Source organism: Tinamus guttatus, unplaced genomic scaffold, assembly GCF_059628265.1.
Source record: "Tinamus guttatus ecotype Peru unplaced genomic scaffold, ASM5962826v1 Tinamus_guttatus_pri_ptg000062l, whole genome shotgun sequence".
NCBI classification, from domain to species: domain Eukaryota; kingdom Metazoa; phylum Chordata; class Aves; order Tinamiformes; family Tinamidae; genus Tinamus; species Tinamus guttatus.
The window spans coordinates 46,762-118,284 of NW_028288596.1; the positions used below are offsets into that span (position 1 = coordinate 46,762).

Genomic DNA, 71,523 nt, shown 5'->3' on the forward strand with positions numbered 1-71,523 from the left:
CACTTCTACAATTTTACAAAAAATAAAGAACACAAGAGAGGAAAAAAAAAAAAGGTGACACCTCAATAACTTGATCAAACAGAGTTGTGTATTTTAAGTCTTGCTAACATTATTTGAAAACATATAGAATGAAAATGCACAGATGTCTCAAGACAAGTTGGTGTAAAAAATATTAGATAAATGCACAGACATACTGTGTCTGTCTAGAAAAGTTCTGGCACTTCCTTTTTTTTTTTTTTTTTTTTTGTAGAAGCCTATTTCACAGGCCAATTTCAAGCGATGTGCATTTTGTTTAGAAGAGCAAGGCTACAAAAAAGTTATTATAATGGAATCTGTCTCGATGAGCTCTCCTGGGTATATTCTAAGCCTATGGAAGCCAATTTAGGTAGCATCCTTGTTTGGGGTTCCTAGTCTCATTTATATAGTAGTTACCCCAGAAAGGGGCTGAAACCCTCTTAGTGCTCATGGATGAGTTCTAACTCCTCTGACTTTTAATATGTAAGTTAAACTCTATACTTGGCCTGCCGAGATACAGATAAGCTTTACTTAGGAGTTACTTAATTGCCACTTAAAAAATAATGAATATAAAACTACAGAAAAATTGAGAAAGGGAAAAAAGCAAACCCAATAGATTTTCTAAACACAATCCCTTTTATCTGCTTACCACTTCCCATGGAAGCTTCAGTCAAGATTCTGGAAAATAGAGTTTCCTCTTAAATCCCTACATTTCTGGAAAAGAGAGCTCTTTACTACCCAGAGCCCAAAACCAACAGCACTTCCTGCCTTTTCTTTTATAACCTTCCAACCCCTTGGTCTAATGGCTGTCTGCTTGGTCTCATCATTGCTAAAACATCATTTGCTGCTTTTCCTCCAGGTAAGCCAGATTTTCTACAAGGCAATTTGCTTTTTTTCTGTGGCAAATTCAGTTTAGTGACATGGTACATAAGATATTAATCTTATATATATATATAATTCCATATCATTCCCTTTTCTTAACTTCAATTAAAAACAATGGTGGCAGGTACTAGAAAGACAAATGGCTGGATTTAAAAACAAAATGTACTGTGCAAGCTGACTTAGATATTCCAAGTCTGTAATCTCAGACAGAATCTATGGAGTCTACATGGACAGATTTCTCAGATTTTCATAGCAGTACATTTATTAAAATATTGTCTGAAGTCTTAGCAGTTGCCATTACCCAATGGTTCAGCCAGAAGCTGCACTTTTTTCTTCATCACAACTAGCCGCTCAATCTGATCCTGGTGAAATTATATTCTGGAATCTAATTCTTTTGTGAGAACAGTCCAGAACAGCATATCAGAACTATGTGAAATATAAACAATATGCCTGTAGCATCTATTAGGGGTCCAGCATCTCTGTTTTGACATGTCCATTTAACCTTGGTATTGTCGCTGCCATCTCAGAGAGAGATATTATCAGGCATAGTTACTCGATACAAGGTATCCCTAATGATCTGGCAACCACAACCATCAAATCCCAGTGGAAATCCCCGAAGACAAGAACAAAGCCACAAAATAAACAAACTAAAAATCAGAATCTCAGAAATTTTCCCAACACTCCTCACTTTAAAAAAAAATCTAAAATATCCACCTTAATATTAGCTTCCTTTAAGCTGTTACCATTTGGAAACCATCAGGTCAACGTAGATTTCAGATAGATCAATACATTAATTCCATGGTTTGAAGAGTTTATAACATCTGTACTTAAAAGAGATTTGAGTGACTGCTTTCCAGACACCAACGAGGGAGAACAGAGGTTTCATAAAATGTGAATATACTCACAATATATTAAAATAGGATCTTTTGAATAAATGTTTTAAAATATTTTAGAAAAGCCTGAACACCTTACAGTGACTCCCTTCTTTCCCTCTACATTTCCCTGAAGGCACAAAGAGATTCAGCCATAGCTTCTGTTCCAAACATTCTGGAATAAAATATGAGTAAAATATTTGTGAGATGTTTCACACAACATTTGGCTAAAACTGGGAACTTCATATTGCCAATCAACTTCACATTTATTGTCGTTTAAAATGTTTAGCTTTATGCAACTCTTTCTTTCATGACACTGTTTTTCCTCTTCCTGCCATCACTTAACTTTTTCTCTGTCTCTGTAATACCACACATCAGTGCACATCTTTGTCTTCAGCATCTGTTTCCTATTAGCCCCCTCTCTTCCTTCTTGACTTGTTCCAGATTATCAGATCCAGACAGAGGCTTGAGTAATCCTAGTGGGTTTTTTAACGTGTATATATATGTATTTAGGTACATACCTATGTTATATACCTATGTTATAATGTTCTTATTTATATGTATCTGTATATTAATGCATATTATATAATTATATGTTTTATATAGTATATGTAAATGGAAAACAGTATAGATATAGATATATGGATATAGCAATAGATAGATACAGACTATTCATAGTATATGTACATGTATGTATTGTAAACATAAAATATATACATATGTGCAGTCCAAAAGATGAAATGAATTATATACAGATAAATGAAAGCTTAGGCCTTGCTCCAGGAAGATGGGGAGACATCGTGTGTGAGATGCCAATGCACATGGTCTCAGAAGAGCACTTAGAGTGAAATTAAAACTGAAAATGCTGTGGGCAGATCCAGACAAACTTTCTTTCACCAGCGTTAGGTTCTTGCTAACTTTGCAGTGGACCTTAAAGCAAGGTGCTCTAAGAGTAACATTTAAAGCTTTGAGGAGCAGTTAGCTTCTCAGCATGAGACGCTCGCTATGCAAAATTACAGAGTTTATAATATGCTGCTAGTCTGCACATCTGATTGGCTCAGTAGATCTAAGTGCTTTATAATAAGAGTGCCTCTAAGTGCACATATAAATACATAGACTAAAAATGTTCCAAGCAGACCATGATGCAATAAACCTAACTGCTCAGTTATGGGCTAATGTGTCAAGAATTCCTCTTTTAATACCTACTTGATTACCTACTTACCAATTCTGTGAATATTCTGTTAAGGACCATCGAATAAATACATAATTAAATAATCTCTGAAATATTCATTCTAGGGAAATTTTTCAGCAAATAGAACAACAGAACATAAACTTAAGAGCCAGAGGCAAGTACAAAATGCCACACTCAAATAGTGGTCCGAGCATGTCTTAAACAGACAAAGGCCAAAAGAGTTAAACTAAGACTGAAAATTCTGTCTTTAAGCCTGGCATATAAATTGTGGTCCTTGAGAAATAAATAAATAAATGAGGAGAGTAAAAGAAAAAGAGAATGAGCTATTAGTGAATTAATGCTAGAAGATCAGCCCATATTTTGAAACCTACCTGATTTGTGTCTATTTAATTATAAGACCCTCAACATTTATCAAAATGGAATTTTATCCTCCCTGCAGCAGTAGTAAGGTGATTCTCTTAGTCCCCCATGAAGCAATAGGCTAGGCATTTCAATTATACCACTCTTAAAAGATGAACATGGAACAACGCACCATAATCTGCCTTCACACACTCTCTTCAGCAACTCCACAGTGGGACAAATACAGTCACTTTGCTTCAGCTTCACACGCTGATTCCGTGATAGAATAAAGTACTTCACAGATTAGCTTAGTCTGCAGCACTTAAAGGTCAGGATTTATTGTAATGTAAATCACAAAGCAATTTTATCTTGACAGAGATTACATACTGTTACAATATTTCTCGCTGAATCTAGTGATGCGTTTGCTTTTTCTTTGCAACTGCTGTGCAAAATTGGACTTTAGCCCAGAAAAGAAAGAGAGATGGCAGCCTGTTTGGTTTTTCAGCAACAACTTAATTTCTCTTCAGATTTTTCAGCACTGTGAAAGAAAGGTGTCTAAAAAAAAACCTACCAGAAATACAAGCAAACCTTGCAGGACAGCAAAGTAGTTTGTGCAGGCAATACAGAGGACACCATGTCTAATCCACATTAGGCACAAAATCCACAAAGTTATTTTGCAGTCTAAGTGATACTTGACTCCTATTAGCCCAAACTACTAGCTCATTACACAAAGCTCAAGCAGCATCCTGTTATCTCATTCAAAATGGATTTATTTAAAAAAAAAATTACAACATTTATGTCCTGACTAAAAGCGTAACAGTAGAGAGCCAGCGCTCAAGCATCTGCTCCACTCCCATAGGACCCACCTGGGCTTACACATTGCCAGGACCATTCCCTTTATGAGTGGTCAGCTAAATTCTTTTTGATCATGTTTATGGACAAGAAGAGTTCTGGGTATTAACCCGCAAGGTAGACACAGCATTAATGAACATAATAACAAGCGCTCGAGCTCGGACTGGCATCAGCTATAAAAGTGAATTACAGATTAACCTCCATGCCTAGTTTAGGTACCTTCCAGCAAAGACTTAGCCTTTTGGGAGATGTCAAGCACACGCATATCTCCAGCTAATGTAAACCTCTGTTTTTGCAGAGACTAGACTGTGATGGTTCAAATCTGACTGAAAAGCACCTTATACAGTGAACAAAATAGAATGGGTGAATAGAATGACATTAGAAGGTCTTGGAGCAAGATACTCCTCATATTGAAAAGATGTAACACAAGACTAGCCTTAGGTTTGAAGGACAAACAAGCACTTCCTCCTATTGAAAGTTGCTGCTTTCCCAGTCTTTCTTTCAAAGGTTAGTAGTTTGGGGGCAAACAAGGCATTTCAGTGAACTCCCTGTTGTGCGGAAAGCCAAACAGAAGGGAGGAGGACAGGAAAACACAATACTGGGTGGAGACCCTTGGAGAAAGACAGCAGCATTTTTATAGGCCTGTGTACCGCAAGCCTGGATTGATGTGGCAACTTGATAAGATGTTAAATTACGCAACCATTCCCACAGATGTACTATCATTTTATGTACTATTAATTTGGGGCCCTTGAACACAGCGAGTTTGTTGACCTCAAAGTGAGCTTGCAGTTAGGATAAACAAGTTGCTGTGCCAGTGTACAAATCAAGTCTGGAATTTGAAAAGTCATTAAGGCAATAAACATGATGCTAAGTTTACAGATTCACTTTTCCAAGCAAAATCACACTTTAAACAATTTTTAAAAAGCTCTCTCCTTCAGATAAAAATGCAGAGTCACATATAAACATACAGTTGTACAACTGCTGTGCATATTTTAGGTTTAGATGAAATGGCAAGTTAGTAGATCCTGCTGTATTTTCTGGATTCCTTTCACTGAATTTCTGCTTTTTTAAATTTGTTATTCTTTCATAAGGAAGGATTTTAAGATGCAAACAGAGCAGAGAAGCAAAACCCTTCATACACCCCTGGACTGAGCTCTGGGATTGAGTAGGGATGCCAATTAGTATTCCAAATACTTGCTGCTAATGAGCAGGAAAAGCAGGTGCTACAGAAAAAAAAAAAAAAAAGTTTAAGTAATCCTATAGTTTATGAAACTTCATATTTATTTCAAAATGCAGGTAAAATTATGGTAATTTTGACACAGGATTCTTGAGCCATATTAATACACTTCTCATTGCAGGAAACTGTCAGATGCCAGGAATTCTATAAAAAAGTAAGAGCTCAGAATAATTATATTCTTGTACATATTAGTTCTTTTAATTGTATGCATTGGCCTGAGTAAACAGGGCAGCTGACCTGGCTAGTTTGGATTTAGGGTATATTGTTTATTTACACAGAGATTGGGTAGGTTATGAAAACAGTAAATAAAGAAAGAATAAAATAAAACTTCCTCATGAGTCTGAGACCACTCTTTTGGCATCATCTCAATTCTAGCCAAGGAGAGTGCATTTTAATCAATTTCTGAACACACGAGTTTCTTTTGGTCTCTCCTGAGCAAAGATTCCTTAGTTTATTAATTTTAGCATCATTACCCTAACATGTAAATACAGCTTTCCAAGGCTGAAAAGAAAAACAGTCTCAGAAACAACCACCAGGTCCCTGAATTTTTTAAAGCATGCGTTTTACAGACTGCAATCAAAGTAAGTTAACAGTACATTTGGGTAATTTTGATTTCTGGATGTGGCAATGTAAGTAAATAATAACCTTTCAGTGATCGCAAATGAAAACTGATATAAATACCTACCTCCTGCACATATTTAGATGGTCATTTAGCAATCAGATGCAATAAGAAATAAAATGCTACCAACTTGTGCTGAAATAAAAGAAGGCCTAGGATATTACTGCAGTATTATAGCTAATTTATTCTTTTATTTCTCACATCCTTATTGACTATAGATCTTTACAGCAGCTTAAACATTTTCTGTAGTTCCTACTAGATTGCAGAGCTTATTTTTTTTTCTGGAACAAAATCTGAATTAACATATTTCTTTGCATTTTAACACATATTCTAACATAAACTGTCTGATTATCTCAGGCCAGTCCCATGAATTGGCTGCCTTATGACTTCTGCAAGAGGATCCCATGAAGGGTCCCTAAAACCAGATCCAGAAGGAGGACTGAGAGCCTCAAGACCCGCCCCACGTTTGGTGGCTGGATCAATTCCCTCCCTGGCAGCACAACAAGAGGTGCAGTAACACCACCACCATCTGTGAATCTTCAGAAGAAACTAGGCTACTGGTGCAGGCTCAACCAATATAGCCCAAACTTAGATTAGCATAAAATCATAGAATCACAGAATGCTTAGGGTTGGAAGGGACCTCTAGAGATCATCTAGTCCAACCCCCTGCACACACAGGGTCACCTAGAGCACGTGGCACAGGACTTCGTCCAAGCGGGTTTTGAAGATCTCCAGAGAAGGAGACTCCACAACCTCTCTGGGCAGCCTGTTCCAGGGCTGTGTCACCCTCACTGTTAAGAAATTTTTTCCTTAAGTTCCTATGGAATTTTTGGTGTTTCAGTTTCCGGGCATTTCCTCTAGTCCTATCAGTGGCCACCACTGAAAAGAGGCCAGCACCATCCTCTGCACTCCCTCCCTTGAGGTACTTATAGACACTGATTAGATCCCCTCTCAGCCTTCTCTTCTCCAGGCTGATGCAGGATTGCAAAGGAAAAGTTCAGGTAGATGTAAAGATGCAGTAGTTTAAGATGCCAACATCCCTTCTGTCTCTTAAGCCCCGGTGACAGAAAACAAGTGTTTCTGTAACACAAGATGCAGAAGGAAAGTATGTCTGAGTTTTATCCAGCATGGACCACAGCATGAAGGTGGGACGGTGCTGAGATGCTGAGGGCATCAGTGAGGACAGGAGGGACTGCAGCAAGGACATGACGTCCCTTGTGCTGGTGTGTGCTCTAGAAGTCATGAAGCCGAGGCATATGGGCAGGTGAGGGCAATAGTGTCTTAAAGCAGTAAAATCCACTAAAGCTTCTTTGTACAGAGCTAGAACAGTTGGAATGTGTCACATTTGTGCTCCTTTAATTGCTTCAGTGCAACTTTGAGTGCAGAGAGGGCTCTGGACAGACCCTGGAGTATGACATTAGAGAAATATATGCTACCTATGCTGCTGACTTATTTTAGAACAGATTTTTCAACACTAAATACTTGAAACTGAACATTTAATTGAATTTAGTAATTGCAAAAAAAAAGTCTGTTCATTTCAGTGGCATGACTAAGTCATGAAAAGTCAGGAAATGCCACAGTGAAGGTTGCAGATGCCTCATCACATGGAGACTGCGGCAGCGCAGACACTCCTCGCGGCGGCTTTGGGGATGGGGCTGCGCTCCCCACGCGGGCGGCTGCAGCGAGGCCTGGCTGAGCCGCACGCTCGGAGCTCAGCTCGGAGGCCAAGGACACCAGGAAAACCTGCCTGCAGCAGAGGGGAGGCCAAAGCCTAGGGGAGTTTCCAAGGGACAGCCGGGCCAAGCAGCCCAGGGGAAGAGGCCCGGCCTGCCCCTGCTCGGAGCCTGCGGCCCAGGAGCGCGTGCGGGGCCGCAGGGCCAGGCAGCAGCAGCAGCCCCGGCGGCCTGGGCCTGGGGTTTGGTTCAACTCTGGCCAGCTACCATGGGTAGACATCACAGTATTGCGCTAACTACAAGCAACCACTACAAGCTTTTATCCTGTATCTTCACTAGTTTTTATAATTTTATAATTTTAACAACAGTGCTTCTAGCAGTATCTGACCTAGATAAAGATATCTTTGGTGCATCCACACTTCAATACCAGGTAGATATATTACGTGAAGGATGGTTGTCCCTTCCCAAGTAGGCCAGTAAAAAAAATTTGTTTCTTTGAACATGCTTACAACAAGCCATCCTTGCAGCCACAAGTGGGAATTATGTTCCCCGAAATCTGCTGGACTGTATCAGTGTTCACAACTTGTTTCTGTCAAATTGGACCTGATTAACAAACACTCAAGGCTGTCACATGTTTTGTCCCGGGAAGTGTTTCCTGACTAGAGTTCGACTTCTGGCTCTCAAGAACAGACCTAAACATCTCCTACTCATGGCTGCATCTGCAAAGGTCTGTTTTGGCCAAGGGTAGAAATAACTCCTGTCACTGCACAAGAAATGGAAGCATTCTAGCATTGCTTTCGTGACCTGATCCTCATCATCCTGTCAGCAATACCTTCAGTCCGGGACTCAGCCTACTGACTGGACTTTTCTAAACTGCAGACATTTAGATCTGTGCTTATTCTCTTGGCTTTCCGACAGATAACAAGGATTTACCTGAGTGATCAACACAGTTTACCGTATCATTCATCAGGGAAAAAATAGGTGTCTGACAAGACAAAAGACACCTTAAATTCCACTGACTATAAAGGCGAGCTCTCCACTGACTGTGAAGGGAACCTACTTGTGCACATGTAGGAATTCAGAGGATGCCCACATTTCCTCAGCTGTATCCTGTGGCTCATATGGCACCTTTGCCGGTGCTACAGCAGTCAGGGCCATTTCTCTCCGTAAGGGAGTTTTGATTATCCCTCGTCCAAGTAATTCAGTCTCCACTTTCAACTGCTTTGGTTTGTTCAGGGATGAGCTGCCAAAAGAAACCGAACCAGTTCCCTAGGAAGCCGGGCAAACTGGTGGCATGAGCAGTAACCAAGCCCCTAAGCAAGGGCTGGGGAGAAGGAGCAGTTGACCTTGGCTGAACATCGAGAGGGAAATGGATGTTTCTGAAGACGCTCTCTAAAAAACAGTTAAGGAATCAAGTGTGATTTTAATAACCAGTTCTTCCAAACCTAAGTTGCCTCCCACATAGCCTGGAGTGTTTGAACGTGATGGTCAAAGGCCCGAGCTACATGGCTGGTTTCTTCTGCAGAGGAGGCATTTTTCCCACTGACAATCTGTTGGGGGTGCTACGTTCTTGACATTTTGGACTGACTCCCTGAGCTCCATCTGGAACTTATTGGAGACCTGCTGTGCCTCTGAGCCTGCTGCACTCAAGCTACACTCGAGTACGCAATTTCACCCTCTCACATTTCTATGCATTGTCACTCTTTCCCCAAAAAACACGAAGTGCTGACATCACCTTTTCCATGTTTCTGCCCTGCAGTTATTTCAGCGTATTTCATTTCACCAAACAATAACAGCAAACACATGTCCTTCCATACCTGTATTTAACATTACAGTGTTGGACGCCTAAAGACAAGCACAGAACACTCAACCTCAGGTTCATTCCTGTGTAGTACTTTCGTATTAATACAGTAGAAATGGATGCAGATTAGTATTTTAGACGCATCACAGCCTCATAAAAATAACTGCAATTCAATTGTTTTTATCCTCTGTTTAAATCCACATGAATAATAAATACATAGTAAAATAAAAGTACTTGGAAGCCTGCCACATGTAGAATATCAAAATTCCTGTACAAGCTCAAGGTAATGCTTTCAAAAGCACCTAGGTGATTTCGGAATTCAGAGACACTCCTCAGGGGTACGTAGGTGCTTATTTTTCGCTGAGGACAGAAGGATTTGAGAGTCTATGATTACCTTTAAGGACCTAGACCCTGGTTACTCAGATGCCTAACTCCTCTAGTTCACTGTGGAAAGTGAAATGCAGATCCGTTAGTTAGGTGGAGATGCACTGAGCGTTTCATCCCAAACCTCTACACACCACAGACCATTGAAAGGGTTCAAATACGTGGTTTACTGAAATATTTTCCAAAGTGATCACATAATGCAATAGATCATCAGCCTCTTAAGCTGGGTGTGAAAATTATACTTAAGTAAACACTATTTCAAACCAAATTTTCATTCACTTGAGCGTATTAAAATAACAATGCTATTTGTTTAAGAAAATGCAAAGCTATTGAGGGTTACCTACATCACATCCAAGGTGAGTATAAAAACTACCAAAAGTGTGAAATAAAAAGAACTAATACCACTTTATATCCTTTCTGAGAAAAAAAAAAAAGGTTATTACTAGCACTAGGAACAGTATCAAAATGACTTTACTGCTTTACTGTAGGGAATAAACAATTTTTTTTTATTTTTTTAATTTTGGCACACTTGAGAAGCATGCTGTCCTCAGCTCTGTAACGTGCTCATGCCAAATACACTGTGACACAAGAAACTAGAACAACAAAGAGAATAAAAGGATCCGGAAAGGAGGTGAAATATAACACCACCAGGATGTGGTGGATCAGGACTACTGATCAAAAAAGGTTGCATGCCAAAATTTTCGTGGATTGTTCAATGCCTGTTTCTTGAGGGTTTTTTGATCCACTGTCACCTAATTTTCCTGACTGTGTTTGGGAATGTGACTTTTGGGGGACTGATTTGAACAAAATCATGGTTGGGATATGGCAAGTCAAACAGGGGGCAAACATTACACACCAGACAAGCCCAGAGACAATTGTGGGAGTGAAAATATATAAGGGATACTGCCAGTGACACAGCGTGGGGAACAGATCATGAGGTAAGTGATAGGGCCAAGGCCAGGAGCGGGACTTTGATGTGCTAAAGAGCCGAGCAGGCAAGAGGAGGGCATTTCAACTTGACGGGCAGCACGACTGAGATAAAGTGGAGTGAGTCAGATGTGGCAGGGACACAGGCACAAGCGCTGGCTTTACTACCGGGCCTTAGAATAGCAGGACATGGAGTTACAGAGCCCAGTGAAGAGCAGTTTACATGGTAGGGGCAGGAAACAAGTAGGACATAGGTGAATTATTTCATCGTCAGGACAGAAGAATGGCTTCTGTCCTGAAGAAAAAAAAAAAGAATAGCTTCAGTCCTGAAGAAAAAGAGAGGGGAAAGATTAGCACAGCTATGAATTAGTATAAATCTTCTAGGAAATCTTGTAAATTGCAAACAATGTCTCTATTTTTATTTCATAGTAAAGCTGCAAGATGACCCAATGTGGAAATGGGATTTTTCTTTTGCACGCTTACAAGGTTTACTTTAAATTTGTGCTGTGCAGAAGTGGCATCCGAGTTGGCGAATCCCTCTTACATGGGTGGAAGAGGAGCACAGGTTTCCAAGATGTGTGTACACACTGCGAGAGGGAAAAGATTCCGCTAGGAAAATTCAACCTGACATTGGTTATGTTGTTGTTTTTAGAAGTTCAGATTCTTCTTAGTCACTTCTTAGTCATAACAATAGGTCCCCCTAGCGGATAAAAATGTAATGGATACCTTTTTTCCTGCAAATCTCATCGTGCCAAGGCAATGTATTGGGCTTGATTACCAAGTGGATGCCTGCCCATTTGTATAAACGCGGGCATGAAGAGCTGTGATTAACTTTTGTGCAACTCTTCCAAAACGTAAAGCACATTTGAAGTGATATGTGCTTTAATTGGGCTGCTTCATTAAGAAATCAAGCCACAATTCTTCCTGATGCAGTATTTAATGTGGCCTTGAAACAGCACCTCATAAGCCCGTGTTTTATGTGTGATTTTTTAAAAATACATATAAGTCAAACAACTTTACTGCTAAGATTGCCCTGTCTGAGGTGTAATAAGGAAGACCACACTCCTTAACTTTTTTTTTTTTTTTAAGAAAAATGAGTCACAACAACACTTTCCCGAGTCATGATATTCAGTGTTTCACAAAGTAATGAATTAGATGCTGTTAGTGCTGCAACTGTTTTTATAAACGCGGCAGCCATCATAAACAGATATAATTAGTTCACTCGCATACCTCCAGACATCAGTAGCTATTTTCTAGGTGAAGCAATCTCAGTTAGCAGAGTGGGAGGTATGTTTAGCGTTTTTTTCAAAGTACCAGGGAATTATCTGACTTCCAGTGGAGACTAAAGAACTGATTTGTTTAATACATTGTTCAAACAGCAAAATTTGGAACAACGATGTTCCTCAGCACTGAGTAAGAGTTTAAACATGGTACAGGGCCACTAACCATATTCTGTTAGCCTGCAGGGAATTATTCCTTCATTTGGGATTTTTTTAAATGCCCTTTTAAGGAGATCTATAGTATCAGCTACATTAATTGGTGATTTTAACTAATTTCACTTTTACATATTTGCTTGTTTGCCCACAATTATTTTTTCCACACAGCAACTACAAATATGATACATATATTTTACTGGTTTCCCTTTTTTCTTTCTAAGGACAGCACATTGCTTCAATTTGTATTATTTTATAGAGATAAAATAATACCTTTCACTATACAACAGAAGACAACAGGTATTTTTTTCATCATGAAACAAAGAAAATTGACTCCATTCAGTAGCAGCTTGCACAGCTCCTATTTCAATGGGTAGCTGTTTTCTTATACTTAGACATTTCTTATTCTAGTCTTTCCTGCACAACTGCATTATTGTGTTGTAACTTCCCTACCTCCAGCAGGGGCCTTGAAATGACTTCTTCCAAAACTCGAGAAATTTAGTGAAGACCAAAAAGGGGCATGTGCAACCTCCACTGGCCAAGCAATTACATGCTATTTCAAAATGATTTATATAGAAAATCCCCACTTATTCTATATTCTGAGCTATCACTCCTTACAGCTGGTACTTGCCAACATGCTCAGTTTGCTTAGCAACAGCTTTACCACTTGTCCTATCAGCATAAAAGATACTTGCAGATTCTCCGAGTGCTTGTGAGGTGTCTATACTGCCTTTCTATTCATTTGTGATATTTTATTTGCATTTTCCAATCGGATTTGTACAGATTTTTCTCTGGCATAGCTTAGGGATACCAGAAGGGCTCAAGGCACCGACCTCCCTGCAGAATCATTTTTCCTTTGTAACTCAATGGTGAAAACGGTCTTAGCATCCCTACAAACGTACTTCAGTGCCAATTCTCTCTCTGTGAGGCTGCAAATGACCTCTGGAAGTTTTGCTGGTGACAGCCACTAGCTTGTAAAAATCTTGACCGAATGAAAACATCCAAGGAAAATGCAGCTCTGCCTTCAGCTATGGCTGTGTGGGCAGCAAGACAAGCTACATTCACAACTTTACCAGCTCTCTAATAACAGCTAATTTGGTAAAAATAAGGTAAGGGCTGTTTATGTGAGTAGCACATCCAACAGACTGGAGTAGAGGAAAAAAATTCTCCAGCCATGTGAGTGGTAGAGAGCAACTACAAGCTACCTAGGCAGGTCTAAGCTCTTCCACAGGAGCTTCTGGATTTATGGTAACTGTCCTCAGCATCTGTTCGTGGGTAATGTGTTCTGTAATTTTAATAAAGCTTTTAATAAAGATCATTAAGCCTTGGTATCACAGAACTCCACAAAGAGCAAAACTTGTTTAAAAAAATCTCAAAAAAATTGTCCACACTCAGCTTCATAGCACGGTCACAACATAAAACCTCATGAAAATGCCCGGCTTCCCGGGCTGTAGCCGCTGCAGGAAGTGAGGACGTACTCTGAGCTAAGGCACGAGCTCCAGCGGCGCTCAGGGCTGCACAACAGGGGCAGCCTAAAACCAACCCCATGCCCAGGCCGCCGGGGCTGCTGCTGCTGCCTGGCCCTGTGGCCCCGCACGCGCTCCTGGGCCGCAGGCTCCAAGCAGGGGCAGGCCGGGCCTCTTCCCCTGGGCTGCTTGGCCTGGCCGTCCCTTGGAAATTCCCCTGGGCTTTGGCCTCCCCTCTGCTGCAGGCAGGTTTTCCTGGTGTCCTTGGCCTCCGAGCTGAGCTCCGAGCGTGCGGCTCAGCCAGGCCTCGCTGCAGCCGCCCGCGTGGGGAGCGCAGCCCCATCCCCAAAGCCACCGCAAGGAGTGTCTGCGCTGCTGCAGTCTCCATGTGATGAGGCATCTGCAACCTTCACTGTGGCATTTTCTAACTTCTCATGACTTAGTCGTGCCACTGAAATGAGCTGATGTTTCTACACAAATAAGAACACGAAAGTGTTTGACATGGCATATTTAGCACTGAAAAGATCGAAGTCAGCAGAGTAACAGTGAAATACAGAGTAATCTGAGGTGAGATTTTTACTCATTCAGAGATTCAAAACTCTCCAAATTTATATTGGATTTATTAGACAAGTGATGCCAGAAGTAACTGGCACAGTTAAAGTAACACAACTGCAGGCTCTGAGAGCACAGCTCTGGCAGATTTTACTGCAGTGGATTAAGACATTGACTGAGTTGTCATTTCTGCATTTGCACTAGACATTACTACCTTCATAGCAGCAATAAAAGAAAGCGATTCATCCCAGTTACTCCAGTTAAAATCTTTGACATTTTAACACTAACCCACCTATCCATTACGAAGTAAGATGCACACATTACCAGGGTAGTTCTGGAAGATGCGCTAACGACTACCGAACAACCTAAACATGCCAATTCACTCACTTTCTACTCTGAAAAGAGAATTAAGCATATGTTAATGCTAAGGCTAGGCACACAGTTGCAAGCTGAGGTCTTATATCTTAAAGCTGTGAATGCTAATGTAGCACAGTTTAATGCTGCTGTGTGAGCAGCAAGAAAAGCCAACAGAAACAGCAGTACATGCCATACACAAACCTGCAAGAAGTGCTAGTTCAACATTTCGCAGCACAAAACAAGCACGGTTCTTGAACACAAATCTCCCAAATACAAAGAAAAAAAAAAACAAACCCTGAGACAATATCAGTATTATTACCCCAATTTCTTCTTTCCTTGTTTTTTTCTTGTGTGCTGCTCTTGTAGCTTGAACAATTTCTGAGAGCTCTCCAGTTCATTGCTCTGTGCTTACAGAGCCTTGTACAAAGGTTATCTAGCCCATAACAAGTGTTCCTACCTCCCTCCTAGCAAAGGCTGTTTGAAAGACTTCGTTCTGTATAAGAATTATCCAGAGAGGAAATCCCAGCCAATGGTCACATTGCACCGGGCTTCTACATGATTTCTCTACTGGTGTGACTTGGTCAGTGAGAGGCAGTTACTCTGACTCATTTTGAATTGTTATGACCTCTGTATGAATGATTTTGATTGCTTAATAGAAAGCAACACAGTATTTCAGAGATAGGAATGTTACAATACACACTTGAAAAAGAATGTGTGGGGAAAAAAACCTATTAACCCTAATGGCCTTAACTTCTGTCTGCAGTAAATTGCAAGTTCTGTTTCCTTGTTTGCTGGTTCATACTCCAGGATTACTGACAGTTAAAAAGTAGCTTGTTTTCCAACAAAAACAAACAAACAAAAAGGATTAAACACGATTTAAAGATACATTCTCTGATATGTAAAGGAGAAATTAATTTTAAATTTAAAAGGAAAAATTACAACCAATACAGAAAAAGTCTATAAGAAGCTCTACCTATGTGATTTTTTTTTAAACTTCAAGAGTTTTTAAGGTTTAAGAGTTTATTGCATGCAATACTTTTGTCCTAACTAGGGACTGGAGGAAGAATATCTGGTCAGGATAAACTGTTGACATTGTTTCCACAGATACCAGGGCTGCACACACTGAAAAGATTTGCTAGCTGACAACAGGACAACTTAATACCTTTTTTGATTCAGTTTATCATGATGCAGTTGACTCTACTCTGTCACCATACAGCAGCAATAGCATATTTCAACTATGAAGATGCAAATGCTTGATCATGTAAGTTACCATGAATAGAGAAAATGGGAAGCACAAACCTACACATGAAACAAAACGTACATATTTTGAAGAATTTATAGTCCAGTTTAGATTGAGCTTCAAAAATAACGTGTCTTTCAAGCAGTAACAGTAAAGAACAATTTATTAAAATGGAAGTTTGTCAAATCTTGTATATCAAAACTAAGGCCACAGCTAATGCTAACACAGTCAACTTCAAAAGATTCTTATAATATGATTTAATTTAGAAATCTTGTACAAAGCTATTTTACAAATGAGCACTCAAACATTTGGAAAACATATCATTACTTACTCTAAAATGATGTATCAATTATTCTAGTCATATTATTTGATGATACAAAATACTAAAGTATTAGTACACAAAAACTGTGTTTCTTTTAGTCTTATGAAGAAAATAATTTTCTGCATGACTCCAGCTACAGATTTGACCAGAAATACAAAATGTTTTAAAGGTAGCTGCCAATGATTCATCTCTTTGTGTTGAATTAATTTCTTCTCTTATGATGTTAAATATCTCCAGTCATAATAGCAATGAATTCTTCTTGATTGACTGTAATAAAAGAGAAAATTATTAGACAAACAGCAAACCATCATAAAGTATAGAATAATTTATGTCTGTATTATTCATTTTACTTAAAGGTTTTCCAGTTAGTACTCTTGGGGTTTGATCAGTTGCTAGCTACATTTTATAAATACAAGTCCGGATTTTTTTTGCTTCTGAAGAACTCTGCCCACCCCCTTTTCCCTACCCCCCCCCTCTTTTTTTAAAAAAGGTAAAACACTAAAGCCAGAATGCAAGCTTACATAAGCATTGCACTTAAGCCAGAGTTTAGCTCATGTATAATAAGCTATTATTTCTGTACAAGTATGAAAGTAAAAAATACTAAAAGAGGAAAAAAGGAAGAAAAACATTAGGAAAAATATTTAAGGTTATGGCTAAACAAAATATACTTTGTTATACTTTGTTTATGATTCTAACTATTTTTTCAAAAGGTTAAAAGAAAATTAAAACTGGTCACTTTTGAAATTCTTTATGCCTCTCTGTAGCAAGAATGTCATAACGTAAGTTATAGTAATAGTCTATTTTGTTCTTAAAATAATGATTCGTATCTTTGTGTCTAAAAAAACCCCACGGTATCCCTCTACCTCCCAAACACACTTTGCTAAATAAAATAGGATTTTTAATGTTATTAGTAACAATTAGTTAGAATTAAAATGGACTTTTGACAGGCTTTTTTTTTTCCCTCCTCTCTGAACTTTCTTCATTTTTCAGTTACAATTAACTGAAATTTTACGCAAATGTAGTTGCAGAAATTAAGCCATAAAAATAAATTAATTAGCAGTCATTAATTATTTTTTGCTGTACTTATACCTGAGCTATTGACCTTACTCATATGTTAAAACAGAGCCACTGCAGTAGATTTAACCAGTGAGCGTGCTCTGCCTGCCACTAATTACTGTGACGGGGATTAGTTAGAATGAGTCAGTGATACAGACATGGCCACACATGTATGCAGAATTCTGACAGTTATTTGTCCCAGCCTTGTGCCCAAATTATTGCTAAATAAAACCCTGAAAATTATTACATTTATAGTTGAAAGAAAATTCAACAAATTTAACCATACTAAAAAGGCTTTAAAAAGACCTTGAAAAGCATTTCCAAAGCTTTGCCCAATATTTTTTTCAGATATAATCATTATTCTATACTTCCTAAATTTTTAACGATTTGAGTTCAAATAATTACAATACTGTGATTTCTCCCTTATATACTGGTATCTTAATTTTATTTGAATGCATTTTTTTTTGTTCATAGAATATAGTAGTTAGCAATGATTAACGTAAATCATCAAAATTATGATGAGGATTAGCATTAAAATAAAAAGTACCTCCTGAGAAGGTATGAAAGAGCTGAGACACAGTTGCACCAATCAAGAAGTGGTAATATATCTGGATCACAAGCCAGAATTTATAACAAAGATAAACTGAAGGTTGTAGGCAGGAAAAAGAGGACACTTCAGAAAACAAAACAGACATTTGCTTGCCCATTTTGCCTCTTTAGTTCTTTATGTTCAGGGAGAATGCAATTCTTGATCAGTTACAGTGAAAATCGGAAGTATGAAAATTTTCCAGACTTTGAAATAATTGATTAGAGATTTTTTTCTGCATAAAGTAGTACATAAGCTTTTCGTTTTATACTGGTCAAAAAGCACACTAAATACCATATTACGAAATATTTTCATTTCTTCATATATAAAACTATTTTAAGTGTTATACACAAAAATTTGCAGATAAAAAAGATTACATATTGAAATCAGTCAATTGCATAAAAATACTTACAGTTTATCTTAAATAAGATAATTTCCAATTTCACTCTTTATGTGATGAAGAGAGGGATACTCTTGGCATACATGACCTTTCTTGATGGTTGTTATCTAAGGATATATCTGAAGTCCAAGGCAGCTTTTCAGTAGCCACCATAATCATAAATTCACAGATGAAAATCATTTTGATTGCAGGAAAAGAAATTAGATGTAGCCATACACATATCTGGCAGGATCCTTAAGTGACCAAATAATCTAGCTACTCCCTAAAATGTAATAATTAAGTCAAATACCTGGCAAAGCCACTAAGAATTAAAGGGTAAAAGCATCACTTTCCTTTAGCAGTGATATTACTTACTTGTCTAGGTCAAACAACTGACACTACAACCAGCCTTGTGGTCTAATTGTTCTGTGTGATTCATAAGTGAAATAGGTGTAATGAAAACAATTTGGGAGATGGTATTCCCTCCCCTGTCCCAAAGCACATGTATAATATTAATTCTTAAAAATTAGGAAATACATCTTAATCTAGAAGAGTAAAAAAATCATACATACAGCTACCCCTCGTTTTATATATAGACACACACACATGGTCAGTACACCAGGACTGTGGCCGGAGGCAACGCTTTTAACAGCTCTATGCCATCATACTTACAGAAAACTGTACATACGCTACTGCCTGGCTTCATAAGCCACCTGAAATTGTTAATACAAAATTGGTGATAACAACATGCCAATGCTAGACCTCAAGTAGCAAGGTTTCAGGGAAGAGGAACAAGTTGCTACGTGCAGTTGAGACTATGTTCCTGCATTTTTCAAAAATTCTCCTCTATTGTTGCTTTTGAAGTCACCATTTGCTAGACTTTACTGAGTCTTATATATGATTCTTAATTTCCCATATCTACAAATCAAAGCAAATATACACCATCATCAGTATTTAGCAGAGTTAGTTTTGCATTTCCTTTAATCCTACGTTTATACAACCGATGTCTGTGAATATGCTAAGCCTATTAAAAGTTAACAAATGCATTACTCCATACTAAGAAATACATTATTCCTGTGATTTTAAATACTCTTCAAGTTACTGAATCCAATAATCCTCAAATCATAGCCCAATGTCTTGCTCAAAGCAGGGTCAACTAAATTAGATTGCTCAGGCTCTTGCTAGTGAAGCTCTGAATACCTCCCAGGTTCCAGTGCTTAACTACTCTCATGGCCTGTAAACAATTACAGCTTATTTCCACCTTTTCAGAATCCCGAAAATCCTGAAGTGACTTTATACATCTCTTCCCCATGCAATCCTCAAGGAGGGCCTGCTGTGCGGGAAGCTGAGTCCCGCAGCAGTCCCAATGGCCATGACACAACGTCCTCCTCCGTGCACAACTCTGCCGGTGTGTCGTGCTCTCCGTGTGTCAGTGTAGTATGAAGAACCAAAGGAATGTCACAGCATTCTGGCCATTTCTGCATTACCACTCTAGGATATTACTGACCAGAAGGCACATTTTAGACACAAGATGGGATAAAATGCAAGTGTTGCATTCCTTTTATCTTTTCAGCCATAAACCTCAAAGCAGAGCATTAAGTACCAGAATGCATGAAAAAATACATATCACAATGAAAGTGATATATTATTAACTATAACTTTTAGATGCAAAAATATTTGCTTGCTGTAATCAATGAAGCCTGGTATTCAGAGGACACTACACTTCTCTTTCTGCACAGAAGTTGAGCTTGGTATCTTGTACTTTCCAGCACCTGAGGATGTCCTATCAAACTCAGAGGAGAATCATATTTTGGGTATTATCAAAGAGATAGAATGAATAATCTTTACCTCCTGACTTGTTTCCCTCCCCCCCACCCTGACCTGCACGTTCAACTTACAAAACAATTTTAAAATGCAGGTAGCCAAACTGTGAGCTTATCTATTTTGAATTTCTTCTACCTTGAGATGAGAGAAAGAATGTGTTCATAGTAAAACAACTCTGTGGAAGTAGTATGAAAGACATTTCCACAAAGTATTGAGGCCTTTTAATTTTTCCAGTACATAGAAAAAATAATGGATTAAGATGGAGGTTCTCTCAGAGGTTGCCTAATTACATGATGGACTACTGAAAGATACAGAAAGTAAAGAAAATGTCTTCCTTCCCAAAGTAACCCATTGAGACTGACTGTCAGCTAGCTGCTTAATAAGAAACGGAAACAAACGAGGAAAAAGGAAAAAAAAATAGGTATGCTTGCAGTGTTCACACCAACCAATCTATTTTTGATATATATTCTATAGATTGTTTCAGAAATATTCCATAGCCAGTTCCAGTAACTAGAAGCCAAAGAAAGTTGAGTGCCATAAAGCCAAACATCTTCCCCAAAATATCTTGATAACTTTGTTCAATAATATAGCAAAGTAGAATGGAAATACAACGTTACAATGTTACCCAGGCAATCCTCTCAGACTTACTATGTATTTGAAAGTTTGCTTTTGAGTTCGTTGTGCATGTCAGTCTCCCCTAGTTTCACATGCCTGTCTTTCCTAGTTTCAGATTCCCTCAATGCTATGACATACACAATCACGAAATAGGTAACTATCATCCCACTTAATATGATGTAAATATTGACTTTGACTCTGGAGACATATGGGAGAATGTTATTTCAGTGAAGCCTTCTTTCTAGTTCCATGTCAGAATCTGAGACCTCTAATGCTAGATCATATTTCCTATAGATAGGCTCACTAAAGACAAAAGCTACAAGAACCTACGCCCTGGAGTTTCTAAAAACAGACCTCCAAGGTATAAATATTCCAAAAATACTTTTATTTTAGAGAGACCTATGAACAGTACAGCTGACCGGTTTAGTTGGGAAAACCAGAAGTGCACAATAAAGCCATCACAGGTACAACACAGGGGAGCAGCACTGCCCTAAAGCAATACAAGTATTAAGCTTTCTGGCATAAACACAGGTTTTTGTTTTGTTTGCTTTTTAATCACTCTTATCTCCAAAAGCATGGCCAAAACCCATCCAAAGTGATCTTGCGTAGGCCCAAGGTAAATCCAGCATAATTTACTAGCTCAATACTCCCCGCCTCAGTAACATACAGAAGCCACAGCAATGGCATATTAGTAGTTGAGAAACATTGGACTACATGATCCCACAAATGAGACACTTAGCCATTTAACCTTCTTAATTTAAATGGAAAAAATTGCAGTGTAGTTAGAAATCAATTGAATTGCCCAAGAACCAATTTACTTCCTTCAGCTACACTTTTACTACTTTCAATAGCAGCAGGCTGAATGGGAGTCACTCGTGAATTTAAGGACAGAGAACACAAGTGGATTTTTAGACTCCAAAATATATTTCCGGGACTAGCAACTATTAAAAGTAACAAGCTCCATTCTTTGACAGCTAAATCAAGCTTGATCTGAAATCATTCAGAGGAAAACCAAAGAGGATAATGCTGAAGATTTCAGTCATTTTCAGACTAAGACCCCCATTTAAAATGGGGAGAAAATCAGAAACAGACTATATTGGATTTTAACTCTTAATACTTACTTTCTCCGTCTCCATCCTTATCAAATTCTTCAATCATAGCCCTCAATTCTTCATCAGTCATATTTTCACCAAGTTCTCTTGCAACCCTGCGCAGGTTTCTCAGACTTATTTTACCAGAGTCATCATCGTCAAATAGTTTGAATGCCTTGAGTATTTCCTCTTGTGGATCTCTGTCCAATATCCAGTCTGTCACTGTAAGGAAAAAACAAAACAAAGTCAGACTAGAAGAATAAACTGAGAATGACATTAACAGAAAAAAGTAGTACAAAGAGTGAACACTAAATTTGATTTACTCTTCATTTTTTACTCAACACTGTTGTGGCTGCTATTTGGCCTTCTTCACTTCTCTTTCCATAAGACACATATCTCTCTGGGACACCCCAACTACAGTCAAAGCCTATGTCATAATTCAGACATACTCATGCTTTTGATAAACACTTTCCAAAAGGAACTGAATGCATGTGCTCCCAGTCTGTTCCAAACATACAACTCACAACCAAAAAAATCAACTCTGACAGATGCAGATACATACATCTGTTGACTTTAAATGTTATGATTTGATAGAATTTTGATTGCAGAAAATAAAGGAACAACACTGAGCAATGAAAAGCGCTCATAATAACCCTCTATTTTAGATACAAAACTTCACTGCAAAAGAAAAAAAAAGCACATGGGTTATCAAAAGGACACTACTGCAAAAAGCAAAATGTTAACTGTGGAAGGACTCAGTAGTTCTAATTATTTCTTATATCAAATCCATTTGTCAACTTCTGTCACAGTAAAGGCAGACTAAATAGCTTGCCATATAAAAATATTTTATTGATAACTATTTCAGACATTTCTGGAACCAACTGTAAACATCCTCACATCTTTGTACCTGTTGTTAGTCTTGTATTATAAGACTTTTAATGGCTTGATGGAAGTCATAAATAGCCTCATCCATGCTGCCTCTGGCATTAGGAATCACTTGGAATCTGCAAGTGTTTGCAGATGGGATGCCCTCCTTGGTTTAGTGCACTTGACAGAAAAAAATAAATTCTAGCTCATATATGCTCACTATATCAATGAAGTTTAAATATATGTATAAACCCTTCAGATTAAATTCAAATATTTTCATTTAAAACAACTATATTAATGACACCACACATCACTTAAAAATTTTACTTATTAGGGCAAAAAGATAACTGCAACATTATCTGAACAGTCATAAAATACTATGTTTCTAAATATTCTGTGATGGGACTCTACAAAACAAGACAGAAATACTACTGCATCTTTGTATATTTCACAAGGACCATTCCTCTATTTAAAAGCATAAGTAGCATTTGTACAGATAAGACAATTAGTGGAGAGCATGAACAATAGTTGGACCTTTTCATAAATTAAACCATGGAAAACTGATGGCTCAACAACTATTTCAGAATATTTAACCAGCTCTTCAGAACTATTTTTTTCTGCAACCTATCTTCTCTGACTCCCTGATCTTTCTGTATTTTATTGTGTATCATGTCATAGATGCACAGAGATCTGACACAAGTTTTGGGACAGATTCAATTACATTACCTTCTCATAGTGAAAGCTGTGCTTTCCTGTAGGAATTTTCCTAGTTTTGCACAGCACTTATTGACTACCTATCCTGAGAGCTAGGCCAGAAAAAGGAACTAACTAACAATGACAGGATTGACTACAAGGATTTGTAAGAGAAAAGAAAACCCTTCTAATAGCAAATAGGTGAGACAAGTTTTATTCCCCCAAGCCCCCCAGATGTAACATTTCCAGTCTGTCATAGGCCAAAAATAATACCCAAATGAAAATAATTACATCTAGATGAATTGCCAAGCTCTTTTAGCTTTGCTGCTTTAAATTGGCTGCAATGACAGGGTTCACTTGCAGTCTTCTTCTGACCCATAATTTACCCTAGCTGGAAACACATTTAAGACACCTTGTTTTCTGTCATTACCAAAGTATTGTCTCCAATCGTTACCTGTTAAGCTTTAAAACTTGCAACATGTTTCAATCAGTAATTGATTTGTGACATTAACTGGATTACTTTTCATAGCCAAGAGCAACTACATCTGACCAATACTGACTTTTCTGAAATTTCACAGACATCTAATACCTTAAACACATGGACTGCAATAGTAAAATAGAGAAATAAAGCCACAATGTCCATGAAAAGAATCACAACTTATATTTTTGTAAATAGAAAATTGTACACAGAAGTATAAATTATATGTAACAAACAAAAAAATACTGAAATTTAATCCTGAATATTTACAAATTCTGCAATCACTACATACTGAAAATATGTTAAAAATTGAAAAATACAAAAATTTTACATCAAAACAGCCTAATTAAATTCCATTGTTAATAAAATTTGTTGTTTGTGAAAGTATTTGTTGATTTTATCAAAAGCAGAAAATCCATTATTTTAATACCTGTTTCAGCTTCTCTTATCTTTATTACATGTGCAGTGTTTACAGTTTGTCTTTGTGTAACCTCTTTCATGAAATTCAATTCCAACTACTTTTTCCACAACAAGGAGGAGAAACCTATAATATTCAAAACTAGCACAAGAATATCTACATCTGTAAATTAAAGTTTTTTTTCATTTTCAGAAATTTGAAATAGATTAGGACTGCATATACTCTAGCTCCTTTCATACTGATCCTATGATTCAGTTTCACATATCAACTGCATATTCAGTATGCAAAAAACCTTTCTACTCTATTCCCTTCCATTAAGAAAAACATGGAATGAAATTTCAAATTTCTAAATAGTACTACAGAATTGAAAAAGCATGCAAAGTATTTCTTCTCTATCCACTTTTCCCTCAAAATACACAACCAAACACATACCAACTTCATTAAAATCATCAAAGGTGATTTTGCCTGTTGCTTCTCGATCATAATCTTTAAGTATTTTCAGTACATCAGCTTTTTTCACATCAAAACCCAAGGCTCTCATTGCCACCTTTTGGAATAAAACAGAAGTACAACAATATGTGAATATTAAAATAGATCAGATATTTTTCTTTGTGTTAAGTATCTTATTACTCAATTAAAAAATGTGCACATCAGTGAGATAGAAATATTAATAAGTAAAATAAATAAAAATAAATAGCAGGAAAAGTTTTGGATATAAAATCATCTAAAGCAGTATTAGCAACTACATCCTCAAGTTAGAATAAGAGAACATAAAAACCCTGAAAATTCAATTTATTTTTTTTAAGATGGACCAAATGCTTTGAGCACAAATAGGGCTTTTTTTTTTTAATCATTTTCAAAAAAACTTCAAGCATTTCAATAGTCATTCTAACAGGAAATCTTGTCTTTTTTTCAATACGATAACATTGAAAACATTCTTCAACCTATTCTTCTTTAATATTCATAATGAGGGCATGCTTGTTCATGGGTTTACTAGTCACCTTACACGTTACCTAACTTTACTTCCCCACTGATACCTTTAGGATAACATAAGCCAGTCCATCTTTTACTTTTGTATCAGGTTAGGAGTACATCCTTAGCTTTCCCATTTCAACTGGGATGGTAAAGAGAGAGAAATCTCTGCATGCACTAGTTTGTTTGCAAACATATGAATATAGGCTAAATGATCAACAGAAAACCACAATCCTCTGAGATATACTGGGCATACTAATCTATGCTATGTCCTAACTTCTTATGAAAGAAGGTATTCTGTAATTTTATACACCTCTGCTCTTCCACAGTGTTGCCTGTTTCAGGGCCAAAGATAATCCAGCAGCTGAGAGAACATCTTTGCAAATAATCCAAATGGTCGGGAATGGAAAAGCATACTGCAATCAGACAAAGTGCATTAACAATCTACATATCCAAATAGTAACTGTAGCTTCCACACACTGTAGCTTCCAACAGACATAAAATACCTGAACTCTGAAATTAAAAGACAATCTCTGTACACTTAAGACAAAGACATGTCTATAACAAGTAAGGTAAAGTAAGAAATTCTCATTTCTTCTTTCAAGTAATTCTTGAATTAATTGATAAAGCCTAACTGTGAAGCCAGAAGGTTAGACTAAGTACTTCTTTTACCTTTAATTCATGATAATTTATTGCTCTATCTTTGTCTGTATCAAACAACTCAAAGGCATCTTTAATTTCCTGCTTCTGTTCTTCTGTCAGTTCTCTTCTTTTTTTCCTTTTAGTTTTGTCTACTGAAAGTTCATTCCTGTATGAAAAGAAGAAAGCTGAATGTAGCTAATCTGGGAAGATAAAGCTCTACATACTTTTCCATCAATAAAAAACTCTTAACAATAGCATAGATCATTCTACCTATTTCATTCATTCTATTCTCAGTTTCTCCCAGCATAAAACAACACTTAAAATAGACAATAGTTTTGCAAAGACCAAATGACATCCCCTCTCTTCTCACCAAATAAAATTGGTGAAAGTGTTTTGATCAGTAAGTTATTAAACAAACTAGAAGAAAAAAAGTCTAACAGAAATACTTGGGACTACAACTTGAATAGCAGATAAAATGACACGGTATTCCTAACTGTAGGAGGAAGTTTTCAGAAGGATGCAGCTAGAGGCTTGACTGGACATTTCATTGGCTTGTCTGGTTGCTGAAGCAGATGTTAAAAATCTCAAGTCTTGGGCTTTGTTATCAGAAGCAATTTTTAGATAAACACCTTGTATGGATTGTTAGAGATGTTTTAAATCTAAATTAATCTAGTTAATCTAATTAACGAACTAATCTAATGTCTTTTTTGCTCTGTTTGTGGCATATACAAAATGGACCAAATCAAGCACAAAAACCAGAACAAACTGTGTGCTCAGAGCCATCTATTTTTGGATAGTCTAGAAATAAGATTAAATTTTCAGATAATAGAGGTAGAAGGTATATAGCACACATGCCAAGCATGACAATTGAAGAAGGTATATGCTGTTCATATGTAAATAAAATGAAATTAGCAAGCACATAAAATTAACAGACACTTATGAAATATGTAATAAGGCATTACTTGTTAGAAATGCATGCATTACAGAGGACTAGGAGAAAAAAAAATCCTGCATAATCCCATGGAATTTTTAATTCACAAGAATGCTTGCTGAAAGGATGGGACAGATCAAGGATACTTTGGAATGAGCAAAGCGTAAATTTTATTGTGGCTGTAACTGTGTTTTATTCATGTCAGAAAGACTGACTATTGTGTAGCCACAGTAATTGCTTGGAAGACACCCATTCCAAAGCAAGCTTTCTACAGAAAGCAGTGCATTTTACGTAATAGATGATATGAGTGAAGTTGCCAGTACTCAGGCACACTCCTGGAAGAAATGGACTTACACGAAGTTTAACAATACACCTTTGCAGACATGTTAGCTAACTGCAGGGATCAATCCACTCTACTCTGCAATCCAAAGGCTGCATTTGAACCATTATAGCCAATTTTGGATCCCTTTAATAACAAGAGCAAGTCCAAGGGACTATCTAAGATGCTTAGATAGCTAGAGCACATGATGTACAGGGAAAAGCTGAGTGAGCTGGGTTTGTTTAGGCTGGGTGAGGAGGGATAGGGGAAAGAGTATGGGGGAAAACTGAGAGCTGCTTTCTATTTCTGGAGGTTATTTTACAAAGGACAAAGACCAGTTCTCAAAGACGCACTGTGAAAGGACAAGAAACAACAGTTGCAAGTTGCAACAGGGGAAATGAAGTTGCATCTAAGAAACAGCATTCTTCCCAGTGAGGATAGTTATGTACAGGAACAGCTGCCCTGGGAGAGCGTAAAATCTCCACACTTAAATGTTTTCAGAACTCAGCTGAACAAGGGCTATTGCAAACTCACTCAGTTTCAGGTCTGACCTGCTCTGAGTAGCAAGCTGCACTAGGTGACTTCCAGAAGTCCGTTCCAACCTGGACTGCTGCATGATTCAGTATACTGACAGGAGGAAATATTTCAATACAGATTTGTTTATTTGCAGCAGAAATGAAATGCACGTCATTTACTACAAAATGCGCAAGAATTCCTGAAAAGTGGATGGAAAACAGTTTTCCACATCTCCTTTAATTAGCTGCTTTTTGCTCTCCTTTGTTAAAGAAAAATACTAGCTAATTCTAAACAAACCCAAAGATTCAACATACAGTTGTGACTCAGCTTTCAACTGCAACTTTAGCCAAACTAGTGAAAATTCCAAATATATACATGGAAAATGTAAGTTGCACAAACTGGATCCACCTCACAGCCCCAAAAGCTCAAAGGGCCCTTAGAAGACCAGTCAGGAAGACAGTTAAATTTCACATAGCCTTTAGATTACTATAGTTTCTCACAGGACTAAAATCTCTCTCAGCTGCCTTTGTAACTACAAGTGGGAGATTCACTCAAGCCCATGTTTTGTGAGCTGTGATGATGAAGCTCTCTATTTAGAAGCTGGAAAGCAGATTAACGCTGAGCTCTTTAGAAAGAAGGATCTGTCAAGTGCTTGCTTAATGTCTAGCATAAAGCATTTTTAAGATTTTTTTGCAGTGCTTAAATTTAAGTAGCTCAGTATTGCTTTTATTACAAACATCGTTACTACACAAAACAAAGTTGTTATACCCTTTAATTAAAGATGAACTATATCACATAAATGTACCAAACAAGCTGAAAAGAAGGATTTGCGAGGTGCAGGATTTATAAGCCACAGGTTATTTTTACAAAAGTCATTGAACCTTAATGAAAAGCAAAGAAAACAAAACCCAAAGACTCAATAGTAGCAGCTGCTAAAATTTTGCTTCTGGTGAGAAAATCTTGCTTCCAAATGGAAACAAACAAACAACAACAAACAAACAAAAACCTTGAAACTTATTAACAAGCTTTTTGAAGGCGCATATTATTATTTTAACGACCAGATTTTTTTTCCAACAAATAACAGTGCCAGAAGACCCCGACGGGCCTAATCAGCTCCGGCTGCGCGCGGCGATCCTCTCTGCGGGGATCAGACACAAGCGGTTAACGCTCCAACCGGCCGCCGGCCGGCCGGCCTCCGCCGCCCGCCTCCGCCAGCGCAGCGCAGCGCGGGGCGGCCCCGGGCCGCCGCCGCCGCCGCCTCGTCCCGTCCCGCCGGGCGTGCAGCCCGTGCCCACCTCAGGGACAGGCTCATGGTGCCGGCCCCACGCGCGGGCCGCTCCGCTCCGCTCCGCGCTGCTGGGCCGCTCCGCGCCGCTCTCCTACGCGCCGCGTCGCGCGCACTTCCCCTTAGAAACGCGCTACAACGTCGGGCCCGCCAACCCGGGCGCAGCTGCCGCGACCTCCCGCCTCCTCATTGGCTGCCGAGGGCGATCTTTCCCGCCCCCTTGCGCGGTAGGCGCAGTTACGGGCTGAGACGGCTGCCACTCAAGAGGGGGCTGGCCCCCGTGCCGTTTGGAGGGGCGTGGTTGCCCAGAGCGCCGGCGGCGCCGGCGTTGGCAGGGCGGGGCGGGAGCAGTTGCGTTTCAAACGCGGAGCGGGGCGGTTACAGCCGTCGTGCGGGTCCGCGGTGGTGGCTGCGGCCGCGCTGCGGGGCTGCTTCTGCGCTCGGAGGGGGTGTGGAGGGGCAGAGGCTTTCACGGACCAGCCGTTCACCTGCTAAGGCGGTGCTCCGTCGGCCTTGCTATGCCTTCTGGGTGAGAGGGCGCCATCTTGAGTGTGGAAACGTGGCGCAAGAGGGAGCATGGAGGAGCGCTGTGAGACGCCGCTTACCTCCTCGTGTCAGGGTCACGTACAGCGTTAAATGCCCATGTGGTGGTGATGTATGCTGCTGGCTAATGGGCCACTGCTGGGGCAGTTGAGAATTGATAATTACGTATCCATATAATGCCCTTCCACTACCTAATACTGTAATTCAAGATGGCTGAGGGAAAGTGTTGCGTAAAAGTCAGGAATGTGATTTACAAACATGTTTTCAGTATGCTGTATGCAGTGTGTATGTAAAGTGTATATGGTATATACACTATAGCGTATGTATATATGTGTATATAGTGTGTATATATAAAGATTACATGAAAATGTTTTTCTGCAACCTTCCTGGTTTTGTGCTGGATTTGCCTTCTGCAAAGTAGATGCATTAAATCATATGTGCAAAACCTCTTTTGTCACTCCTGGCAAAGTTTCCCCTGGCCACAGTAATTCTTGGTGTGATGCACACTTTGTTACTAGTATAAAAAGTTGGAGCCTTCACAAATACAGGGAGGAAGACAATCCATGTTACTCTGAACTGCAAGATCTGAGACCTCAATGTATAGCAGCACTTCTTGTGGAGTTAATGTTTAGGTTCTATAAACCAGCACTGCGTATATCCTGAAAGGGGTAAAGAGAGGGGGAAACGTTTGACTGATTAAAAATGACAACTTTGAAAGTGTCTCCTCAGGTGAGCCTGGTGTGTGACACAATACCCATCCCCCCATTTGCCATTCTGGAAGCCCCTAGTGAGCAGTGATGCCTGATTATGGAGCGTAGCCCTGTGTTGGCAGGTGGTTTGTGCCTGTGGAGATCGGCCTTTTCCATGCTGGGGCGGGATGTGTTCTGGGAGACAGCCAGGCACCCCAGCAAACCGCTTGGATTTTCCTGCTGACCCTCCCCACCTTGCAGAGCCCTGCTGCCGCCGGCGCGGTCCCCTTCTGCGCCGAGGCGAGGGAGCCAGCGCGTCCTGCGGCGAGCAAGGTGAGGCCGCAGGACGCGCTGCGCGGCGCTGCTGCGGCGGGGCCGCCAGGGGGCGACAGAGCCGCCCCCTTCCTGCAGCCCCGCGGCCTTAACGGGGCCCGCATGGGCAGCTCCGGCCGCGCCGCACGGGCCGCGGGCAGCGGCTCTGCTGCGTTCGGGCGGCGGCTGGGGGCGCAGCAGAGACAGCGCTGGCGCCCGCGCGGGCTCCGCTGGGTGCGGGCTCCGCTGGGTGCGCGCTCCGCTGGGTGCGCCGGCCGGCGTGGCCGCCGCGCAGCACCGCGGGGCCGGGTGCGGGCCAGCCCGGCAGCCCGGCACCGAAACAGCGCGTGGCGGAGCGGCCTGGCTGGCCGTGCAGCTCTGCGGGCTTCTGAAGCAGCCCGCAGCTGCAACAGGGTTGCACTGTAAGCACAGCTTAGGGTAAAACGTGTTCCCCACCAACCAAAGCTTCATGTGGTATTTTGAACTTAGCATTATTTAAAGTTTAGATAAACCCCATTGCGTATTTTGTGATTACTTTCCAGTTCTGCGTGTTTGTGTGCTTCCTCATTCAGCTGGGACATGAAGGTGCTGCAGAAGCGTGCATTTTGGATGAAACTTGCCTGAAATGTTTAGAACAAGAGGTACTTATTATTGAAGTTGTAATGCAGCAATTAATTACAATATAAACAATAATGTGAAATGGAGTTGGTTGAACTTTTAGGTCTAGTTGCTGAAAGTTAATATTCATAAATTGTCCTTTGCCATCTTCTTTTTTCATCCTTATATTCTGTCCTCTTTCCATCTGAAAAGATCTTGATTTTAATTTCCTGTGGTTGGAGATGTGTGCTTTCTATTTTTTATATATAGCAAAGTTTTACACCAGGCTTTAGCAGTATTGAACTGACTCTCTGAGTTCTGCTTAGGTAGTGCTTTACATTTCAGGGTACAAGATTAAGGATGCTTTTTCTTCTGCCAAATTCTTTTCAATTTAGCCAAAACATTTTTTTTTCATAGTGAGAGGATGACAAATAGATGTTCTGTGATGTAAAAGTAAATTGAGACTGATTTTTTTTCCATATATATTAAAAGAAAGATTTTATATAAAGGCTCCTTGGTCACTTGAGAGCGCTACTTAATAATGTAACTTCTATTGTGAAAGGTAAGATGTAGTTTGATAGGACTACAAATAGAAATAATGCAACACATTCATAGTTATTGCAAATAAAAACTCTGTGGAACCAGTGATTTATTTCAATATAGCCCCAGGTTAATGATTAAAAATATGAACTATTGCTAACCTATCTTGCAGGTTTGTTTTGTTACATTCAGTCCAAGTTACCTTTTACCACAAGTTAAGATACAGTATACTTGTCTTTTCACATAACAGAAAACTGTTCTCAGTCATCTCTCAAGTTTTTGTATATCATGATTGCTAAGATCAACACTTCGCTTTCTTTCTTCTTTCTTTGCTTTGCTTTCTTCATTCCAATCTGTTTACTTAGAGTATGCTGCACAAAACTAGGCTCAATAGTCTACTGGAGTCTCGTCACTTCCAAGCAGAATTGAATATGTTCATCCTTGCCTTACATATTGGCACTCTTCCTAATACGTCACATTGTTGAATCAAATTCGTATTTCTGGTGTTCTTCATGTTCTTTTCCGTAACAGTATTTTCTACCCTCTTATTTTGTATTTTTGCATTTTGATTTTTTCTTATGGAAGACAGCATTTCCAACATGTCTCGGCTCCATATTACTGATTCCAGGCTACCTTGCAAAACTTATCAGAATCATTTTGAATTCTTATCCTGCCTTCCATCATGCTTAACACTCCTTTTAATGCATATCCTGTGTGGAGGATATACACATCTGACCTTCTTATAGCTTGACAGGTAGGGAAAAAAGCCAAAGAGTTTAAGAAGGTCCCTGTAATCACTTCTGCTTCGCAGATGTAAGAATAGTAGTCAAGCTGTTACCTATCTCTGCACCTATCTCTGTGTCTTCATCTGCTATTCAGCCTAGCTGATGGTCACACAGAATGAATTTCCTTACAGCTGTCAGTGTTCTGTTTAATTTTTTGACCATTTGTACACATGCAATAGCTATCAAAAATGGTTTATATTTTTAAACATTTAAATTTTGCACTTTGAAAAGCACTTCTAAGAGATAACAGCCTGTTGGCTTGATTAGAAGTGACTCCTAACTAAAATGTTCACCTCCCTGACAGCATGGAGGGCCACGGAACAAGGCCATGTGGGGAGGCCCAATAACCTCTTCTGACAAACAGGTCATTGCAGGGCTGTCTCCATCAGGCCTGTTGTCTGGCTGTGAAACCTCTCGAGAAGAGGCTAAGGGAAGCCTCTCCTGGAAAACCTCTCCACCTTAGAGGTTTAAAAATATCTTTTAGAGTAGCACCAAATCATGAGTACCAACTCATATAAATCCTCTTATAAATCCTGCAGATTAATCTGTGATGAGTAAATGCAGTCTCTTAGTCAAAAGAATACAAAACAGTGCTAGGAACTTCTAAAAATCTTGCACTCCACTTATAATGAAAGATTTTTTTTCTTCAAAATTCTTTGAAATTATAGCTAGACAGTATAAGTTTATAACATTTTTATTATGATATCCATGATAAAATGTTTCTTCTGTGAGAACTGTTATTTAACATCTGTTATTTAACATCCATAAAGTCTGGACAGATTATAGAGAGTTAATTGTATGAAAAATTCATGAATTCTTTAATCTACTGAAAAGAGTAGCAGTATACATTGATTTTGTTTTTAAAAATAAACAGTTATAAATGTCCAAGATGTTGCAACATTTAAACATATATATTTTAAATACTTAATCCAAGTAGTGTTAAAGGGACACTGTCAAACTCTTATGACTAAAACTTGTTAATTCTTAACAAAAATATTCAGAACCTGTTTTATTTAAAACATGTCATTTACTTAGTAATGAACTTTTTAAAATACAAAAATAATTTTAAGACCCACAACAACTATTTTCAACTAGGTTATAGCAGCATTTTACTAACACACCATTACAGGCTGTGTTCACATTAAGCTCACTTCTGATTTAGGACATATTCCATAGATTTTTGTCAAGGAAAAAAAAGAAGTGACAATTGCTGTTATCTACGTAGACTTAATAGGCTTAATCATGTTTTAACCTTACATTTATTCCAGTGATCTAAACATTTAAGCATCTTGTGACTGATATTGAGCACAGCTGGAACTGAGCACAGATCTAAGCACAAATGATAGACTGCACAATTGCCTATCCATGAATCCTTGCCTATCTGGAATTAGTCTGGATTGCTACATAAATAGCAGCCAGCGTCAATCAGCAGGTGAGAAGAAAAACCACACTGTGAAATTTTTCTGTGCCTTGTCACTAAATGACTTCTTCCTTCCCCGCCTAACTACATTTTTTCCTCTGGCCACATGAGACCAATATAGTTCTTAGCTTTATTTGTAACAAGTCTATCCACTAATTAAACATTCATCTTACAATACAGTGAAATACTTAGGATTTCTCCAAAAGGGAGAACTACAGTTCAAGTAGTAACCTTTCTTCCAAGTACCACAATGTTGCATCTGTCCATCTGCTTGCAATTTTGCTTTAGCTTGCAACAGGAATGAGGCACTGCTAACAAGAACTATGTGTGTCACAATCTATCAGTCCCACTTTTGGTGAAGAGTATATTCAAATAGGAAAGACAGGAGGACAGTCGGCTATAAAAGGAGAAGAAAACTATTATATAATATCTTCTCTTTCATAAATTATGATCAAAAATGCTTTTTATTTTGCACATAGTATACAAAGTAGGCTATATTTTTTTTCTCACGAGAACTTAAACTGTAAAGAAGGCCTCCAACTTTCACATCCCTCCATACCTTACAGCCCATAAACTGGGCTTGATTTCTGCTTGGTATCATCAGAGGGAAGGAAACACTTCCACATAAGGTGAAAGCCAAACATGTAAAATTCAACTCCACTTAAGTTTTGGGAAAATGTTAAGAGAAAAAATAATCTTGTTAGGAAAGTATGTATGTTTATATACAAAAATAACATCAGACAGTGTCCTTTTACAGAAGTTAAATATATAAACTGTAAGTATAAATACACAACCTTTAACTGTCTCAATTACTTTTAAATATCACACTTCCATCTCAAAAACAAAGTCACAATGTCATTTATCATTCTTCAGCATACTCAGCTTCTTTGGGGAACAGACTCAAATGCAATGCACTTTTTTTTCTTAACCACACAGGTACCAGAATCTAAGCATATAGTAAACAGTTCAAGTTACATTCACTGCAGGGTAATAAGCAGCCAGGATGTTTAATCCAGCATCTGCAGTAATGAAAATGAAATATTACAGTCTCCATCCTTCTCCCCCACCACAGAGCATTAGCAGCCACATTATAATCCAGCCACATAGAATTACTTTTAAATGCAAATAAAACCTTCACCCTACTGCTACATCAAAAAAGTTTCACGCATGTAAACCCTTTAATTCTGGCATATCATATGTATCTTGACAGAATCATATCAAAAATAATGTAATGTATTTCAAACTGCAGTCCACTGGCAATCACAATAGGTGTGCAAACATGCCTAGAAAAAAAAACAGAAAATGGCAGCTTCGGCTAAGTTACTAGCTTATGTATATGTTTTTAAAAAAATAGGAGTAATGCAGGCAAAAAACAAGGAGAATTTTTTGCAGCTCATCTGGGTTAATGTGCCAACTCTTTACTAATGCATACTGCTTTGCACGTATCAATGCTTTCACAAGCCATTTGGTTTTTCCATCAGGGAATACCTCACACCAAAAGCACTACTACTAAGAGGCGCTTCTAGAATTTGTAACACGAAGTGCTATGCTTGCAATGGATCTCATGGCACAAGTAGAAACTCTGTGGCAAACTCCAGCTTGTGAGATGTAATTGGAAGCTAAGTGATATAACCTTTCTGCTCCAAAGGTGTTAAAATGCCCAGGTAGCACCTTCTCCACCAGACCTTTGTCCACCAACTCTAGGAGACGCTGGCAGGTTGCGACATAGTCACTTATTTTGCTGTAGGGAAGCCAGTCGATCATGGATCCATCGTACACGACATCGCCACTGAAGAGGATCTTATGCTCCTTGTCGTGTAGGCAGATGCTTCCTCGTGAATGACCAGGCATGTGCATGACAGTAAGCTGTCGGTCTCCAAGGCTGATCACATCACCTGCAAGCAAAGATAGTAAAGAAACATATGCATTTATTCTGCATGCTAAACATCACAAAAAAAAAAAAAAAAAAGGAAGTTGTTGAGATTTTATATATGCTTTATAGACACATGACAGCAGGAGCTTTTTGCTTGCCTAGAGTCAAAGCAGCAATTTAAAAATACACTTGATGACAATCATATAACAATAAGCAGGGGCTTAGGCTGTGTTAATTGGCACAGGTTCCAGGGAACCTATTCCCATTCTGAAGAAGTAGGTAGAGAAAATGAAGCAGGAACCAAGTAGAACACATCTAGGTTTATCTCCTGTGAAAGTTTACAAATGAAGTATTTCACAACTTATTAGGTTTTACCCTCATTTAATTCAGAGTTGCACTACAGTTGCTTCTGAAACACAAAACAACAGAACTTAAATTGCTGTCGGAGAAGCAAAACGGGCTTCCAAATCTATTTTCATCTTTTGTATAAAAATAGAACGTTCTTAACTTTATGTCATTTATTTCACTGGCTTAAAAGTAAATAATTTTTCCATCATTCTGGCCACTGAGCTAATACTGTCAGCAGAAAGCCAGGGTAGGGATGGAGAGGTAAGCCTGCTGTTAATTTTAAGCTGTAATGACTGCTCTATGATACATCTATAAAAGCAATTAATCTAGAGGTGGCAGATATGTAAACTTAAGGGCAGACTGCATTGGGAAAGAAGACCGATATGAGAGCAATCTTCTTGTTAGGCAGCTGCCTCATTACTAAACAGTCCTCAAAATAACATGCACTACCATAAAATTAAAGATGTGAAAACCTGCAACTAGTGAAGCAGTTATCAGAGGAGGATGCTTAAACTAAATTATGCACTTGAAGTTTCAAGGAGAACAACAAAAAAATAATTTCTACTATATTTAAAATCCAAGAGTTGCAGATCTATCTTACAGAAAACACAGACAATCCATGAATTTACTCACACTCAGTAAGCCTAAAGATGCATAACTCTTGAAAGGCAAGCAGCTCTACCTGACATGCTTTGAGGCTCAAAAACCACCACATCCTGCTCTCACTGCAATACAAACTACTATGTTGGGACTAAGATGTACTAGGCAAGGCATAAATTATACTATAGCTATAAATTATGCTGCTGGGGACATCTGCTTGCCTCCCTTGCAAAATGCTAGAACTGAGCTTGGAAGTCAGAGAGAGATGATATTTGACCTGCTAATAGGGAACCTGCCTGATCCCTATGTTGCAGCAGCAGTTATTTTCAGAATTATTCAAGTTTTTTTTTTTCTCTTAGATTATTTAGATTTTTTTTTCCAGTGGGTTTCAAATTGCTGCAGGCACTGAGAAGATTTTACAAAAACCAGACATGACATCCAGGTTTTAAACATGAAATGTACAGAATTCTAAAACAAACATGGCAACAGTTGAAAGGAACTGAGCCCAGAAAAACAATAAATGCTAATAAATGCCTACTATACATTTTTTTCTCTTGTTGAGAGCCATGGATGGCTTGAAGGCTGCAAAGCAGGCTGAACACAAAAGTGAAAAACACTGATTTGGTTATTTTAAGAGCCCCACAAGCAAAGTGGTATTAGCCCAGAACTAAGGAAATGAGCCCAGGATTCCAAATCACTCAAACATTCTAAAAATGACTTCAGCCCCTAAGTTTACACATTTCTTATATTTAAATCAGGGTGCTCAGGCTCAAATGAGGCAATGAAAGCAGCTTAAACCAAGAAAAAACCTTTCTGGAAAAAGAGGAAAAAAAGGAAAAAGAAAGGAAAGCTACCAACAGGTGGCTACAAAACTACTGAACAAATTTATCAACTTTCAAGCTTATCATTTTCACTGTCTTCTGTTTAACCTATAACTATTACTTCCTGGACTAGTCTAAAATTTCAGGGATTTCCACCTGCACCATTATTAGCACAGGCCTTATCATAAGCCACATCCTTAATTCATGAGCTTTTTCTATTGGTAATGTTCCCTAAGGTGGGCCAAACACTATTCAAAAGGAAGAAAACACCACCCTGACAGAAATAAAATGGGGATATTTTACTCTATTTCAAGTTTGTTTTTCATACATACACATATACACACACACATATATATAAAGACCACTAATATAAAGTGTTTTTTATCCACCTAAAATAAATCTCAAGGCAAAGTAAAAGAGGCATACTATGTTCCTTGTTCACCCTAATTCTGACTGGCCTACCTGGACAGACTTTAAGCATACTTAACTGTAGCGTCCTTACTACATTCCCGATAAAACATTAACTCCTTTGCCTTTTATGCACATTTTTTAAAGGGGGCAGGGTAGGGGAGAAAGTGTCATTTGTGGACAACACCAAGTGCATTTTTAAATAAATCCTCAAAATGTAAATCTCAATACTTTTTGGTTTGTTTTTCCCTTGTTCCGATTAAACATAGGAAGCAATCCAAATAAGCCTCAACCCTGCTCCCATTCCACAGACATGGCTACAACGGCGGAGCCTGGGTGCTGTAGAAACACCCCCGCCCGTACTGACGGCAGCCGCCCAGACACACCGCCCCGCGATGCGGCACAGCCCACGCAGAGCGCGGAGCGGCCGCCCTCACCCTCCTGCAGGACGCGCGTGGGTCGCACGGGCGGCACGCGGAACTGGCGGGCGCGCCAGCCGGGCCGCGGCGGCCGCGCCACCTCGGCGTCCGAGAGCCACGTCACCGCCTCGTAGTTGTCGCCGCGCAGCAGCGCGGCCGCCTCGGCGCCGTGCACCGCCACCTCCTCGAAGTGCTGCAGCCCGCCCGCGTGGTCGAAGTGCACGTGCGTGGCCACGGCCAGCAGCGGCCGCCGGGCGGCGGCGTCGGTGCCGGGCGGCGGCGCCAGCAGCCCGGCCGCGCGCAGGTAGTCGGGCAGGCTGCGCAGCCCCAGCCCCGCGTCGACGACGAGGTCGCGCTGCGAGCCGCGCACGAGCCAGATGTTGGCGCGGTTGCTGGACTCGTAGAAGCGCTCCTGGATCCAGAAGATGCCGCCGCCCAGGGACTTGTGCGCGAACCACTCCAGCGCCGACATGGCAGCGGCGGCGGCCGCCCCGCGGCTGCGGGCGGCGCAGTGCGGCGGGCGCGCGATGGCGGCGCGGGGCGGGGCCCGGCGGCGGCGCGGGGCGGGGCGGCCGCGGCGCGGCCCTTTCCGAGCAGGGCGGCGGCGGCGGCGGCGGCCGCGCGGGGGTGAGTCCGGGCCCTTCCAGCGCCGGGTCCTAAACGTGGGAGGGCGGCGGGACAAGGCCCGGGGTCTGGAGGGGCCGGGCGTGGGCGGCGGGTTTTTAAATTTAGCCTCCAGGTCGCACCCGGTTTCTGGACTCGTGTCGTTTTTACACCTTTGCCCGCGTGACATGCCCGTCCCCGAGAAGCGGGGCTGCGAACACTAGCAGGGGGCTCCCTAACTTTCTGGATGCCCCTCATTTTAAAAGCATAAATGTGTGCTTTGGTCTAATCCTGGAATTTGCTTTCTCATCTGCAGAATAAATGAGACGGGATCTCCCTGCATAGGAAAATGCACCTGAGCGGCATCTCTCGTGGCAGTGGCGAGTGGAGCTGTTGCCATAGTTAGTTGGTTGTAAAGCCATGGCATTTCCTTCAGGATTTCTCATCTCATCCATGCTCTTACTGTGTAGTGTGAGCAGATAAAAAAAAAAAAAAAAAAAAAAAAAAAAAAAAAAAAAAAAAACACCTTTTAATCGAGGATGAACACCCCCTACCCCCCCCCCAAAAAAAAAAAAAAAAAAAAAAGAAGTCAAGAGTTTCCCTAAAACTGCTGAAACTGCTGACCTGGATTATGACTAGCTGTCAGACTTGTTACTGCTTGTTACTGCACATTAGGCTAATTCACTGTTTCAAGAAAATCTTACGTAGAGGTGATTTTTACAGCAGCATCTAAAAATTGGCCTCTATATTTTCTATATTTAATTTAAATAGCGTTCCCTTCCACACTAGCAGCTTGACTCCCACATCACTTTTCTGTTTTTCTTCTGTGGATGGTTTCTCTTTTTTCCACACCCAGATTGTTCATGTTTGGGACTTTTCTATCTCTTCTGTCTTTCTCCATTCTGCCAGGCTCGCATCTTGTCTTTTAACCTGTTTTCGACTAAACTTGATGCTTCTGATGCTTCTCTTTATTTTTTTTCGGTGAATTAAATTCTCAGCCTTAGATTTTTCTTTAATTGCTCCCTTTCCTAAAATGACTTATTTAGGTCTTTTTTTTTTAGAGAGGTTTCTGTGTTGCTCAGTGATGTTTAAAGTACAATGTGTTGTCTTATCCATGTAAAGCTTATTCATGAGGAAGGCAGTAAACAAGAAAATACTTACATGAACCTTTTTTTTTTTTTTCCTGACATTTAATTAGAAGGGCATTGATTGCATCATAAGATCTTAATCTTAAGTATAAATTCCTTTGTTCTCACCTATGTTCTCTCCTGGATTCTCTGTTATCCAGGACAAATTCATGAAAAGCTATAGGTAACTTCCCAATTCTTATTTCCCATTTGAAGCCATCTCTCCTGCACATTGATGGTGGTTGCCCTGGGTGCAGCTGAAAGTTTGTTTAAAAGTTTAAAATTCATAGGTTAGGAGACAATTTCAGACATGCAAAGGTGGCTAGCAGAAATGAGATAATGGAATTGATTTTAAACCTGTGCCTAATCTAGAGGATATTGAAGAACAGAAGATGGGCAGTAAAAATGCCTTGGTACTTCAATGACAATTAAAAATGTTTTAATGTTATTGCCATGTTTGTTAGCTTTTTATATATTACTTAAAATGTATCTATTATTTCCTACATGTGACAAAAAGTAATCTTTTAAAAATGTGTACTCTTTCCAGGAACTCGAAATGGCTGGGTCAGGTAGAGGAAGAGGCCGTGCCGCGTTTACCTTCAACATTGAGGCTATTGGCTTTGCCAAAGGGGCCTCTCTGCCTGAGGTGGCATGTAAGCCCCCACCCCTGTTCCCTGTAAGTACTGCTACTCTCTCGCACCAAACTCTCTAGAGTGCCCAGGTGGAATGTTTTCACCTTCATGTCTAGATAGTAGGATGGAATATTTGAACAGCCCTAAGCACTTCAAGTCGATTTTAAAGTTATTTGGTGTAGATCACTATTGGTTGCCATTGCTTTGTGGTTACCACTTCCTGACTCTTTGCTGCATGTTGCATCCTGTGTTTAGCTGGATTGCTTGCAAGAGGTTCGATTGCTAATTAAAGCCCATCTCATGAGTTTTCTTTTTCTGGATATTACAGTAATGGAAGGTCTAGATATCCGAATTTGAAGTAAAGTCATGCTACTCTCTGAAGCTGTGAAATTTAGAAATTTCCTGTCAACACACACACACGCAAAAGAAAGATTTTAGGTAAATATCTTTTACCTTAACAGAGGAAAATTGAAAATAATTTGAAAATAACTGGGACATTTTCACATAATTAGGAAATTGAGGTTTGGATTTCAAATTCTAATAGTTTGTAAAAACAAAGTGTAAAAAAAGGAAAATGATTTTCTTATTAAGCTTTATTTTGCTATGTAGGAAAACTTCAGCAATTCTGAAGTGGAAAAGAAACACCAACAGTGTTTAAATTTTATATAAGAAAACTTACCAGTTATGTCAGGGTCTGATCCAGGCGCATGATATGCAATCCACATGTTCTGATTCCAAACTTGAAGTTTGGCGTGTAATTGTTGCTATTCAGAGATTCCTCTGAATAGTTTTTGCGCTCTAAGTGTTGACCTACTGAACCAGATCTTACTGGTTATTTATCTTTCTCTTGGTCTAGTATTTCCTTTACAGGCTAAATCACATGACTTTGCTGATCTAAGCAAGCTGTCTTTTATTCTTCCTAATGGGGATGTTGCTGTCTGCTGACAGCATGAATTCTCTGTAAATTACAGCTTCCACAGTTAATGTCATCAACGGAGCTGCCTCATAAGAGATTTGCTAGCCCTACTGTATCTAATGGAGACCAGAAGGAAGTTAAAGATGACATCTTACTTTTGTGAACAGTCACATACAGAACTAAGCTAAACTTTCTAGGAGATACCTCATGCCATCCGAAAAAAAAAGAAAAAAAAAAAAAGAAAAAAAAAAAGAAAAAAAAAAAGAAAAAAAAAAAGGAAGCAAGTAGCATGATTAGAATAGGAAACAAAAACTTAAGCACAGTTAATTTTTGGGCAGTTTGGACCAAAAGCCTAGCACTACAATTGACTTTCATAAGAATTGCTTTAAACAATGAATTGTTATTCATATAGGTTATTTTTGTGTTCTTCTAAATTTCCTGTAAATGCACTTACAGCTCAGACTTCAGAACTGAGGAGCATCACCATTCCCCTGTCAACTTTAACTATTTAAATTGTTAGCCGGTTAGTAAATATAGCTGAAACAATTAGCTAACCTTCATGACACAATCTTAGGGCTGTAAAGATAGAGAAGCAGTGGTTTCTGAGTAATGATTTTCTGAGCTGGCATGAGAAACTGCATTTAGGAGTTAAGAATATTGGCCCCGTGAACATAACATTAACTGAATGACTGTTTCCCTGTTTTAATGTACTTCTTTTTCTTGCTTTCTTCCTATATTTTTGCAGAAAGATATAGCTAAGTCATAAAAGCTATACATTTCATTGTAAGTATAGTGTCGTGCATGTCAGAATGCAATAAAGTATGCTTACAAAGTAGCACACTACAGCTCTACTCTTTCATGAGTCATGTTTGTTGTAGCTTTTTTGTTGCTATTCCTGTGTGTTTTATGGATATTAATGCATTATAAATAATAAACATAATTTGTACAGAGTACAGATAATAAGCCAGTGCCCCTGAAAACAGGAGAAGATGAAGATTACATGTTGGCCTTAAAACAAGATCTTAGAGGAACTATGAAAAAAATGCCTTATTTTTTGGCAGTAGAAGAAGATCATGAAGGTCTGTTTGTGTGCTTTTTATTTGTATTTATATCTTCAGTAGTTATTATTCTATGAAGAAAGTTGTAGTGAAATGCATGTGTTGAAGATGTAGTTAGTACTGATAATAAAGAATAAAAAATGGCAGCTTAAAACAAGAGGGAAATTTTGTCTTTTTATAGATGTGGAAATTATTGGTCAGCGTCTGCAATGGTTGCAACTGGAAAACAACTGCTCTGTGAGAAAAGGGGAGGAATAAACATCTATTTTATTTGAGATAAGGCAAAAAGCACTAAGAGCAACTCTGTGCAGTCTTTTCAATTGCTTGCTGACCAGATACAAATGAAGTAGATGTTTGTACATGCTGAAAATAACCTAAAATTCTGCAGGGAGCAAAGATATACTTATAGTAAATATGTAGGGTCAAAATTCAGCTGCCTCTTTAACTGTATGGTGATATACTTAAAGTTGTATTTGACAACAGGGCATTCTGAAAGGTCCTATTCTAGGACATGACTTTTTCCTATTAGGGAAAAATTGGTTAGAGTTACTGACAACATACCTGACATGTGAAGACTTTTCATACGAGGACAAGTGATTTGCTGAGGTTTGTGCCAGAAGCAGAGCTGCTTGAATTAGAAGTCATACATAGCCTGAGAATATGTCTTTTGCTTATACATACTAGAATTAAACAATAACATCTCTGTTACTGTTCAGTAATGCCAAATATTGTGCTGTACTTAACATCAAGTTACATATCACTGATACTGTTAAAATCCAAGCTTCTTAGTCAGAAAGCTGAACTGGATCTCACTTGTATAAATGGTAAGTCCTGTTATGGGAAAGTAGGAAATAAAAGAAAGCAGTAAATGCTGTATACATTAGGCTGAAGATGCAGCCAGTACAGTAGACTGTCTTCCACAAGCCTTATAAAAATGTTTAAGAAGTCCAGAGTGGCCAAACACCACATAATGCTTTGCTTCCTGTCATGTACTGATTTTTGAATAATGAGAGCTGATTTGAGCTTTTAACATGAGATATAATATACCTCCTGAAACAACTGGAATATTTCCTCACTCTGAATTTTCATGGGACAGGTATGACGTAGATATACAGAGTCCAGGCCCTTTTGAAATGTTGATAGCTGTTGGTCGTAGTGTCTCCCCATTATACTGGATTCCACATTTTATATATATATATATATATGTATATGCATATATATGTATGTGTGTGTACATTTTTCCTTTTGCTTTTTTTGACTGTATGTATACTTAAATAGAGGAATATATACTGTGCTATAAAGTGTGTGTGTATAGATGCATACACCCATACTTTGATTGGCACACCTCATTGATTGTCCACTGAGGTTTGTATTAAAGCACAGTTTAAAATGGAGCAGGATATTGTAATGTCTTGAGGTCTTGAAATGGTTTCAGAAGCCCAGGCTTCTCGCAGCATTAAGATACTGCAGATCACCTGCTGCGGGCCACCCATTTCTGGGAAAGGAAAGAGCTCCTGCCCCAGTCCCTGTAGGACTTGGTTCCTGCAGAGCCGAGCGTTTCTCGCCCTGCAGCGGCTGCAGGACGCGGCCTGCAGCACCCGCGTGTAGGCCGGGCGCCGGGGCTGCGCGCTCCTCACACCCCGAGCAGGGAAGGGTTGTGGCGCTCCCAGGTGCAGCGGCCGCCTTCCTCCCTAGCTGCTGCTGAACGGGAGGTAACCAGCTGAACCCTTGGCTCTGAGACAGGGCAAAACAGGAAATCTGATCGACGCTTTTTAGATCCTTTCATGACTGCAGAAGAGTTCAAAATTTCTCTCCCATGACATCTCCTCTTTTATCTTCTAAGTAAACAAATTTCAGTCTCTTTGGTCTCTCATCTCACCAGAGGTGTTTTTTTTTTTTTTTTTTCCTGTGCCCTTGATCTTTCTCAGGCTTGAAGTTTGCTGTTCCCATTTGAGAAACGAAAAAGCACTGCTGTGCCTGAAAGCCTGTCAGGTTTATTTCCAAAGAACCCACCACTTCACAGGAACACATTCTCTCTCTCTCTCTCTCTCTCTTTCTCGCAACTTTTCTCACTACTCTCCTTGAGTGGTCTTGGTTTCTGCAACCCTCTTCCTGGGATAGAGTGATCTCTCCGTGTTTCTCAGGGTGCTTATTAATAGAACTGCCAGCCTTGAAGATTGTTTTTCTTCAAAAACTGGCAATTGTAGGGAAAACAGATAGATAGCCACTTCAGATAAATAATGCTACAAATGTTCTCATCGTCTCAGCAAGAGTAGGTTGGTAAGGTAAGTTACTAAGCTGAAACATTAGTTGTACAGAAATACTTCATCTGAGGTGCTGTGGAATGCTTACACTGCCAGCTGTCTGCAGCACGGATGCTATCATAAAACAGTTTGCTTTTATCTCGCAGGACACAGTTATCTCTGGGCCTGGTTGCCTGGCAGAAGTGGCTTGTCTTTAAGAAAAGCCACTTTCTTTCCCCAAGGTAGAATTATTTTAACTGATTGTTTCAGTTCCCTGGATTTCCAGCCCTTTCCTTCCCAGCGTTTCATCAAAACATCTGACAGGAATAAGAAAGCAGCAAGAGGACGATGGTGGGAAGGAATTTCTTAGATTGGCTTTGCCACAAGAGGAAATGCATTGTTTTAAATCCTCAGCACGATGCCTGTGAGCCAAATGGTCCGTTTGAAGCGTGAGAAGGGAAATGTTTTAATTAGGACATAGCAATCTTTCTTTCTGTCATTAGTTAGGCAGTAAATTAATGCCATGTCTAACATGACCTGGGAATTTGGATGTATTGTTCTGTCGTTTAGAATAGATTTTCATCACTCACCTGAACACCCATTTTGACAGAGTAGTAGGTAGTAGTAAATTCTCTGTTTTTTTCACTTCATAAACCATGCATGGTTCATATTTTTCTTGCAGGTGTATCTGCTGTGATTTGGTGGCTGTCCCTTTAGCAATGGGGGATTAATTCGTCAACCGTGGTTGGCAAGAGTCAGATATATCTTTTTACTGATGGTATCAGCAATTAATTATTTATTGAAAGGCCTTAAGCAGAAATCAAAACTACTACTTTCTTCTCTGTTGCTGACAGTTTCCTTCAGCGTTTACAAAAAGCCACCTATGTTAAATGCCCCTTGAGATGCCATCATTTTAAACACAAACCTTCGACTCCACATTTTCAAGTAGGCCTTTTGCTTACCCTGGTCAGAACTAAGTTTAAAATTGACCTTAATTTTTGCATGTCTTCCTTTTTGCTTACACTTTTCTGATGTGTATGACAGACTGCTTAGTTCATAAAGGCCCCAGTCTTTGTTTTCATTTGTAGAACACTCACAGAAATTTTCCCTGTTTGGGGCAATGAGCTTTTACTGCAGTCATAATCAGTATTTTTTTTATTAAGTTGATTTTGCTGTTGGGAAAAATGCGGTAGGAAATTTGGTAAGAAAAAATACTGAAAAATGCTTATGTGTCAGTGTGCAAATTGCCCTTTTAAGGAACTGAACTCAGTAAGTCTTTGTGTCTTCCTCTGTAGTAATAGAAAGATACAGTAAAAAGTACCTGGAGATTGAAAAGGAGCATGCAGCATGGACCCCAGGTAATATCTCAGATTATCAAAGGTCAGTCGTTTGTTAGCCTGTGCAATCTTCTGTTCTTCTTAAATGTTGAGTTCATTATTTTTAAAGTAATAAAACAAGGAAGTCCTTACAAGTCATGTATCCTGCCTTGAGGGCTATGCCTTTGTCATTCTTCTTCCAGCTCAAATCAAAGTGTTTTATTATTCTTCCCCGCCCCGCCTTTTTTTTTTTAATGTATTGAAATGCAGCAGCTTATCTTGGAGCAAACATGCAATTTTTTCTCCCTCTTCCTAATTTCCCTTCTAAATATTGGTTTTGAACTGTTAGCAAACATGGATGTTGCTTAAAAAAAGAACCAAACAAAAAATCTGTCTTCTCAGTGACCAGTAGTTGGGTTTTATAATGTTGAACTTTCACAACTGGGTCTGCACAGCTCACTAGTGCAAAATTAATTGTGATATGTAAGTTAAATGGCATGCGGGCAACTGGCATGGCTGAACTTTAACTATCTCTTTGGTACAGGTGCCAGTCTTCATTAACTGCATGTTAATTTAGATCCTTACTCTGGTCTTCTTAATTTAAAGTACAACCAGAGTTTGGTGGAACTACTGTACAATAAAACAGTTAAATATGCATGTATACAGGATCAAGCACAACAGGGAACCCACCAGTTCAGGAGGGAGTGTGGAGGGATTATAGCTGTTCTGTAGATTATCAGTCGTATATATAGAATGTGTTTTTTATGCAGATTGGCGAAGACTCCCAAGAGAGATGAAGCCAAGCAAAAAGACCAAGAAAGGTAATTATTTATTCTCAAAGAGCATTTAGTCCACACTTCTTGAATGTGAGCAGAAATGCTGGAGCTGATTAGGAAAAAAAAATAGTACAAAAATATCATTACAAATTACAAGGCCTAGTAATCAGGAATTTTGGCGGATGTTTATTAAATACCTTACTAGTCTGTTTGGCTTTCGTGGTTTTTGTTTTGTTTTCATAGGATGTTTTAAGTTACCGGAACAGATTTATCTTTCTTTTGCTCTCCTTCATACTGACATATTAACATAGTAGGTGTCAATATTTAACAGTAAAAGGTTTAAGTAGCACTAAACTTCTTTTTTTTTTTAAAGTTTGTACCTTAAGACAGCATTCCCTTTTTCTGCTTAATGAATAGCTAGTTGTTCCAATTTCCTTTATATTTTGGGTTTCTCAGTCCTCTGATTTATGATTTGTTTGACTTTTGTATTTTTTAAGCCTTTTACATGTGATTAATAGGTTATTTTCTATTTTCCCTGGTTTTACTTTTTTTGTTTATTTTCAGCTTTCTTCTGCAGAATTGTGAACCAGATCCTTCAACAGCAGTTGGAGCTGGTATTGGTTGTTCCTAAAGGAAAAAAAAAAAGACTTTTTTTATTATGCAACATCATAAGTGTGTTTATTTTTTCAATGTGTTTTCTAGTATGCATGACTGTTATTTTTTCTGTAGAAGTTTGTTGTTCTGTTGATGTGAAACAACACTTGGACCCCTCTACTTAGCTGCCTGTTATATATAATTGTTCACATTCTTGTTCTTTTTGTCCAAGTCTTTCGTGTGTCATTTTTCAACTCAAGGATAAAATAGAAAAAGAAAAGTGAATGTGCAGTAGTCATGGAGACTGGCTCAGCTGGAAGCTTTGTTCCTTTTAAGAGCCTCATTGGGAAGGATGGTGCTAAAGGTAGACTGCAAGATTCAACTGAAAATACTTATTTGCAAGCACCCTAAAAAAGAAATGAGTACACACATTTTTTTTAAAAAAGAAGAAATAGCACTGACTTTCACAAATCTGGGGGCAATAACTACCTCCCTTTGATGCTATGTGAACAGAAATGCTGATTTATTATTCCTTTCTTATAGTAATGTTGTGATTAACATAAAGAATTAGAAAATCACTGCTCACTGCATTTTCTTCACTTTCTTTTATGCCAGTTCCTCTGTTTGCTTTCAAAAGTGGATTTTTCTTACTCAATTGTAATAGCAAAGATCAGCTAGCCACCCAGATTTGATCGGACAAAAAGATACGGTCCTCTGAAAGCAAAAGTAATGTGGTTTTGTTTTTTGGGGAGAATTCTGGAGATATGGAGGCTGGCCTAAAGTCACGCTACTCAGATTTGTAAACAGTGGAGCAATGACAAGTTTAAATCCTGCCACGTATCAGTGGTGGAGTTTGTAGACAGACCATTTTAGATGACACTATTGTCAGTGGAACAGAGGTGTGGGAGCGAAGTGAATTTTCTCTCTTCTGCAGTCAGAAAAAAAACCTATTATTTTAGCTTCATAGATTGCAGAAATGATTTCTGGATAGCTGTGTAGTTAAATTTACAGGGCTGGCTTTACCTTTACCCCGGTTCTGATTTCCTTGGATACTTTAACCTAACACCTAACCACCTGCCTCCTACTGACCTAACTGTGGGTGGAATCCCACATCCCTCCCACACTGAGACATGAGCTGTAGTAGCCAAGATGGCAGCTGTGGCCAGCTCTTGTGGGCCAGCGCAGACTCAGAGAATGGTTGAGGTTGGAAGGGACTTTAGAGATCATCTAGCCCAACCCCCCTGCTCCTCTGTGTGTATAAGTGGATTTAAGACAGAGAAATTTAGGAAGAGGTGTTTGGAAAGAGCAGTCCGTTTTATTTAAGAGTAAAATGGCTGTGAATGAATGGCTATTTTGCTTCAAGCTCACTGTCCAGTGATGAGTCTTTGTCTCTAACTGTCATGGTAATCAAGCCCTACAGACACCCACCACTAAAGGAATGATTTTGGTGTCTGCTCTGATTTCCGGCCTGTTTCTTCTAATAGCACTATCTGTAAGAGCCTGCAGGTGTTGTACAAAAATGCTTGTTTTGAATCACACTTTCTACTTATTCCCCTTGCATTGCATACTTGAACAGTATACTGATCATTTTATTTTGGACCTGTTTGCTCTGGCAGTGCTCACAGGGACTTCTCTCAGCTGTATACAGTGCTTTTGTCACCAGGACCCTTGCTAGGCAAACCATTGAAACAAACTGAGTATTATTCATAACAAAAGCTTTTGACAAAATACAGTAATCTTCTTAGCAGCTGTAGTGTTCTTCCTTAGATGCTCAGCCAGATGAAATCCATACTGCACTGGGTCACTCTGTACTCTGGAAGTGATACTCCCTCTATCAGTGCATAATAATTTTAATTTTGATATCACTAGTGCTCTCTAGCATGAATAAAAAGTCACAAGCTACATAAGCTAATTTGTCTGAAGCTGACTTGTCTATCAGAACACACCAGCATGGAGCTTTACATAGGCTGCTTTACCATGCTGAGAAGAGCTAATCTGTAGTAGGTTTGGTAAATTGTCCCACATTGTACCCCACATTGTAAATTTTGTGCTGCTGTGCTGAGCTTACCAGTAGGGCCAAAAGGCAGTTACAGCCTGGAAAGAGGCTGTCCGAGAGAGCTCTTCAAATGTGCTCTGGTTTGCCAAGTCTACTTGTCAAACTGCCCTACCTGCAGCCAGGGCTGGTATTCCTTACAGTGCTGCAACCCAAGTAGCTTTTATCTGGGTAAATAAAATCCTGGTTTTGACCTTCACCCCACTACACAACTAAGGAAGATAACGAGGATGAATTGTGGGGAGTAACTAGAGAGAAGGTTATATTCATGAATTGAGTGACTAGGTGAAAACGAGCACTCCAGATTCCCTAGACAATAGCCAGGGTTGGTCCAAAAGCCATGTAATGTGGCAATAACCACACTATGGTGTTGCTATGAATAAACTGCTGCCTGCCTGTTCTTAGCCATCTCTCTGAAGTCGTGAATGTGTTGTACAGACTCAGAAGCTGAGTCCTTAAAACAGGAAGGCATTTTTGTCTTTTTGAAATAAGGAAAAATAATGTGTTTTTTTTTTTTTTTCTATTGATGTACTTTGAATCTGTAGGTGAAAACCACTTTGTGAAGCTGAATATTATAGTTTGGACAAACCTTTGATTGAATACTTGTTCAAAGAAGTTTGAAACCGGTTGTGTAGGCATCACATAGAAATCAGGCTATTGCAGGTCTACAAGATAGACCTGTTACATTTTGAAAATGGTAACTGCAATGATAATCCAACAGAGTATATATTACAGTTACATTAGACTTTGAACTAACATTCTAACAGCAAGTAAAAGTGTTAAGTGGTTTTTCGTATTCAAAAAATAATAGCAATGCATTTTATTTCAGCAGGTACAAAACTAAAAAAGGCAAAAAGCTCTGCACCCTCTGACCCTAAAAGTAATCTGGATATGTTGCAAAAAATAGAGGTAAGACATGCATAATCTTACTAATTTGTACAATAGAAATTGCTGGAAAAGGAAGTATTTGCCATGTTCCCATGTTCCATCACTAAGTGGAATAACCCCAACACTCTTTCTCTAACGTCTTTCTACTACACTGACAGAGAACTGTTCTGCAATAGGGTATCACAAAGCATAGAATGAGCAAAGAGCTTGGTTGTGAAGAAACTGTTTTCTTTGCTTCTGAACATCAGTTGAATTATGAACAATAGAGCTTCCATTAGAACTTGCTGAAGGAGAAATTGATGCCAAAGCTTTTAAATCTATTGCTGTTTTTTCAATATACTTATGCTGGAAACTAACCCATGTAACAACTTGAGAAATAGAAAAATACAGGAGGAGAAATTTAGGAGGAATGTGGCTTTGGAGGTGAGTACCCAGTGTGTGGGAATGGGAGCTGAAAAGTGCAAAAGCTTTGTATTTTTAGCTTTGTTATCATTAGTTCGTTCCTTACATTATAGTGCGTGGTAATAATTATTGTTAATATTAAATTTTAGCTAATATCTGCATACCATCATTATGCTTAACATCTTGTTAACTCATTATAACATTCTGGTAGCACAGAGGGATGTGTTGCTGATGGGGTTATCTTGCAAACAAGATTGCTTTGTGACAGGAGTTAGAAAAGAAGGATGAGGAAGAAGAAAAATCTGAAGATGAGAAAGATAAAGCCAAAGATAAAGAAGGTGAAGATGATGAAGAAGCAGAAGAACCAGAAGAATATGATGAAGAGGAGCATGAAGAGGTATGCATCCATTTTCCTATGGGTACTAAGCCAGCTCCTAGTAATTGCTTAAGTCTGTTTGCAGAGAGGCAAGCAGTACCTCTAACTTCTCTCAGGTGCACAGGAACTGCAGTGAGAGAATTTTGATTGACTTGATTTTTTTTTTTTTTGTTATGGTACATGTAGCTAAGTAGTTGTTCTAGATGTGTTACTTGCAAAGAGCTTGGCAATAACATCTGGCAAAAAAGTAAGATTTTTCTGCCACAATCAGTACATGCATTCGCTGATTTCAGTCATTACAACAGGGGAATAACCTTGCATCAAATGCTGCTGCTCCCCCTTTGTACACACTAGAACATAGTTTTTTTTTAAAAAATTTTTCCAAAAAATAAAGGAAGAAATGTTCACATTAATATTTCAAAATTCTACTCAACTGCAATGTACTTTCTTCATAAATTCTCTACCACATGCAACTATTTTTATCTGCAATATTTTCATTTAGGAAAACGACTACATTTCTTCATACTTCGAGGATGGAGATGATTTTGGTGCTGGCAGTGATGACAATATGGATGAAGCAACATATTAGCTAGAGTTGCTTAGGGAGTACAATATTCAAGCCTTACACTACTTCCCATAAATCTTGAGGTAGGCTGGGTATTATTGATGGAGCTAATGCTTTAGCTCTGGTTTTAATTTTAAACAATATACTGAACATTTTTTTATTTTACTGTTGCTATAAAATAGAACACTAGATCCCATGTTATGTTTTTTCCTGCCATATTTGGCAGACATGAGCCATTTTAAAGTTCTCTGGAATATCCAGCAATGGAATAAGCTATATACCATTGTATTGCCTCTGCACAGGAAAAAGAATGTATGCATTTTAATTGAACTGTGCCTAAGCATTTGCACTAGTTAGTTCTATGCTTTAGAAATCAAATCTTGAAAACAGTGAAATACTTGTTGACTGGAACAAAACAAAGATAGGGCCTTTATAGGCAAAGTGCTCATATTTAGGAGATGCCTTCTCTGAAGTAATTTATATGACTTCTGAATTCAGGTCATTGAAAATGGCTAACCACTAAGCACTTTATTAAACTGACTTGAAAGTACCTTAATAATATTGCTTAAGAAGGAAACAAGAGTATTTAAGAGCTGTTATTTTATCAAACAGAATTATTTTTAGCATTTTGGTCAATATTTAAGAGTTTTAATACCTTTATGAATGCATTCTGTAAGTGATTAAGAGCAATTTCATTAAAAATGTGGTTCATTAGAAAAGTAAAAAGGAATCCTAGTTTTGACTAGCACTGTTAAAAGAGACACCTCAATTTCTCCACCTGTTAAGGAGAATATTAAATTCCTACCTCACAGATCTGTTAAGTGAAATGGTAGATGCTAGCTATCCAAGCATCAATGCATTTATTTGCTTTCCTATGAAAGAACAGATGAGCAAATCAGTGAGAGGAGGATGAAAGCGCAGGAAAAGATGGTCAAGTATTTTGACACATGAAGTCTTAATTAGGGAAACAAGTCAAGAATGCTGAGAATAGCAAAACTAAATTTCTCTAAGCTATTATATTTAAGAACACAGAAAATTTCCTCTGAAAGTAGAGACTCGAGACAGGTACCATTCCCTATATCCCCTTTTCCCTCAATAACTCAATGACACAAATTGCTTTTTTTAATTTTTATTTTTTAATTTTTCCCTACCTGGGTAGATTTACTTGTTCATAGCAACAGAATGTTCCCAGATGAGGGAACGATTTTAAAACAAAACCAATTATATCAGCAAAGAAAAATGCAGAAGTTTTAGCCTGATGTTTGCTCGTCTGTCAAACAACACTTTACCTCAGTGCTGAATGGTGACTAGTACTGCATTATTCTATCAACTTCTACCTGAAATAAGCATTTGGTAAACTCCTTTAAGGTATAGCTTTCAAGTGCTCAAACTGAAAAAAATCTTAACTGTCCAAAGGGAAAACTAAAATGCAATGCAGGTCACATCTCATCGGTATACTATTTTTATTTAAGTGTTCATGAGCTATACAAATAAATGTTTAATAAACATCCTGCTGTATTGCATATGAAGTGTATTGTGTTCATATTCTTTTAACATAGATGTCTGCAGTTGTTCAATTTATGTGCCTACGTTTTGCTTGAGATACACCAGAGAAAGCTGTTGTAAACAAGGTGAGCACACTGAAAGCTTACTGTTTGCCTTAAGTGCAACCCACAGTAGCCTCTAGCTGTTTGCTCCCTACTAGAAAAGGTTAAGGCTGAAACAGTTCCTGCCTCTCAAACAGGGAATGCAAATAGAGGGGGGCTTTTCCTGAAGAAAAACCAGAGAATACACAGCAGCAAGTCAATACAGTGCCAGTTATAATCTGGTCACAAGCTATGGCAAGCCTGACTAGGCACAAGGCTGTTTTGTAGCTGACACTAATTCTATTGGACAGCTTTCTTCAGTCATGACAGAGTTAACAGCAAAGAATTTCCTCCTACAGTTCATTTCCTCCTTGCTTTGAGAAATATTACTTGGACAAATACCATGTTTTCAAGTTCTTTACAAAGTGATCTATGGTCACTCTTCAAAAGGAAAAAGCAAAATTTCTGTCCAGCCCATTCAAGACTAGCCTAATAGCAAATAAAGCCAAATACTAAGAATAAGCCCAGCTCTGCAATAAAACAGCCCTATATGCCAAGTCACTCTGAAAAGAAATCAGACTGTGGTGTTCAGGAGATATAACACTCATAGCAGTCTCTATAATCTAACATCCCCAGGTGGTTAGAGCTTGTAAGCCAAAGTAGTTATAAAATTAGATTGTCCAAAGGATCTCAAGCAAACTCAACTCCCATCTTATAGCAGGGAAGAGAAAAACCATCTGCTACTGGCTGGAAAATGCAACTGATTCCAGTGTGTAGGGAGACCCCCGAGTAGTTCACTAGTGCCTACCCTTTCATACCTGTTTTAATACTCATTTCACAAAACAAGTTCTCAGAAATTTCAGCAAGAATTTCTGGGTTATGTAAGAAATGCAAGGGATAAACTGCTAAACCTGCTGTTACTAGCTGTGAAAGCTATATGCATCTTCTGCCAACAAAATGCTTCTTGTTGGCCAAGAAGTTTTTACTTCATAATATCAAAACTAGCCAACACAAACACAAGTATGCGACCTCCTACAATAGAAGCTAGGAATACATTATATGCACCACTTCACTGTAGCTTAAAATAAAATCTTTTATATTACTTATGTTCTTCTAAAGGCAGGAATATTTAAAATAAGACTTGCACCCTCAATTCAGGATTGTTCTAAAAAGTTGCATTTTGACACTTCATAAAATAGTTATACAAAGACTATTTTGACAACATACTTCAAAATATAGGTTTAAACATTTGAGCCAACAGTGCAATACGCACTTAAATTTAAAGCCAACTTCTGTCCAACAATTTGTCCAAAAATTCTCTTTTTCAGTTTCTAAAAGACTTTGGAACTAACTTACTAAATCTATTTCCATATAGAGCAGTTACCCCATTTATTCAAAGCTGACAGATGGTGATGCATTACCAGCAGTGTAGTCTGGGAAGGGGCAGTAGAACTCCGTGCATCTTCCATAGAAGAAATCCAGCCCATGCTTGAGCTAACTATTACCAGAAATCCCATAATTTTGAAAAGAGACTTGCTGTGTTTTCTGATAAAATTAACTTTCTGCTTTTAAAAATAGGCTATGTAAAATATGCTATATACTAAAAATGTGCTAGACTCTTGATCAGAATATAGCATTAAAGAGAACAGCTTTCCCTGTTTTTCTACTGGCCATTTGCCATAAAGTATGGCAAAATCCACCATGCTTTTAGCAGCTCATTGACAATAAGCCACAGGCCTTCTCCTAGTACCCCCCAAAAACTCCCAAACCTGAGATACACTAAAGAACCACTCAGTTGCAACACCACAGCACAAAATGCAGCTATTGACAAAGGTTCTCTTTACTTGCACATTAACAGTAACAGCTGATGGAATCAAACCAAAACTGAAGTTCATTTCCAAATTGGTGGCAATGCAATACTTGCACTGAGGCATAGGGAGTAAATTTGCTAGCTTGTATATGAAACATAAGCCTAAATTCATGTTGCTTAGTCTTATAGGAAAGGAGGAGATAAAGTAATAAAATCTTTGAGATTTCAGAAACAGACCGAAAAAATAACAGAAAAAACAACGAATAAGTTTGCAGCACAGAAAGTTACACATTATGTCCGCAGTTCCAGCCCTACATAGAGAACATTTGTCTTACTGTGCTAAGGATCCTTTTGGGCTACAGCAAGTCACAAGTTTCTAAAGTTCACTTCTAAAGTTTTAAGCATAGAAGCTGTATCACAAAAGCCACCATAAGTTTTGCCATGTTCTCATAAAGCCTTGAGAAAAACTGGTACTTCAACACTCATGCTTGTATTATTAGAATATTATTTTCATGGGAAAAGTATTACTTTTTTCTTGAGAAAACCAGTGTGAAACAAAGTTCATGCCCATCCAGGAATTCTCTTCTAGTGCAGAAACTAGGAGCAGTTACTGCTGTCTCTAGCAATAGCACTTTGACCACAGGGTTCAACAGTAACAAAGAGTTCATAGGTCCATCTGTGCATAATTTCCCTTCAAGGTTTAGATCTACTTCAATTTCATTAAATTACATTAAAAATTACCAGATTCATGTTCATACACTTGTTCATCATTAACAGAAGGACAACAGGGGCAAGAGTCTTCACTTTCACAAATTTAAGTTGATAAAGCACTTCTGAATACCTCCAGTAAAGAAATTCATAATTTTATATTGCATACTTTTCCAAGACACTTGGAAGGAGAGCATAGAGTAAAGAAATGAGTGATATTCTTCCTCCCCCCTTTAGTTAACTTGGGCTTTGATAATGAACAGTATTTTGAAGAGGACAATGGAAATTTTATTTCAAAGGCAAACAGAAGATTATAGGTATTGCTTGTTGTTACTTTTCTATAGGAAAAGTCCAATAGCATTTCCAGAAATGGAAAGATTGATGGGCAGATACTAAACAACAGTTTGAAGCTGCAACTGCTACATGCTGCTGCAATTTACATAAGTTTTCAAAGTTTTGAGCTAGGCTTCAGGAAAAGTGTTCAGGAGTGCATGACAACAGGCATTTTCAGAAACTCCAGATAACAGCTCTCCTAAACAAAACAGTTGCTTCTAAACTGAGATTATCTGGAGGGGAATAAAATTCCATTAGCATTAAAAAAATGAAGCACAATAAGATGCTATGCATCTTATTTCATTTTAAGCAGACAGAAGAGGATGCCAGTCAGGTCAGTTTTCAGTAGCTGGATACCATGGTCAAAAACTGTCTTAACTGGACTGAGGCACAGTATCACATACAGAGTTATCAAACTGGTTTATCTGTACTAAAAAGCATTAAAGAGCAAGCAGACCACAGGTAAAAAAAGAAAAACTCCAGCTTAAGTATTAGCTCCTGCCTCTATAAAAAACACTTTTAACAGAGGACTTTATAGTGGCAGCCAATTATGGAATGGTTTCATGCTGTTTCTTGTAAAATTAAAATGAGAATGCAGTTTTAGCAGATAACTGTAAACTTGATTTTAAAATGTCAAGTGTACTATGCACCATATAAATATTTCAACATATTTAAAAGTTAGACATCCCCAGATACCCATTTTAGGGTTGTAAAAGGTACAGCGAGAGTTCTTTTTTGTTAGTTCAAAATAAACTATCTCACATTGTCATTAGAAAACCTAAGCTTATCAAAATAGGAAAAAGTGCAGATTTAGAGACCATTTTATACCAATTTGTATTCCAATCTCGCATTAAGATCCCCTAACCTCAAACATATTCAGAGATTACATGAGCCATACAAACATCCATATAATGGAACACTGCCCATAAATACAAACCATACATTATTAAAATGCTTCTTCTGCATTTCAGATGCACTTTGCATTCTGTAGTTTCCTCCTCGTATAATGTAAAGTTATATATCTGTGTATAACACTTGCATGGGGCTTTCAGTCAATAATGCTGAAGCTCCTGTGGATTGTCATTTATGTCCTCGATTAACATTTATAATATTTTCTGAATTTATTCCATTTTCTATTTGTTTCTGATGCGATGGTGCTGTGACACCTGAATGGGAAGATTCCATTGTAGAATGGTGACTGACATCTGCTTTCACTAAAACTTCGTAATACAGAAGATAAAAAACTGGAGTTACTATGCCAATAACCAACATAATCACTACAGCTGTCCACCATCCTATACCCCAATCTGCTCCATAATACGGATCTTTGCATTTCTTAGCTTTACCATCAGTTTCAAAACAGACCTGCTGGGATGCTAAGGCAGAAACAACTTCATCAAGATTCTCTCTCTTTGTATCATTACACTTCACTATTTGTTCTATATCACGATCCACTTCTTTTAAGAAGTTGCCAGCAGTCTCATTAGCAGAGAATTTATCAGAAGGTGACATGCCCTGTGCCTCTGAGGAACAGTGAGCAGCCCGTAGAGCAGGCCTTCCTTTCGGAGACACATGCGTTTCAGTCAATACACTGAACTTCTTTACTGGAATTTTGATAGACCTCAACGCAAAAAAATCTTGATCGTTGATAAGATTGTTAACCCTCTTGATGTCTGCAACCTGAAAAGCAAAAAAAAAAAAAAGATTAAGTATCAAAGCTGAAATGAAAATTTTACAAGCCCTAACTCTTTAAGAAATAGAATTCTTCCCTGAGAACCTTTTTATGCTATTGCAAAATATGAAGTGGGAAGACAGCAGACATTGAATTTGAACCAAAAACTAAGACCAAGAACTTGCTAAACCAAGAACTTGCAATCACAAGGTTACAAACTTTCTCATTTCAGATAAAGATTCTGAAAAATCATTAAACATCAATAGCCACTGAATGTGTACTCATCTTTTCATGGCAAATATCTCTGAAACCAACTTTGCTCCAGTGTCTTGCAAATGGAATAGATTTCTGACTTAATTTTCTGATAGTTTGCTGATTTAATTACTGAATAGTTTCTGATTTAAATTTAAAACTTCTAATTAAGGAACAATAGAAATTAAGGCCTAATTCATCCAGCCATGCTTTTCATTTGATTTTTTTTCCAGCTTTTGGAGATTTTGGGGCAGCAATATAGAACACAGACAAAAATTAAAATCTTTAAGTCATCTTCTCAAGTCAGCTCTCCCCTTCTCCCTCATTCTTAAAGGATTCAATATGAATCTCATTGTGTTCTTGAAAGGTTCAAGAGTCAAAAGTCTCACACTAAATATTCTGCAAGTATTTAATTGCCCTGAGAGAACTAGCTACTTAATCACCAGACACTACGCCCTCCTATTCCCCAAGGATTCACAGCCACAAAACCTCAACATAATTACGCAAGGAAAACCTTTCCTTTCAATACCTGGCAGAAACAAAGATAATCCTATCCTTCTCTTAAGCAACAACTGCCAAGTTATACAGTATCCAGAAAACCTAACACCAGAGTTCAAACCACTCCTCTATTTAGAAGGCATCTATTTCAGGAAAAAGTATGAACAGACATATTACAAGACAGTTAAGCTCAAGGTCTGGAGACCCTTGTTGCTGTAACTGCTCCAGTTTGAACAGATTTAGCCAGAAACAGTTAGCAAGTTGGTATGACCAACACTAGCGTACACTGCACTCATATTGTGTCTTGTTCAGTCCCCAAGACTGCATATTTAAGTGCTTTAAACTAGAAGATTCACATAAAAGATGACAAACAGCAGCATTTACTCAAGGGTTAGTAGCTATCACCACATGAGTTATGCTTCCTGTCCAAACAGCCGGATCTTTCACAGTCCCCTTAAATCCTTAAGAGCTAGGCCATTCATCTCTCCATTTCTTACTCAAGATCTGGTTAGAGTAAGTTTCCTCAAAATAGAGGTGGATGCCAAGGCAAAGAATTTCCTAATTAGGCTCAGATGTGTCATGATTACTTAGCAAAACAATATCAAGACTTTAGTAGTTAAGTTCATGGCACTCTGCCCCTAGGGTTTTTCCCACCTGACCATTAGACCATAGCAAAGTTTTAGAAAACGTGGATTCTTAATTTGACCAAGCTCGACCTCTTGAAAGCTACATTAGTAGCAGACACTCCACACTACACACACAGCTGATTTCCTCTGCTTAGTAGGATACATGCAAATCTAACATTAAGTAAGAGGAAAGCCTCTGCCTTAACTAGTACCAGCCAGACAAAAAAAATAGGAAGGAAGGAGATTCACAAGATCAGTTTAAGAACTCTAAGCAAGAATTAAGGTAGAACAAACATCTGAACAAGACCTGAAGGGAACATTTCTGGGCATGTAGCTCCCAGCAGCTGAGCATACACAGGGTAATAAGCATTTTGAGTAATCTTGCTGAGTTTAAAAGAAACCAGCAGCAAATTGTGCCCCTAAATGGAATTAAGGTTCTACCCAGAGGCTCCTAAGGTGGTTCAGCAACAGCTTCCTCATTGCAAACTGCAATAGGCAACACCAGACTAGCAAAGGTGCCCATTTGTGGCTACACACTATGAGGACTCTTAATCACAGCATGTTCAAGTGGGGCATCAGGACCACGTAAGAAAAAAATTACTTTTTGCCTGAAAAATTACATTCTAAAACTAGAATTTTTGGACACACTCTGCATTTTATCCTATTAGATATTTTGGAAGTTCAGCCACATTAAACACTAGTTTTTAAATCTCTGAAAGCTCCAACATCTCAGCTACCAGTCTACATGCTCAGCTGAAAGCAACTGAATCCAGCTCAGCAGGACAGGGGCCGAGTGCACACACGCAGCCTTCAGGCGCACCCAACCCCAGAGCAAGAGGACCGATAAGAACACAGAGCCGTCGGCCACGCTGCAAGGCAAAACAGAAAGCAGCTCCCTGGGCACTCACTGAGCAACAGTACTGCAGCGCAATGGCATTCAGAGTGTCCCCTTCCTGGATGTCCTTGGTGAGCAGGACGATGTCGTCCAGCCGGTCCCGGGACGTGCTCCTGCGCACCTTCTCCCTGCCCCGCGGCCGCAGCTCGGACACCTCCAGCTCTTCCTCGCCGCCTTCGCCGCCGCCGTCACCGCCGCCGCCGCGGGGGTGCAGGGGGCCGCCCGGCGGCTGCGCGGCCGCCGCGGGCAGCTGCGGGCCGCGGCTGGGGCTCCTGGCGGCCATGGGGCCGTGCGGAGCGCGGCGCAGACGTGGCACGCGCAGCGCCGGCCCGCCGCGCCGCAGCCCCGCCGCGCCCGCCGCTCCCCGCCTCCCGCCGCCGCTTCCTCCTCCCCTGCCCCGGAAGGGCCGCGGCGGCCAAGAGCCGCCCCCGGGCAGCGAGCGGAAGCACCGAGGCGGCGCCGCACCTGCCGCCGCGCCGGGGGCTCCGCATGGCAGTGGCGGCCGCCACGCTGCGCTCCGCAACGCGACGCCGCTCCGCGCGCCCTGCCCTCCCCCGCAGCAGAAAACACCCGCGTGCCCCCGCGGCCGTTCTTAAAGGGCGCGCGCGCCGCCTCCGCCCCGCGCAGGTGCTATAAAGGGAGGGGCCGCACGCGCTGCCCTAGTGACAGGTTTTTATTGGCTGTTACGGCGGTTGTTGACCGTTACGGCGGTTGGGCGCGCGTGCGGTAGCTGTTAATAGGCATTGAGGAGCGAGCCCGTTCTCGTCATAACCAGTGGGTGGCGCCGTGCGCGTGAGGGCGGTGGCGGCTCCAGCCCTGTCCAGTCTCACCGAAGGCCTTTCGCAGGGCCCGGGCCTTGCTGCAGCGCGAGGGGCCGAGCCGCGGACCTGCCCGCGGGGATAAAGGGGTTTTCCGGTGGCTGCTCCTGGGGTTAATGTGCTCCTGTGAGTGTTATCGCACTATATTGTGTTTCAACTCCTACAGCCTCGCGTGCCTAAGCATGCTCAAGTAGTGTAATTTAACCTGAAGTTTTGTGTTTGTTTTTATTGGGGGAAGCTCTTGCTAGAGGCTGAGATACTGTGCAAAATGTAAGGGCTGCTTAACAGTGCAGTGCTCCCCCACCCATGTAATCCTTCTCCCTTAAAAAAGAGCAGTTTAGCAAAGTGAGGAAAAAAGTTTCTTCATTTTTTATTTCCAGTCTCCCATTTAAATAGAGGGCTGGCCAGAAGTGCCTTTGTGCTTAAATTCTGAGAAAGGCAGAATCCTTTGCATCTTAAATTCTGAGAATGGATGACTTGCATCTGGTATCACAATAGCTAGTTATTGTATGTGTCAATGGAGTGCTGATTGAAGTCATGCAAGCTGAGGAAGGCTGGACACTGCCTGCACACTGTAGATTAAGTCATCAAGGTGTGCAGTGTGTTAATGTGTTCTAGTTAAAAGCACAAAAAAACTCAAATTATTTGTACTTAAAGTATTTGTTTACTGGATATGATGGGCAGGTGAGACAGAAGTCTTTATTAATTATTTCTAGGCTGCTCCTCTGTAGCATCAGTGGAAAAAAAAGTAACCCTGTTCAGTAGTGGTGCCTTGCCAAGGGTAGAGCTGTTCTTTGTTGTAAGAAAGAAAGTTTGCATGAAAGAACATACTCAGGATTCAGAACTATGTGGTAAGGATACAGTAAGTGCTGACTGGAGCTGGGGAGGATGTATTCCTGTCTTTTTCTAAATATGCCTTGAACAACCTACATTGCTAGAAGTGCAGAGTTGGGCAAGCAGGTAAAAGCCGATTTATGAGCTCCCTTATGCATCTCTATAATGTAGCTTTAGCTGTGCAGTGTAATTAGAACTGCCTCAGAAAGCTTCCTAAATATAAGGAGTGTATCACTAAATGGCTTAGGAGACTAATCCAGCCTATTTCTGTTCTTCAGAGTATTTTGTAGCATATTCCCAGTTGGTGCTGGTTCAGAAATAAGCTTTCTGTTTATATCATGGGACAGCTGCAGAGCCAGTGCTAATTGCACTGAAGGCTCTGTGTAAGCAGCCTCTGTACAACAAAAACAGGTTTGGGTTGACAGATTACCTGTGCCTGTGCTTACAGTCCCAGTATGGTTTTAGCCACTTTGGAGGATTGCAGATTGTAAGGAAATTGAGTTGCCCTCCAACTCTTTCCAGCAAGGGTAATATATCTTATTAGCAGTGACAAGATGGAGTGAATTTCCCGTAAGTTAAGTTTCATCTTGTTCTCAAGTTGATGAAAAATTTATAATTTAATGAATGGGAATTCTATCTATTAAGCATCATGGATGTCTGGCAGAGACTATCTGCGGTACTAACTAGTTTGGTTTTCTAAGGGCAGCTCTCAGTAGTAGAAATGAAGCAACTGTAGTTGTCTGTAGCTGGGAAACTGATGACTCAGACTATTCATACTGTTGAAAGACTGTTTTACGAGACTGATCAGAGCTGTGGGTGGACCTTGAGAGGTGTTTGAAGGCAGACTCCATACTTAGGGATGCCTGCATCAGTGTCCGATTGTCCCAGCATACACTGCTGATAGCATGTCCTTTGGGAGGTTTTGCATAGTGGAGCTACAGAAGAGGTCAGGGCAGGAAATTTTGCAATTTCTTTTATCTAAAGAGGTGTACCATCAGGTCAAAAAAGAACTGCTGAAGCAGCACTCTTGGGGAGGAGGCATGGGGGAAAGTTTGCTTTGACCCTGCTACACCCCTGTGTGTAACCATTTGTAACCAGTGACATTTTCCCATCAATAACAAAAGGGTATATTCCAAACTTGATGAACAAGACTGTAGCTGCCTAGCTCCCATGAATGCTAATGGGAACAGAGCCTTTCTCCATGGCCATGTAAGGTACTTTGCATATCCTAATAGTGCATTCCCACTGAGCAGTGGGGTCAGTGTTAATCACTCCACAGCATTTCAGGGGTGACTGCAGAGATCTGTCGCATTCCCTTTGGGCACAACATGTCTAGTGTGGCTCGGTCAGAGGTAGAGGTTTTAATTCATGTGCATAGGAATATTAAAAAAGCTGTTATGAAATTATGCCAAAAGAAACCTAGACAAGGCTGAGAGCTGATACTTTGTAATCAATTTTACTCTTTACTTCTAGTAAACATATACATCATCTTCCTCCACCAGTTTTTATAAGTTTAAGCCATTGTGTTTCAGAACTAGCTAGATTGAAGTTGAAAAGACTAAAACTAAGTATCGAGTTTAATCCCTTGAATTTTTAATCCCTTGAATGAGCCATGTAGTATTAAAGGCTCATACAGGAAGAAATCTACAGCCTTTGTCTATTTTCACCTACTTCTGTGCTTGGTAGTTGTGAATGGTATCAAAGTTTCATAGGAAACAACTGCCAACAAATGTGTGAGTAGTTCCTCCAGAAGAATCCAATTGACATGTAACGCAGTATCTGACAACAAGATGCGTAAGATACAATAAGATAAGTTAAGAATCAGAGGTATGCTGAAGAGAATACTAAGGCAGCAGAGATTTGTAGAGTCATCTATTCCTCACTGGAAGCATTTGCACATATATGTTTACTTGTATGTAACTATTATGATCTGGAATTGGAGTTTCAGAATTATCAGAAATCCTTCAGTTAGCAAGATTCAATTTCATTCTTAAATTGGTTTAAAACCTCTGTTAACAGACTCCGTCATTTAATCAGAACAACCAATGCTAACCTTTGTTTGAAAGGTAGTTTCTCAATTTCCTACTGCGTGCTTTTGCTGCTTTCCTTTGGTTAACCAACATGAACTGATGACTTTAATAATATATATTCACAATAGGAATGTGTTGTCTCTTCTGTGGAACAGCCAGTAGAGTGCATTTGGTTGTTTGATATTTCTTAAAAATCTATAAAGAAAAGTGTGCTTTTAGCTGATATGTTTTACTTTTAACTTAATATCTGGTATCCTCTGAATAGAAAAATCTTCCAGTGAAATCAGCAACACTGAAAGTAGTATATAAAATGAGTAAATTGGACGCTAAATCTTTTTTTTTTTTAATGTTAGAAACTTTGACACCTACTTGTATACCTATGCTGATGAATAGCATCACAGCATGAATAGCATGAAATGTCTGTAGCATTTTTAAGACTTCCATAGAATCCTTGGAATTTTAGCTGTATGAATCTATAAGTTAGAAATATCTGCTTTTCAGTATGCTTTCCTTGAGTAATCCCTTTAGTGCTCACATATTTCTTTTTCTCTGGAGGAATTTTTGTACTATAGTTTGGAGCTTAACCCTGAGCTTCAAGCGTTGCTTTCTACTTCTCTAGTTGTTGATTCTCGGGACTTGTTTGCCTCTTGTGGATTTCAGCCTTTCTAAAATGTGAGCACCAGAACTTTATGCAGCTTCAAATATCTGTACCATTAGTGCTACATTTGAAGGTAAAATTGCTCTTCATTTTCTCTGACACTCTCCTCCCCCTACCAAACTAGTGGTCACTGAACTACAGTTGATACATTTTAAGATTAACTCCACTTTTTTTTTCCTCTCACAGCATCGCCCTGCATGCTTAGTGAGTTGCTTTTCTGCTAATGGTTTTTGCGTATGAAAGTAATCCAGAAGGCCATATGTAAGGTGCAAACTACATTCTGTTTATAAAAATATTCAATAATATTAGCAACTAAAGCTGAAGAGCTTTTGCTGACAAACAGTCATTTGATTTGACTTCAGTGAGTAGAAGATTGCCCTGGCACAGGCGCTGCTAGTCAGCTATCACCCTTTTACTGTCCTGTCTATAGGAAAAAGGCTTATAGACAAAGAGTGAGTTGGTTGTTTCAAATACCATTAATACTTCAAATAGTGCTACTTTAATACTTCAGATAATTCAAATACCTTCAAATACTTTCTTTCCTTACTTTAAGATCCCTGCAGCTGAAACAGTGTAGAGTAGGATAGCCATCTTTTACAGAAGGATGTAGGAATAGTAAAAGAGGTGGGAACAGGAAGACTATCTCATGCCAGGTTCTAATTCACAATCATAAAAAAATTTAATGCATTAAGTCTGTCATATTGATAAGTGTTTGAACTGTGCATTTAAGGTGCCTTTATTGTTGACCTATAATTATATGCAAGGATAAAGTATTACCCTTGAGGGTTAATCTTCTCAAGCCCTGTTATTAGTGGTGGCACTACTGTAACTGTGCATAACTTACTATCCTTTCTCTGATAAAATTTTGCAGAAAGATATCATGTACTTAGTCATCTGGTAGTGCTTAAGATTTTGTTGTTTTCCATATACAACACTCTGTTTTGCTGTTTGTCTTTGTCAGACACATGAAATAGGCATTACTTCGTATTTAATTCAATTTTATCATACTTCAGCGAATATGAAAATGCTTCTAAAATAATTCCATTCAACTTAAAGCATTTATAGCATGTCTACAAGTGTCCAGTTTGTGGCTTAAGAGACCTAAACATATTCTTTAGTAGGAGCATTTTAATGTACTTTAAGATTTTTATCCCCGGTTTCCTACAATTTTTGTCTTTGATTCAGATTGTGCATGGGACAGCAGAATATGTCAGAAACCTTTAGGTTCTCTTTCAGTGAGTATCAGACATGTTAATGCAAATACATTGAGTAATCCCTCCATAAGGAGAGATAATAACATAGGCCACGCCACATCAGTAAAGCAGTTACAAGGTATTAATATGCCTACTGTGACAAGATGGATTTAATGGGAAGCAACAAGGAATTTGTTTTATTAGCTTTCCTACACCCTCAAATAGTAAATCTTAAAAGCTGCAGTATTGATTCAATGAATTGAATGAGCGAATCATTCTGCAGAGGCTCTGGCAAGTGGACAAACGCTTCCATGGTTACATTATGCTATGCAGGATAGTTACGGAGCTTTGTTGTTTTCCTCCCCCTGCCATTGAAATAAAATAAAAAAAACCACAGGGAAGCACCACACATAGTGGGCGTATACTGCAAGCAATTTTAAAAGATTGTTAACTAGTCTCATACAGATTTTTTTAAAGCTTTTTATTGATTTATGTTGTAAATACCTTGAGCATGTGTCTCAGTGTTTTCCTTCATATGTCACTTTGTCGTTGAACCTTCTTATTACTTGTGTGAACAACCTCTGACTTTGAACTTAGAATGTCATAAATTAAAAAACTATGTAGGAGCTCTTTAAGTGCTATATGGGTTATGTTTTTCTAGGATTTTTTTTATTACTACATTGGTGCAGTTTTCTACAGTATCTAGATTATCTTTCACAGTGCTTAACAAATCATGTACAGAACTCTTAACGTAGTTATGCACAGGGTCCTTTACAGAATAGTGTAGTTCAGATGCTTGTTCAACATCTCCCTGCATATAATGTACTTAAAGTTTCAGGTGCCACAATGCAGAGTAAGATAAAGTAGCTTCTCAGATGTCGCATTAAAAAAGGCATACAGCTTAAATGTGCGGAGAAAACATTACAAATAAGGAAATTCTAAAGGCCCTAGGTTTTGCTTGGGACAAAGTATGAGTGAAAGGGAGAGGAACAGAGGAGAGAATGTGCATCTTTTTCCCTGCAAAACATCTCTGAAAAGAGTGCTTGTTCTCTTCTGTGTTAGTAGCTGGTATTTTTTTTCTGTCTGCAGGATCACTGTATTAGTGTCAGAATGCTAAGATAAATGCTGCTTTATAGATACAATTACCAGCAGGAATGAATGCAAGGGTTTATCTCAGCCAGAAGAATAAATTAATAAAGGTGGAGAATAGTTACCTTCCAGTAACGTGATGCTCTGGTCTTACAGAACTTAGTTACTTTCAAGACAAATTCTGGACTTCCTGCCTATTGGAGGCATGCTTATATCATGGGGGCCCTAATTTGTATAGACTTTTTACTTAAGTAGTAAATATTCCCTTGATCCTGAGGGGGAAGAAGTAGGCAACGTGAGTAAATGTTTCCACTTTCACTTGGGAAGTTTCAGGGAAATGATTGGCTAATCACATTGAAAAATGTCAGCCTGATTCCAAGAAGTTTTCCTTTTATTCAAAGAAAACATGTTACCTGTCTGTGAACTGGGAAAGCAAGTGAGATTGTGTGCAACAACTGGAACGATTTTTCGTTCTTCTTTACTCTGAAAAAAAATGAGGTCCTTAAAAATTGAGAGCAAATTAGATAGAAGATTTGCAGAAGGCTTTTCACTTCTGATTTCAGAAAAAAAAGGTGCATTTTTAGTAAGCATTCCTTCTGAATTTGCCTTCTAATAAGTCTAATTTTGAAGTACTCTGATCTTATGTGTCACAAAGTATTTAATTTAACAGGCAGGTGTTCAATGGAGAAGCAAGTTCCTATATACTATATGCAGTATCAGTGACATTATAAATGCAGGAAAGGACATTTGAAAAAATTAAGACTGCCATTTATCAACAAAAACGGCACAAGAGGAGCGGGCAGACAATTCTTGCCAAATTCTCTTCATGTTTCTCCATGTAGGTCACAGGGACCTATCAGCCAGTGAGTTCCCAATCTGGTTCAAATGGAGCCACTAAACATTTGCGAGACCAAACTGTCTCTTCAGAAATGGTATTTCTTCTTATAACTATAGATGCTTTCAAAAATTCCATGCTTGAGCTTTGACAGCTGATTTGGAGATGCAGTGAGTTAAGTTATTTTCAAAGAACCATACAGTCTGTGGAAATAAAAGGAGCAAGGCATCTCAGTTGAATCTGCACACATCTGTACTTCAACTGGTCAGGCATAAATTACTGGATCAGAAACTTGTACTGCTCAAACTGTCATGTGATCAGCTCAGTACTTATATTTTTTGACTTTTGCCACTTAGTTATCCATCAAGATGCACTTGCAGGAATTCAGGAAAGTGTAGATATTGCTCATCAGGCATCAGATAAGCCCTGACAGTGATTACAAACTTTTTCAGGGGGAGGTAACTAGATGACAGCAAGAAGTTAATTAAGAATGTTTTGGACTTCAAAGAACAGATATCAAGCTTGTTAATAAGCCTGTGTGGGATAATGGTGAGAAGCAAAGGTGCATAGCAATGCAGACTGGTCAGGCTCAGATCAACATAGATCCTTGGTACAAGTCTTAGTCACTTCTGCCTCCTCTGAAGTGTGACTTTTTAGCATAGTTCCTTGAAGAGTATGCTACCAAAGCCATGCTCTTTATTTCTGGTACTCATTCAATAGTACCATGTAAGTCTGCTCCCCAGGGTAAATCACATTAAGAAGTTATCAGGAGGAATATGGGCAACACAGCCAAGCAAACAGTTCTTTATGTGGAATCATATATCAAACTACAGCATGCAAAAGACTAGGCTTCAAGAACTTATAGTGTTCCTTAGAAAGGACTGTCTTACAGAAATATTCCTCAAATATTTATCACTGCAGACTAGGATTCGAAGAAAATCTGCTTTTCAAAACAGCCTTCCTACAAATAAATCATCTCTATCTTATCCCTTGCTCTATCATGAAAGGAATAAGATTAACCTGAGTTTTCTACTTCTAGGCTGGAACTGATCAAAGCAATGTTTGGTGGGTGATGCATGTTTTTGGAGTATTGTATGTGAAGTATTCATTAATAAAGATCAAAAAAATAAAGTTGTGTGGTGTGTTTTGAGGATTTATCTACTGAAGAGCTACACGCATGCTTAATGTTCTTTCAGAGTAGTCCAGTGTGCTTCATCTTAAATAACAGAAAAGGCAGACCCATGTGTTAATCTGTGCAGGACTGAAAATCAAAATGTTCAGAACTTGAGTTTGCTGCTTGCATGCAAGCAAGTGTTCAGACTAAAACTTTGGAGCTTGGCTGCCTTAGATGATAACGAAACATTACTAGATATTGAAATAAAAGCAAGATGATATTTTAAAATTGGGAATTCTCAGTTTTAATGACAGTTATAAATGTTTATGATAAAATTTGCTCTGTTGAACTTCTAATTTTGCTATGTAATATTAACAATATGGTACTACAATTATATATGAATAAATACCACATGGCCTTAGTAGTCATATAACATGATCTGTTCTGTAAGGAAAAAAAAAGGCAAGAAAATGTTCAGTATTGAATGTCTTTGGAATTCTTGCAATTCCTTATAACTATCTAACTATCTCTTGCCCTTATACTTTTAGCTCCCCTTTCCCTTATTCCTTTCTTGGTGATTTACTTCTAGCTCTCTTTTCTGTCTGTCTTTTCTGATAATGTCATAAAGGGAAACGGCAAGATTTCAAAACAAACTGGAGTCCACTGATTGTATTGCTGCTGCTTTCAATATTGGTTTACTGAGCAGCAGAACCATTTTTTTTAACTTGCAGAGTTTTGTGAATTCAGAACAAAAGAAATGCAAAGAAACAAAGAAGGGGTAGGGTGTATCTAGTATACCTTATTTACTGCTTCTATTGAGAAGAGAATGATGACCTGGAGGCCTAGTCCTGTGCAGTGCCAGATCTACTGTGGGGCCAATAGCCAGCACAATTGTTGGTTCCTGACATTTGTAAGGGGTTAGTGCTGCGCGGGCAGCATGCTGAGTGTTAGAAGTGGGCATGGAGTGTCCCATGTCAATCAGTGGTAACCTTTCCAGCTGATTGAGGACCAAAGTTGACAAAATCCCATGGGAGCCCTTTCCCATCCTTGTATCTAACAAGCTACAGTGTAGGTCTCCTGAGTGGTATGAATGGAAATGGAAAAGTAGTTGGGAAATAATCAGGTATCTAGAGAAAATGGAGGATTGCATATTGAGTGGGAGAGAGAAGTAAAAGCTGTGGTCGTTTCAGATCTGAATGCAGCTTTGTTTGCAGGTTTATGAAACTAGCAGTGTGAATCAATGGGTCCAGGTTTGAGTTCTCAGCTTCATCCTTTTTTCTAGCTCAGTAATCAGCAAAGTTTAATATGTTCTGGTGTGCTGTGATTGAGGACTGATGGCTGTTAAGGCAGTTCTTCTGATGCTGAGTAGTTTGATAGCCTTTGGTGGGAGCTGAACTGAATGGAGTCACTGCAGTGCCTACAGAAGCTGCAGGAAAAAGGGCAAGATGGACTAATTCTTCTGAGCTAAATTATTTTAGAATAAAGAATGAAAAAGTCTTATGGCTACCCTATCAAAAATTATGTACCTGTTATGCTCAAGCATCATAATGCAAGATTTTGCAACAATTGTGATTTATTCTGAGTTTTAATGTCTAATTGTGCTTCTACATGTAAGAACATCTAGCCTTTATCCTCTACCTTGCAGACTTAGCTATCAGTTTTTTCCTGTGGCTGCACGCAGAGTAAGTTCAAGGTTGTATTCATCTCAGCTAACATTAATGTTACTATCTAAAAGATGTCTAGTTCAAGATAGGCGTATGGACTCTGTGTTCAGTTGGGAAGGAAAAAAAGGACCTCTTGGAGGCAGTTCATTCTATCCCAGTGTGTGACTAGGTTAGACCAAATGGCTGCTGTTAGGTGGGGTATTTTGCAGCTTGAGGCATCACTTTTTCATGTAGGAGATAAATATTGAGGTTTTCAGTCTCCTACTTTTTTTTTTTTTTTTTTTTCTCATCCAAACGTTTCATCATTCTCTAGCATCTTTTTTTACCTTTTCTGGTTAAATTGTCATCTTCCTGAATTGTAATTACCATAAGTCTGCACAGTGTTAATGTAATGACAAGGATAATGCCATTAGAAGGCCTAAAGTCCTCTAGATCTGGCTGGATTTTTTTTTAGCCCTAGTGCTACATTGTAATTCTTCCTTGTGCATGCAAGGATTACCTTAGCCTTTTTGGCATCCATCTTGACTCATATGATCCCAAAATCCTTTTCAGGTTTGCTGCTTCCCAGGATGCCATCCTATAAACATGGCCTTCATTCTTTTTTTGGGATGCGTGTCTTCAAAACTGACAAAACTGAATAATGTTTGTTTGCCTCCAGTCTTTTCTTTGTGGTTTGTATCAATGTGCTAAACACTGATTTATTTTTTCATATACTCCAAATGAAAAAAGAGCAAAGGAAGCTCATCTGAAACATAAGAATTTTCGGTAAGCAAATAGAAAAAGTTGTAATTTTTTTCTTTCATTCCGTGCATACTCCTCTTTTCTTTTTAACATTTCCCTCGGCCTTTCCTATAAATAAAATAAAGCTCTGTGAGTTAACATCTAAAATTAGGCTAGAGGTATATTTGAATTTTTATCCAAATACATGCCAATTTGCAATGAACGCAGGAATTTAAAATAGATTATTTAAGGCTGATGAATGATACAAGGTTAAAGGAACACATCTGTTAAAATTTATGCTGGATATCTACTTCTACATTGTATAGTTGTGTTGGAGTCATGATTTTTCTGTCTGCTTTGAGTGCTGTTTTAAGAGAACAGTCTGCAAGTTTAGCGCCAAAAAATGACAGTATCCAGCAAGCTTTAAGTACCAGGTAGATGTTTTTGTA

The 71,523-nt window shown here is 39.1% G+C and overlaps 4 protein-coding genes across 5 annotated transcripts; 1 reads left to right on the plus strand and 3 right to left on the minus strand.

Moving 5' to 3' along the window:
• Positions 1 to 16,356: 16,356 nt before the first annotated feature.
• Positions 16,357 to 28,998, minus strand: CETN3 (centrin 3). Its single transcript, XM_088519597.1, has 5 exons — positions 28,846 to 28,998; positions 25,815 to 25,950; positions 24,603 to 24,717; positions 21,745 to 21,936; positions 16,357 to 16,430 (listed from the first exon to the last, which is right to left on the minus strand). The coding sequence occupies exons 1-5, from the start codon at positions 28,860 to 28,862 to the stop codon at positions 16,387 to 16,389; spliced, it is 504 nt and encodes a 167-aa protein (XP_088375723.1). The 5' UTR covers positions 28,863 to 28,998; the 3' UTR covers positions 16,357 to 16,386.
• A 6,130-nt stretch (positions 28,999 to 35,128) lies between these two features.
• On the minus strand, positions 35,129 to 38,669 carry MBLAC2 (metallo-beta-lactamase domain containing 2). Its single transcript, XM_088519596.1, has 2 exons — positions 38,209 to 38,669; positions 35,129 to 35,616 (listed from the first exon to the last, which is right to left on the minus strand). The coding sequence occupies exons 1-2, from the start codon at positions 38,660 to 38,662 to the stop codon at positions 35,231 to 35,233; spliced, it is 840 nt and encodes a 279-aa protein (XP_088375722.1). The 5' UTR covers positions 38,663 to 38,669; the 3' UTR covers positions 35,129 to 35,230.
• Positions 38,670 to 40,476: 1,807 nt separating this feature from the next.
• Positions 40,477 to 52,331, plus strand: POLR3G (RNA polymerase III subunit G). 2 transcript variants are annotated; one of them, XM_010225353.2, is made up of 7 exons: positions 40,477 to 40,596; positions 42,418 to 42,547; positions 46,065 to 46,127; positions 46,856 to 46,906; positions 50,338 to 50,417; positions 51,067 to 51,195; positions 51,677 to 52,331. In XM_010225353.2, exons 1-7 carry the CDS (start codon positions 40,477 to 40,479, stop codon positions 51,761 to 51,763), a joined length of 660 nt encoding a protein of 219 aa, XP_010223655.2. In that variant the 3' UTR covers positions 51,764 to 52,331. The 2 variants fall into 2 exon arrangements, with proteins under 2 accessions (XP_010223655.2, XP_010223654.2); XM_010225352.2 differs by lacking the exons at positions 50,338 to 50,417; positions 51,067 to 51,195; positions 51,677 to 52,331 and adding an exon at positions 47,426 to 47,709.
• A 4,593-nt stretch (positions 52,332 to 56,924) lies between these two features.
• LYSMD3 (LysM domain containing 3) lies at positions 56,925 to 60,402 on the minus strand. Its single transcript, XM_010225355.2, has 2 exons — positions 60,133 to 60,402; positions 56,925 to 57,856 (listed from the first exon to the last, which is right to left on the minus strand). The coding sequence occupies exons 1-2, from the start codon at positions 60,400 to 60,402 to the stop codon at positions 57,257 to 57,259; spliced, it is 870 nt and encodes a 289-aa protein (XP_010223657.2). The 3' UTR covers positions 56,925 to 57,256.
• Positions 60,403 to 71,523: the final 11,121 nt, after the last annotated feature.

Coding starts and splice junctions, on each gene's coding strand:
- POLR3G (XM_010225353.2), top strand. CDS start 40,477: ATGGCTGGGTCAGGTAGAGGAAGAGGCCGTGCCGCGTTTACCTTCAAC. Junction 46,128..46,855: donor GCATGCAGCATGGACCCCAG/GTAATATCTCAG, acceptor TTTTTTATGCAG/ATTGGCGAAGACTCCCAAGA. Junction 50,418..51,066: donor ATATGTTGCAAAAAATAGAG/GTAAGACATGCA, acceptor GCTTTGTGACAG/GAGTTAGAAAAGAAGGATGA.
- CETN3 (XM_088519597.1), bottom strand. Junction 21,937..24,602: donor TGATGATTTTAATGAAGTTG/GTATGTGTTTGG, acceptor TTTTCCTTACAG/TGACAGACTGGATATTGGAC. Junction 16,431..21,744: donor TAAGGATGGAGACGGAGAAA/GTAAGTATTAAG, acceptor CTTTTATTACAG/TCAATCAAGAAGAATTCATT.
- LYSMD3 (XM_010225355.2), bottom strand. CDS start 60,402: ATGGCCGCCAGGAGCCCCAGCCGCGGCCCGCAGCTGCCCGCGGCGGCC. Junction 57,857..60,132: donor CGCTGCAGTACTGTTGCTCA/GTGAGTGCCCAG, acceptor TTTGCTTTTCAG/GTTGCAGACATCAAGAGGGT.
- MBLAC2 (XM_088519596.1), bottom strand. CDS start 38,662: ATGTCGGCGCTGGAGTGGTTCGCGCACAAGTCCCTGGGCGGCGGCATC. Junction 35,617..38,208: donor CACGCGCGTCCTGCAGGAGG/GTGAGGGCGGCC, acceptor CTTTGCTTGCAG/GTGATGTGATCAGCCTTGGA.